This window comes from Calidris pugnax, unplaced genomic scaffold (assembly GCF_001431845.1).
Source record: "Calidris pugnax isolate Ruff unplaced genomic scaffold, ASM143184v1 scaffold61, whole genome shotgun sequence".
Lineage (NCBI taxonomy): Eukaryota > Metazoa > Chordata > Aves > Charadriiformes > Scolopacidae > Calidris > Calidris pugnax.
In genome coordinates, this window is record NW_015090945.1 from 3,113,074 (window position 1) to 3,176,072 (window position 62,999).

Here is a 62,999-nt window from a genome sequence, read left to right on the forward strand (position 1 = left end):
AGCAGTCCGTTTTTCAGTCCCCATTTCTATCAATTTTGTGAAGAGGGGTTTGTTCCGCAGCGCCTTGATGCTGCACTTTTTAAAGCCGCCATACTTTGTTATCTTTAAGTTCTTGCAGAATGAGAACCTGCTTGAAAATGTCTCTGCGTGGTTTGCTCTCCCTTTTGAATGACCACAGGTCCTTCATCTCAAGCACTGCCTTCTATTTCATTGCAGACCCACATGCTCTGGGCGTGGTGACCTCTTTAAATATCTCACCTATAAACCTTTCATTCCAGTGAATGCTGCATACTGTGGCAATTTGTCTGTTGGGATCATCAGTCTTGCTCTTGAGGTTCACATATGCTCCCTTCAGATGTCTTCATCCAGGAAACACCACATCTTATTCTGCTCACAGATCATAAGATTCCTCTTTGGTTTAGGTCCCTAATCCCTCAGACTCAGAGTCTCTTTTAACTTGTAAGAATAATACTGAAAGGGAGAAAAAAAAAAAAGACAATAAAACTGGATGTAAGGACAGCCAATCAGTCAGTAACCCCCCCACCCCCCCCACTCACAATCAGCGCCAGCTGTAGCGCAATTAAACTCAGCAGGTGTTCAGAGGAATTACATTTTATCACCACCATCCCCTCTCCTCCCCTGCTCCCCCTTCTCTGTCCCCACTCCCGCAAGACCCAACTGCCTTTCTTTATGGGTCTATAAAAAAATAGAGCAAGTCAGATATATAACAGCACTAAAGTAACCAAAGAATTAGTAAAAGAAGACCAAGATATATTGAAGAAAATGTGCTCACAGACATTCATGGGGAATTTTTAGAATAAAAACATTAATATTCCTTAAACTGATAGTTATAAACTCTTCAGGGTGTCTTCATTGTCCTCTCACTTCATGTAAAGCCCTTAACTTGATTGTGTAAGGTTCCGAACATCCTTGTCTGGATTCAGTAATGTGATTCATCGTATGATTATGAAAACCATGGTGATGGTTTCATGTGGGCTGCTCACACGCTTAAATTCCCTGTGCATGCAAGTGCTCTGATGATCACAGTGCTCAGCATCTCCCAGAATCAGATGTTAAGGAATATTATTATCAATTATGGAAATTCTAACTCTGAAAGGGTTAAATGGAAGACTTTCAATTTTCATGTTGCTAACTACTGCTAGTTGTCCCTGAAAAACTAATTCAGAACATATATTGTATACTGACCATTAAAAGGAAGAAAAATAAATCCTTCCTCTTCAGTATTTGTTTCATTGATGCTTGTGTAGTGTTTCCTCACTTGCTTAAGCTTATTTCAGTCTTTCTTTCTATGATCCGTCTTCATCCTGTTTTCTAGCAGATGTTTCTGTTTGTATTCACTCAGCTTTACCAGTATTCTGAGTGCCTGTCAGGACAGCAGCCAGGCAGATGACAGTGGAAGTGACGGAGTATTCTAATATTAAAATATCTAAAGGAAAATTACCACTTCAATATAAAAGCTCACTCCTTTTCTCAAAAATATGACTTTTCTCAGATTTTCCTGCCTGTAAATTGAATATCACAAATTTTGAAACATTCTAGTTGATGCTAATCCCATTATAGAAACAGTAATAGTTCCAGAATTCTAAATTTTATTTTACACTACTTACTTTTCCATATGCTATTGTTAATGCACTGTTTCTCTGTTACATTGGGATCACCTAAAAGCTTAGTCAAAACTGGATCTCATGCTCTTATAAGAATAAAATTTACTGGTGTGAAAAACAGAAGAGTTTTAATTAGTAGGACCACGTGTTGCAGCATCACAGGGTACAGTGCTTTCACTGGCTTTGTAGCCGTCTGTGTAGTCTGAAGCTGTATCTGCCTCTGAATTTGATATTTTAGTAATATTTAGTAAGAGTTTTAATATTTTCCCCCAAGAATATATGAAGACAATCTTCTAACAATTCGTAATTATTCTTTAAAATGTTAGAAACACCTAGAAACTTGAGAATTTTTCTCTCAAATGGGATTTAAAGACATGCAGATCAGAATTCTTTTCTAGTTTGCAATTTAATTTTGTGTGAGACACTAGAAGGAGGCAGGGACTGCGTCAGTACCACAGCCAGACCTCGCTGCTGCATTCCTCAGCCCCAGACTGTTGGACTTGATATTCTTTTATCATAACTTTTTTATGCAATTCCCCAAGTATTAAAGCAGCAAACACATGAACAAAGAAGCCTTACTGGCTCCTCTGAACAATGTTAGCAGGACTGGGATCTTTAGAGCTAATGAAGCTTTTCAGCAAGTGAAGCTTTAGGATAATATAAGTAGTGGATTTTGACACACTGTATGGATTGACCACTACAGGGGTACTTGGCCCCGTAAAATAGGGATATATGATCACTTAACCCCTCCTGTTCACAATTATTTCTTAAATCAGAATGGATGTGGAGCAGACTAGGGAATCCTGGGCTGTATTTCGGGTTTTATAAGGCAGTGTCCTAAAGATCTTTCTTCTCTCTCCATCCCAGCCTTCTGCATTTTCTTCCATTTCTTCTCCCTCAGCCTGTCTCTTTCTCCCTCTGGGCAGCCAAGAAATCCATTGGTCTGATATTCCTTTCCCTCTGCATATAGCTGGAACATTTCTAAAGCTCAATTCAGTGTAAAGATATTAGTTTGGCTTGGAAGATATCAAAAGATAGACATTTCACCACATTTCGCACAGCAGCTTAACATTCTAGAGGGGAATTGTCAAAGCTGCGTGATGTATTAAGAAATAACTGACTTGCCAAAAAATGTGACTCACAGCTATCAATGGAATTGGTTTGAATTCACCAAATACTTTCCATTCTTCAATATTTGATATATAAGTTTCTGGAGGTGTAGTTTCTTCTTTTACCCTGCAGCCCAGTGGCTGAGTTATAAAACCTGAGTCTGATTTAATGAATCTGAACTGCTGGCTCTTGTCTCTGTCTCCATGGTACATTATACAACCTGGAGCATGGAAATGACTCCAACAGGAGATTCATTTTTTTCTAAATTAACTGACAGCATTTTTACTGGGACACTTTAATGAAAGTTCATTAGCAAAGGAGAGTATTAAATCTCTACCTTCATATTTCAAGGGTGGTGTTTGAGGAAAGAAAAATTTACTTCTTCCAATTTTTTTTCTTTTTTTTTTTCCCTTATAAACATCCCATCAGGCATTCTGGAGTGGGATGTGTTAATTTCAGTATGGCAAATGGATGCTGCAAGTCAAAGATGTTAACATGATCCCATCTCTGTATAATAAGCAATTAAACAAGGTCTGGGATTTTGAGTACAAAGAGACTTTGGTCTGCCTCACAGACATCCTGTATAAGTGATCACCATTGAGTAAAGCCTTTTTGAATTATTTCTGAAGATGGAGAGAGAAATGACAGTAAAGCATTTTAAAAATGAAGTACTGAAAAATGCTTTTATGTAAAAAAAAAAAATTCCTGATTTTCTTTCCTTTGCTGGAAACAATCTTTATTAAAGAAAACCTTTTAGTGCTGTAGGTCAAACAGTATTATGTATAGTTCTGGTCTCAGCATTTCAAGAAATATGTTGTGGAATTTCAGAAAGTACATGGAAGGGCAGCCAAAATGATTAAGGGGATGGAGCATCTACCTTATGATAAAAGACTAAAAAGGCTTGGCTCTTCAGCTTGGAGAGAAGAAGACTTGGGGGTGACGGTTTATAACTGAGATTTACACAACTATAGACGCAAATAAAGTGAATGCAGAGCTGTTACTCATTTAATCCTGCAGAACAAGTAGCAACTGCTCGATGAAACAAGCTGGTGACCAGTTTAAAACAGTTAAAAGGAAGTAGACAGTGAATTTATGGGATTGTGTAGAGGCAGATAATATCAGTCAGTTCAAAAAGAGATTAAGACTAATACATTGGACAGCAGGTCCATAAATAGGTAGTAAAAGTGCTGAGCGGAGATGGCCCCTCTTACACCTCTAACGCAGTAATTGTGGGTGCTGGTGGAGGAGATAGCCCACAGAAAATGTGCAGTCTCATGCATTCTCGCTCTATGGCTTCTCCTATTATCACTGCTGGAGACTGAAAACTGGTCTCAATGGTCTGACCCTGGAGAGCATTTTTTTTTATGTTCCTGTCAGTGTCTTTTGTATGACTGGAAAAGCCAGAAGGGTTGGGAGTAATATATCGAGTGAGAGAGTGGTATCTATGAGAAGCAATGACTTCCATCTCCAGATGTTCTCTTAATTCAGAACTGGGTACCAAATGGAAGTGTCTGTTTCTCGTGCTGCAATACACCAGCGGAGCATCAGCATTTATGCCTTTCTGAAAGGCAGCTTTCTACTGCCTGCTAAATATTCATTATGAGACTAAGCTTCTTTTTATGAACAAAGAAGACAATATTCCATACCGTATTTGAACATTACCCTGATTCAAAGTCATTAATGATAGTAATAAAGACTTTTTTTTTTAACATAGTACAGGGTCAAAAACAGTTGGTTGATGTTAGCTCCTTAGCATTGCTTGTCATTTCACTTTGCTAATAGACCATTTGGGATGGATTTCATTGAACAAAAGGATAAGAAAGGTGTGGAATGTATTTTGGGTTTTTGAATACCTCCAGGGATGGTGCCTCAACCACTTCCCTGGGATAAGAAAGGTGTAGAATATATTTTGGGCTTTTGAAAACCTCCAGGGATGGTGCCTCAACCACTTCCCCGAGCAGCCCATTCCAATGTGCAATAACCCTTTACGTGTAAAAATTGTTCCTAATCTCCAATCTGAACCTCCCCTGGTGCAACTTGAGGCCATTTCCTCTTGTCCCATCACCTGTTCCTTGGGAGAAGAGACTGACCCCCCCCTGGCTACCCCCTCCTTTCAGGGAGTTGGAGAGAGTGAGAAGGTCTCCCCTCACCTTTTCTTTAGGCTGAACAACCCCTGCTCCCTCAGCTTACTTCTGTTTGGCTCCTAATTCTTTCACAGAAGCTTTGAAGACGTCAGAAAAAACTAAATGAAAATGAGGAAATAAAACCTTTTCCTCCCATCTTCCTTGGAGGTAATGCAATAGACTTACAGAAAAAACACAACAGTGCAAAAAGGCTGTCTTAGTCTGGTTTGTCCCTGAAAAAACTCCATCTTCCTTGGAGGTAATGCAATACACTTACAGAAAAAACACAATAGTGCAAAAAGGCTGTCTTAGTCTGGTTTGTTTAGTAAAAACACCTGATGTTTGAAGTATTATCATGTTAGTGATGGAGAGAATATAATTTTCTCATAATGTAATCAAACCTGTCATGTATGTCTTGATATTGGCTGTCTTGCAATGGTTGATCAAGCTGTGAATATATGGTGAAACAATAATCACATTGCAAAAAAAGGCAATAGTTGTATTCTACTAGTAGTAAATTCTGCAGAAGGTGGCTTTGCTTAATGTCAAGAATGATTTTCCAAGAAGTAAAAGGATGAACTTAAATATGTGCTATGAAATACAGGAATAGGAGATATATTGTCTAGGACTCTGTAACAATTGTCTTACTTTATTTTAATAATTTTTTAACTTTAGTCTAGACATCGCACTAAACTTTTTGTTTTTGTTTCTCTTCTTGAGGTGATATTTTTCCTAGGTTGCCCGTTGAACAATTCAGTGCTATTAGACTTGGAATTTCAATCTTTACGGTAAAATTAAAGAAAAAGGGCTTTGAGCTGTCTTATGTTTTAAGACAGCTGCTTTCCCTTTCCCTATTTACCCTTGCTGACCATGGCATATTTAATGCCTCATGTGAAATCCTGGCTTCAACTGATACCAGTTAGAATTTGGCCACTGACCTCAAGGTAAAGAAAATTCACAATCATATGGTCTGATGTTATAAGGGAAACAAGAGGAAAAAAAGGGATAACAATGCTATGGTGAATTTGGTGATTAATATACTCTATTGAGTATATTAATCCATTTGCTATTTAGAAGAAAATTGTTTAGTTTCTCATTTTTTTTTATAATATTTTCTCATTTCTTCTAATAAAAACACTTGCACAGCAGCAGGATATTTTTGAAAAATCTACCTGGACTCGTTTCTCACCAAAGGTAAATTTTATTTCTCTGTAGTTTCTAAAACAACTCAATCTTTTTGAGCAATAAGTTTTTGTATTTTAAGCAAATGGAATTCACAGAGAGATTCTTAATATCACTGTTTCTTTTTTTTTGGAAAGAAAATGTCCTGCATAATGAAATGTTTTTAAATAGAAACATTTTGCAGGTGCCAGATATTTATCTTACCTTAAAAAATAACTAAGAGTCATGGTGAAAAGCTATTTAAGAGTAAAGAAGCATTTCTAAAGTATGGACCCATTGCTCCTACGGACCTCAGTAATTAGACGTCTTCATTTTTAATAGCTGAATATTTTAAACGGTGCATAGCTATTTAAGAATAAAAAAGCATTTCTAAAGTATGGACCCATTGGTCCTACAGACCTCAGTAATTAGATGTCTTCATTTTTAATAGCTGAATATTTTAAAAGGCTGAGGTCAGTAAACTGAACCAGAAGGGTAAAAATCTGGTGTTAGATGCATGAGTGTTAGATATCTAGTGTTAGATACAGCATGATAAATGCAATGAACAGGAAGATCAACTAAATCAAGCTGAGAAAGTGAACGAGCAACTGGAGCATGAACAGGAGATTCATATAGAACCGGTATTATATACTTCATTGGGGCATTAAAAAGATTATTTTAATGCTTTTACTCTCTTTTTGTCATGGTAAGGCATAGTGATAGGCATACACACCCTTAAATCAGAAAGATTTGTTCTGAGATCAGAAACACACACAAATTTCAGTATTTGAACAGTATTTCCTAAATTTGACCAAAAAATGTCATTGGTTTCATTTATTTTGGTCTTTACGTATGACATTTTGTTCCTTACAAGGAGCTACATGTAAAAATTATATTTATCATAGCAAGAATTCCAAGATTCAAGGCAAAGAGGACTTTGTCCATTTTGGGTGTTCCCTCTGCTGCAAATTGACTCAGTTTTCTGAGCCAGGAACTTGCTTCCAAATTGTCACATATTTTCCATTCTAATTCGAAATTCCAGTGTACGTGCTTGCAGCATAATGATATTTGAAGGAAAAGATGATCTGAAAAATGATGCTGGTATGCACTGAAATGTAGGTAATAACAGTTGAATGGCTACAACGTCCTTACTTGGAAATGGCTGATGACATCCTTATTGGTCTTTTCACATTGTTTTGGCACCTTCTGTGATGTCTTCAAAAGTCAGGATGTGTCTCGGGGTGTGATAGGGTTTGCAAATTTTGCACACTATTGTTTACACAACTGTTCAAACTAGATGTGCTGCCAACAGAGTTGGAAAATATACCAAGGAGGCTGGCTTTGGCGTAGCCATTCGTGTGCATCTGCTGCACATTTTACCCATGAGACCACGTCCCAGACTAATCGCTGCCCCAACAGAGAGCACTGCAAAGCTGTGACAGGTTCAAACCTGCACAAGAGCTTTTAGACATGATATATTCTTTTGTTTTTCAAGAAGCCTTTATGTTTTCGTATCTTAAAAAAGTAAATAACCTTTAAGACAAGAAAAGGTGTGTGAGAAAGCTTGAAATAAACTCTATGTAACAAACTGTAAGTACACGGGAGATACAGGACATGATTTCACAGATACAAATAGCTTCAAATAAAGGAAAGGTGGTTGTTGATGAAGTCTGCTACAGCTCTATGCTTGGGAACAGCAGATGGCAAAGCATTAATTCTACAAAAATAAATACATGTTCTGAATAAAGAGGTCTAAAATCAATTTCTTAAGTTACAGGAAATTAATATTCAAAATACAAAATCAAAAGACCCCAAGCCCAAAAACAACTAAGAAAAGCTAATGAAGATCTGCCGTGACTCCTCCCCCCCCTGCCCCGCCCCTGCCCGAAGTATAAAGAATTTATAATGAGTTGGAAAACTGGAATTACTGAGTATGAATAAGCAGCAGAAGTATAGCGTTCACTTAAAAGTGCCGGTGTTATTTCATTATTTATGTTACAGAGGTGTAAAAGCAATAAAATATTTTTTAAAGTCCAAATACAATTAGTTCTTGTTGCAGGTAATAATTAGCACTTGTGAATTTTGTAGAGCAGTTTTATTTCATGCTGTAAATATTTTCAAAATATAAACTAAATTGTATATATTAAATATATATTAAGTATATCAAATATATTAAACACCCATATTAAATATACATATATAATATGAATATGTATTATTTAAATTTATACTCAAGATAGACCAATATAATAAATTCTGTAATTTGTGTGATTTTTCCATGGAGCTGCTTTTATTAGATCATAAAAATTATAAGCTTTCAACCTGTAGTTTGGAAAAATATCAGTATTATGAAAAGTTTAATGATTGATTAAATCTTTTATAAAATGTAATGTTTGCAAACACAAAGAGCTGAAAATATTGACTCAAGTGAGCCAGGTCTTCAAAGTTTCATAGCTCGGTAGGTGTAGTACAACCAACCAGCTGATGAGTTGCTCTAGGACACGGTACACCCTCTGCTCCTTTCCCCAAAATGCTGTGATATTGTTAAATGTTCTGCCAACCTAAATTATCTTCTATTAGAAAAATCCTATACTTTGATTACAAAATTGTCATTAATTAATTTGTCAGAGGGAAATCACCTGTTTCTTCATGAAACATGATACCAACCTAAAGTAAAAAGCTATGTCATTAACTGCAAGAAATATCCTTGTTCTAACAACTTGTTACTATCAGTTAAAAATCCTTTTCTTATCCTTCTTCTCAGGTTTTCATAAACATACTTCCATCCTGCTCATCTTGTTTTATATTGCCCTCTGTGCCCTGTAGAACAACACTCCAAGAGTCTACAGATATGGATTGTGACAATATTTTTCTCTTATGGTCTTGGTAGAGCTAGGTTTCTGGGTGATCCCAGAATGGATTGTACAAATTACTACAGAGTTGCCATCAGCAGTGCTAATTTTGTTCCTGTTCGGTGTAAACTCTGGAGCAACAATAACTGCTAGTTTAAAACTGTAGCAGCGCCATACTCAGGTTTTTTATGTTTTCCGCACATGCTCTGTTCAGAACCATTTTGAATAATTGGTTTTTGTACTGTGGCTTTTTGTTTGTTTGGTTTGGTTTTTACTGGTTATGGCCAGTAACTGACCTCATGAGTAACCGTCGTTCAAAGGATGGGCAGTCTTGAACTTATTGACCCTGTTCCAAGTCCTTCATCCTCTTTAGGTGGGATGTTTTTGTCAGCCTGTGCTCTTGAGAACTACTATGATTAGCCATGATGTTAATTGGTCTTTAAAAATATCCTCCCTTGTTACAGTCTTTCTGATTATAGGAAATTCTGCAGCTTCTTATGAAAACACCTGTTTCTTGAAGACATACCCAATATTTTTAAGGGTACCCACTGTACTGAGAGAAAATAGCCTTCAGAACGTGTGCACACAAATACTGACAAATCACCCAGCTCCTTTGTATTGCCCTTAGCAGAACAGACACTCTAAAACCAGTACTGACTTAACAATTCATTTACAAGCTTACTGTAATTAATAGTATACCTTAGTTCTAGAGCTCGCATACAATACTTCTGGACAATCACTTAGCATGGGTTGTGCACTGACACACCTGAAGAAGGATGAATGGCTTCTTATACCAAAGTCCTCCTGGACGCTGTCAACACAGCTCATGGTGCACCCTCATTTATCTTGCCTTCAAAGCTTTGCTTTGCGGGGGTACTGAGGCAAAAACATGTAGTGCTTTTATAATTAACTGAAACGGAAGTACACAATGGACATGAAACAACACAGTTCTAGTAGGGTAAGAACCAAATTTTGCTAAGAAATAGGTCCTAAATTAACTGTTTCTTCTAAGACAGCATCTACCTCCACATGGCAGTAAACTGTTTAATTGTCAATAAGATTCCCCCATCTGCCCCACCCCAGACAAGCTTGTTAACACCCATGGGTTGTTTATTGTTTTATGCATGCGCCCTTGCCTTTCCATTCTGCTAATTAAGTTCCTATCAATCTGGTATTTTCATGTATTTTGAGCAACATGAGGAAACTGTCAGAAGCTAAACTTGGATATTATACATTTACAAAAGCTCTTTCGGGTTCTTAAAGAAAAGCTTAAGGATGGATGATTATAGGATAAAAACTTTTCCCTGAAACACTGCTACCTTCTAAAAAAAAAATCATTATTAGAGGTGCAATTCTAGGACAAGACAAACAATTATAGAATCCCGAGGAGGAAGACAAGGAATCAAGAAATGGAGTGCTCTAGTGAAAAGTTTAATTAGCCATGAAACCATCTATGTTAAAATAAATGAATAAATGACTTTCAGAAAGAAAAAATGCTGGCTATAGGAAGAGTTTAGATTAAAGAATAGTTAATCTATTTTGGGGCTAGATGCATATATTTGGATTAAGATATTTTATATATTTTTTTTAATATTTAATTGGTAAAATTTGAAATGCATTTTATTCCTGAATAATATACACTGAAACATTCAGAAATCTTTTTTCCTGATTCTCTAAAAGGACACGCTGATTGGTCATCCCACAAATGCCTAGTTCTAGAAAAATATATTATTATTAAAATTTTTTGGTCATAAAGACACTGTGATGCTATTTGTAAGAGACCATATGTGTCTTTAGTTTAAGGTGATTTGCTTGGCATAGAGTCATGGGTCAGTTTTATGCACAGAGTGGACAGAAAGTCACAGTAAAAGATTAGAACCCCATTAGTAGGCTATGGGCATATAGAATGTGTTGGGTTGGAAGGGACCTTTAAAGGTCACCTAGTCCAACCCTCCTGCGGTTACCAGGGACATCTTCAACTCGATCAGATTGCTCAGAGCCTCATCAAGACTGACTTTGAATGCCTTCAGGGATGGGGCTTCCACCACCTCTCTGGGCGGTTACCAGGGACATCTTCAACTCGATCAGATTGCTCAGAGCCTCATCATGACTGACTTTGAATGCCTTCAGGGATGGGGCTTCCACCTCCTCTCTGGGCAACCTGAGCCAGTGGCCAGTGTCTCCCCACCCTCACTGTAACGAGCTTCTTCCTAATGTCTAATCTAAACCTACCCTGCTCTAGTTTAAAACCCTTCCCCCTCGTCCTATGGCTCCCCTCTCGGATCTAGAGTTCCGCCCCATCTCTCCCGGAGCCCCTTGAGGGACTGGAAGGGGCTCTAAGGTCTCCCTGGAGCCTTCTCTTCTCCAGGCTGAACCCCCTCAACTCTCTCAGCCTGTCCTCACAGCAGAGGGACTCCTCCTATGCCTCTTCATGAATACTCACTACATCAGCTGGACTCTCTTAATTTGATGTGATTAAATAATGAGATCTTCTAAATTGACTTCCAGCTGAGCCATGCTGTTGGATCCCTGTTTCCTGGTAAGTTAGATCAGGTTCTTTGTTTAAACATCACTGGTTTCCCTGTACTGTACTTGTTTTCCATGGAAAGTGAGGACACAGATCAAGGGACCCCGGTGCAGGCAGAGGTAACACCTGTCTTGTGCAGGTGTTGTGTTGGGGTATGGACAGGATTTGCAGCTGAACCAGTATCTCCAGAAAGTCTCTCAAATTTCCACTGTAGCGTTATAGCAAACTATTGCAAACTTTTCAAAATAAGGACTAGTTCCACAGAGACTTACCGTTACGATGCTGACTGTTGGTAGCAGCCAAAGTTCAGGTCAACGTGGAAGCTTTGACCCAGGTGTCCAACTTCCTTTCATCCACTATAGGAAGAATTAAGTGCCTCTGAACAGGGTGCACAACAAGTAGAAGGCTAAATGAAAGATACATTTGTCTAAGCTGGTAAATAGGGAATGTTTGGAAAAGTAACATACAGCCCATCCTCGGCGTTTCACCAGTTACACTTTCAAAGTAGGGTAGAAGGAACGAGAAAAGGGCCTTCCGTTCTGTTAAATATTAGTGATTAAACTTTTGCAAAAGTATGAGAGGTCTGGGTTCAGCGGCATCCTGAAGATAGTTTGAAGTTACATATTCTAGGACAATGTCCTAAATAGTTGGGGTTTTTTGCAGAGATGGTGGGGAAGACCGTCATTGGAGGTAAGCTGCATCACTGCAAAAATAAGTGTCCAGTAAAGGAACGTAACCATTTCCCAGAGATTAGTACCATATAGTCCTGAAGAAAGTAAATAAAAGTTCTTTCCAAAAGCCCACTGTTACTTCTTTCTATTTCATATTTAACTCAGTTCCAGTTTTTGGCAATTAGATGTTGAGGAAGGAGTTTGAAATAATCTCACTGCTGATGTTTCACATTATTTGTCAAAAAGAAACAAGTCTCCTAATTTTTGTGAACCTTACTTATGGGTATTCTGTGTTCTATATCTTTTCTTATATGAGATGCAAATGGTACCAGAAAATAGAAAATCCAGATGTAACAGATTTAGTTCCTGTTTTAAGCCTTCTAAGCTTTTTAGAACTGTTTTGTCGCACTTCTGGGTTCTTTGCATATTTTCTAGAGAGAGAATGAAGCACTTCACACCTTTGAAAGTAGAAATTTTTAATGCTATCGATCCTCCCTTTCTTTTCCATAACATTTTTGTGACTTTATTTCTGAAGAATCTGAAGCATCAAGAGTGTCTGAATCAGAAAGGAGTGGTTTTGTCTGGAATGACATAGAGAAATGGAGATATCTTCAGAGGACCTTGGAAACCCTTCAGGGGAAAGGGTTATTGTCAAATGTGTTCACCAGGTGACCCAGCTGAGAATTTTATTCTGTATCAGATTTTACTCACTCCAATTTAGCAACTCAGAAATGAAACATCAGCATAACCCTAACTATAACCCAAACTCAGTAGTCAATGAATAGGCAGGTACTTCCAGATCCAATGTCTGTACACTTGGATACATGTGCAGACAGCACTGTAACCGCGCTTCACTTGAATTTCTCACCCTGCTACCAGTCTTCACCATCTCAGAAGGTAGATTTCTATGAAGATTTTGCTGGTACCTGCTGCCACTTGGCAGGTAGTTACCAAATGGTCCTTGTTAGACCTATTCTCCTTCTAGACGGGTCTCCGATTCTTTTAAAGGGAGCTAGCCACTTTATGACAATAATTTTTAATTGAGTTTCTGCAAATCTCCCCCTCTGTGCACAGGTGGCAGTCATGGTGGTCAACCATGAATCAACCATAATGGTATTTAAAGGTAGGTTGATTGTTTTTTTTATCTCCTGAATCAACCATAATGGTTTAAAGGTAGGTTGATTGTTTTTTTTATCTCTGCATCCATATTTTTATTTATTTATTTGTATGTCAAAGACTAAAATGTGAGAATTTCGGAATGATTCAGAAATATTTGATTCTTCAGTATTACTCACAGACCTAATAATGCTAGTGTTTCTCACGGTTTGGTAAAATTAATACGTAAGAACTTATTTATTTAATTTTGATTGAATTTTTTAAAAACTTCTTTTCTATGTACAGTTATGTTTGTGTCAACATAGAAATATATTTATGCATTGTAACACTTAAGCAGTACCAGGAAAGTGCTACTTGAAATGTAGGTGCATCCCTTCATTCGGGTTATGGACACACCACAAAAAACATTACCGTGTTTCAGCTCAGCCATGGAAACTGTCAGCTGAAATGCTTAACTCCAATAAAGGCTGTTGATGGAAATGCAACTGCCAGGTGGAGCAAGCAGAGCGGTGCATCCCTTCATTCAGGTTACAGACACCTCACAAAAAATATTACCGTGTTTCAGCTCAGCCATGGAAACTGTCAGCTGAAATGCTTAACTCCAATAAGGGCTGTTGATGGAAATGCAACTGCCAGTTGGAGCAAGCAGAGATCACACCTGCAATCAGTTGTGGTGTATTAATTGATAGAGGTAACCTGTTGTGCCGTGGAAACTCAATTGTGTTTAAGCATAAGACCCTTCACACGTTATATGGTGTACACGTTTTCTCTGACGCTTTTACATTTGTCTATGCACCTACATCCCCCTTCTAGAGAGAGAACCTTAGATTAATGTTCTATGATGCTTTTACATTTGTCTATCTATGCACCTATATCCCCCTTCTAGAGAGAGAACCTTAGATTATTTTTACTACACATACTTTCGCATGGCTGATAAATAATTTTAAGAGTTGCAAAACTATGTTGTTTATCCTGCATACCAAATCACCTCCTCTGGGGCACAGTGTAATATTCCATTCTTTTCAGTGCTTTCTAATAATTTTTTAAAAATCAATATACTGTTTATAAACATAATTTTATGGCCTTGGTTTTCTTAGTATTTCATGTTTGGTATTCTGCGGTTTCATGCTTTGGAAAAAATTTTCTCTCTCCTGAGGCCTGGAATGGAAAAGGTTTAGCTCTGCGCTAACAAAAAAATTTCCTCTATCAAACATTGTTCATTACTTTCAAATCCAGTATTTTGTGGCTCTATAGGGTTAGAAACTGGAACTCGCTGCTCTCTGTAGGGCAATCCTCTGAGGACACTATCAATGAAGAATGGAAAACATTGCCTCAAACGTAAGAACACTATATAAAATTCAAATACAGGCAGGACAGGTACAGACACCATGGTTGAGGTTGGAAGGTTGGACTCCCTCCAGTATGTGCATGTCTCTCTTGTGCTGAGGAGCCCAGAACAGGACACAGGACTCCAGACTTGGCCTCAGCAGAGCTGAATAAAAGGGAAGGATCAACTCCCTTGACCTGCTGGCAATCCTTTGCCTAATGCAGCCCAGGGCACCATCTCCCTCTTTGCTGCTGGGGCACATCACTGGCTCATGTTCAACTTGGTGTCCACCAGGACCCCCAGCGTGTTTTTTGGCAAGATGCTTTCCAGATGGGTGGCCTCAGCATATAATGGTGCTGGGGGTTGTTCCTCCCCAGGTGCAGGACTTTGCACTCTCCCTTGTTGAACTTCATGAGGTTCCTGTCAGCCCGTTTCTCCAGCCTGTCGAGGTCCCTTTGGCTGGCAGCAGGACCTTCTGGGTTATCAGCCACTCTTTCTCACAGTTTTGTGTCATCAGCAATCTCTGTCCTATCATCCAGATCATTAGTGAAGATGTTTAACAAGATCTTAGCAACAGCTCTTCAAAACATATGCGTAACAGAAGCCCCTATGACAAATTTGTGATTAATCCAGTTTGACAGCAACTTCTCATTAAATACTCTGCAAATAAAAAAAACTTTTAAAAGGGAAGGTATTTTCCAGAGTTTGATAGAAATCTTGCACAACAGAGTCAATACTCCTGCCTGGAGCATAATTTGCCAATGGTACCATTATTTTGATGCAATAATTCAAAAGCATTAGGCTCCTACAAATACAAAGTTATTCCTCCTCACAGATAAACCCTTCACAGGGTTCAGCCTTGAATTAACCACTGGAAGGTGGAAGCCCTTCCAAAAAAACCCAGCTAATTAAAATTTGACATATACAGACTCCATACTTGGAGTTCAGCCTGATTCATCATCATATAATACAGGGTGAGAATTTAAATAAATAGTATAATATTCAGTAGACAGTATAACTCAGTACACATCAGATGGGAAAGCATCTGAGTATTCTATTTTGATGTTTTCTTCATTTTTCCTGGTTTTTTTTCCTTTGTATTTAGCAGGTTGCATGGAAAACTAAAGCTTTACCAGATTTACATTTTGCATAGTAAGCATAGATGCTCCCATACAATAGACAATAACAAGAAAGTTAATAATTGTCTTGACTTTGCTTGCAGAAGATATCTAACAGGATTTAACTTTTTCTTTTCCTCTTCTTTTCTTTTACATTTTTGTTTCCTTCCTTTTTTCTATGGCACCGCAAACTGCACTATTACAAAACATTTTTACCTGTAATTTTGTTTGTGTTTACAGCATAATTATTTTGTTAAATGTGCTTTATTTATTAGGTATCTGTTATATTCATCACAATGACTTTCCCTCGCCCTTTTATTTCTATCTAGTCACTGGATTCTCCAGGGATAAGCACATTTAACAGAATAATTATTTATTAGGTATCTGTTATATTCATCACAATGACTTTCCCTCACCCTTTTATTTCTATCTAGTCACTGGATTCTCCAGGGATATGGGCTGACATACTGTAAACAGTAAGTGGGAATTGTTTAAGGAAACTTTACTATGTGCCCCAAATTAATGTCCCTACATGTGTGAAAGACAAATTTATTCATTTAGAAGGCACCTTAGAGATAAAAAGCATGGAAAATAATGACAGGAGACTGCAAACAGCCCATGAATGATTTAGTTTTAGCTAAATATACAGAAGAAAAAGCTCAGGATTCTGAAAATATGCTCTGTTTAGGGGGAAAAAAACAAGTTCTGATATTCTTTTAATTTAACTGTGAAGGAAGACCGGATCTATCATGATGCAGGTGGCTGCAAATGTAAAAACATTTTTGGTTTGTGTGAAGAAACGCTGAAGAGCGCTGTGGTTCTCTGAGAGCCCAGGTGGCAGTTGTTTATGAGGTGAACCTGCCTTCATCTCTCTTGCATAATTTTTTTCCATGGGCTGTTCAGTCACTGCTGTTTCTGCAGCCACGGGATGAACCAGATCAAGGAGTTTCCTTGGAGCTATCAGAGGGGAAAAAAAATGCAGAGGGATTTTTTTGAGCTGGATCCTCTTCCATATACAATCCAACCTTTATTTTGTGATTTGTGTCAAAATCAAGTTTACTGAAATACCCTCCAGGTAAGAGCTTTTGGTCAGGAAAGGTGCTTGACACCTCATCAGATCATCAGTGAAAAGCTATTGGAAATACATTCAGGGATCATCAGCCCTAATTGTTTTCCAACTAGTTGACCATCTACATGGGACAACGTTTTTCCTACCTCAGGTAAGCAGGGAGGAAGCATCAGTGGGAGGAAAGTAGCAAGGAGACAAGAAGATCTGTTTCAGAAAAATCTCCCTGCAGTCTTGTGGGGAGGTGGGGAATCATCACCGCACATGAAAGGGACTGTCAGTGAGGGAGAGCAAGGAAAAGTCAGTTCAGCCCACCAAGATATTGTTATTCGGTTATTGCCTGATATGTTGAAAAGCAGTAGAGCAAGTGTTGATGGTCTCAGAAGAGTTACTGGAAAGATCTGAGCCCAGACAGCTAACTCACAGCAAGACACAAGGAAAACTGAACGCATTTTTCTCAGTAAAAATATAAGAAGAGTTTATTTATACACAATCCCTAGCAACTACAGAAGTAGAAAATTAATGATGCTAGAGGTCCTCTTCATCTAACAGAAGACAATGACTTTTAATGATGAGATCAAGAGAGAAAAATACAAAAATTTGTATCAGATACAAGGCATTTTCTTTTAGCAGTGCACGTTACTGAATATTTGACCAACCTATCAGGGGACACAGCAGATTCTTTATGTGCCTGAAGTGTTTAGTTCAAAATTAAATACATTTATAAATAGAAAACATCACCTAGATGAGAAAGACAGAAAAATACTTGATTAAATTCTTTGTTCTGTACAGAACAGGTAGAATTGCCATTCTCAACTTAAAAATATTAGTTTGTGATTTTGAGTATAAAGAATCCTAATTTACACTTATTAGACATAAATGAACATCTTTTAAATACTAAGAAGCAATTTATAATTTTTTTTTTAAGGCTATGAAAAGCAAGTGCAAACCACCTTCAGGGATAAATGAATATCCCATGCTGTCTTAGATTCTAACAAGTTTTCACTTCTGAAGAATAAACAATAAATGGGCATTAGTCTTAAAACCTATTTTTTTAAACTCTCTGACACATATCTCTCTGTGTTCTTTGAACAAAGGGAATTCAGTGAGTTAAACTTCAAAAAGAATGCAAAGAAATGACTTCGCAAAGAAATGACTTCTCAAAGAAATGACTAAATAACTTGGAACTTCTCTCTCTCTCCAAAAAAAAAGGAAAAGTGTTTGTTGCGGGACATTTGCCACAAAGTTTGATGGAAAGTAGCCAGCCTTCTACCTAGAAAGCAGCGGAGCCCATAAGAGACTTTAGGAGAAATCTTGATATTTGTCTTAGGAAGTGATCATAAAAACCAGAGGTAATTCTGAATTCCTAGAAACTCTGCGATGTTGAGGTGCCAGGTTTGAAGGGAAAATCTGAAGAGGTCTCCCACAGGAAAGGTGTCCATCCCTTCTTCAAATAATCAATTCCTGAATTTAGGGAAACAATCCGAGAGTAATTTCTGGTTGTCTTTATACTTGTTTTTTTTTCTCTGAATTGTGTCCAAATTAGTCATCTGGGATAGCCAATTTGATGGCTGGTTGAGTTTCCTTTAATATCATCCTTTTGAGCAGGAACTCAGTTTTAATTATGAAGTTATGAAATGGCAAATCTTTTAGCAGAGGTATAACATTTATATATTCGGTTAATATTTTCACTTTTATGTTTAGTAAATAGTGAAACAAGACACACTTATTTTAAAGAAAAGTAATTTCAGTATTAAAAAAAAAGCAAGAGTAAATAAAACCAGTGCTACTAAATATTTAACCACTGAACATTTAGAGAAAATAATATTATCTCTTATCTAAGGATCCCTGCAGCTGGGACGTTCAAAGTCTTATTTATATGCAGAGTAACTGAGAAGTTTGATTAGGAGCAAGGTTAAACATGACAGTGAAATACCTGCAACTGTGCTCATAGATGTGCCTGTGTAGAGGCTCCATTCTCTCTGACAGATGTAGCTTTTATATATTGTGCTGTTACATGATGTTGGCTGGGCATGTTGTTGACTACCAAACCACTACAAGTGCTCACCATCAACGTCCTTATAACTGAACTCACAAATATCTAGATTAAAATAAACATAAGTGGAACCAGACATTTGAAAATGTTTGACCAGCTGACAGACGAGCTGCCTTCAGAAAGAGGGATCATAAAAAAACCTAAGAAACAGGAATTCCCAGAGACTACTACAAATATTATGTCTAAAAATTCAAAAGCTCAAGGAAAAAATGTTTGTCTTTAAAAGGGGGGCTTTTTTCTTAAACCAGAAACCTGAAATTTAATTTTTAACTGTATTTTATTAATGGTTTATCTTATGTATTGCACATATCAGAATTATGTTCTGTACTTTTTAAAGATTTCTGAAAAAGAGATTGTCATAATTCAAATTCAGTCTTATTTGGCAGATACCAGTCCAATCATAGACATCTCATGTAAAGTTTTGTGGACTTGAATCATTAGAAAAGATAAGTAAATATATTGCAGACTCACAGAAATTAACTAGCTGAGGCAGAATTAAATGAAATTAATCAAGTAGTTATAGAATGTTTTGAGTTAGAATACCTACTATCTAATTGTGTCTTTACAGATAATGAAGATATAACCCTGCTTTTTAGGATCACAAATGAGAAATTTCTTTTACATATAAATTTAATAAATCTTTTCGAATATTTCTGTGCACTGAAAATAAAATACAAATCACAAGTAGCAACATGTTCAGCATTTAAAATCTGGAAATGGAGCTATAATTTATGTTTCTTAAATGATAGATAACTGAATCAGGACATCTGGTATAATGTACAATAATTTCTAATTTAAAACATGAGCTTGTGATGTTGAAAAATCAATACAATGAAAAATCCTCCAGAGTTGAAGAATGTGAGCAGATCATAGAGGAACAAAAAGCTGAAGCTGCTAATATACTTGACCAACAGGAAAAAAAAAAAAAAAAAAAAGAAAAGAAAAAAGTCTGTTCTCGAAATTGAAAAACTAGACAAGGCCTTACAGTGACTGCATCTGGATGTAATAGCTTCCCAGCAGAAACACGGCGTGGAGCTTGCTCAGCTAGAACAGCAGATAACGCGCCTTGAAAGAGACCTTCCCCATGCCAGGAAACTTTATAGTCCAAAAGATCAGGTATGCTTTTTGCTACGAGAACGAGCAAAACAGCTATCTCTTCAGAAATCACATTGCAGAATAGGATGTGAAGGAGCTGGGCATGCACTGCTTCGTACAGATTTGTTATGAATTCCAGAGAAAAAAAAAAATACTTTATCACAAATTTTGTAAGTACATATTTCTCTGGTGTTTGTCTCTAAATTCAAGATATGTTAGAGTTTGTGATAGCAACGCTGTCAAAACGCATACTGATAAAAATAAAAAGAATACAGTAATATGACTTCTTCTGTTATGTTTGTAGATATTTTTATAAATGTATTTGCCAGTTTTAACCGCAAATCCCATTCATACTCATTTTCAGTGTCAAATATCTACCTTGTCATACTTCTTCTTGGGATAAAAGGTACATAGGCCTAGGAATTTTATTTACTCTCTTTACCTTGCCCTGTGAATGTTTCCAGCACACAAAAAAAAATTGTTCACAAGGTGAAAAGGTTTGGGTTTTATTAATAGCATAATATCTGTATCACTATACTACATAAGAGCAGAAATAATTTGTACTTATTTGGGAACTTTGCCAAATACATAATTTCAATTAGCAATGACAGCATTTAGGATATTTTTTTTTTCTTTTTTTTTCACTAGTATACTGAAAATAATAAAAACCAACATCCCCATAATTTTCTGAGTGGGCTTCACAAAGAGATGTGCAGGGTACAGGCTGTCTGCAGACAGCTTAGAAATCAACCAGTGAGGAAGAAGTATTGATTGTTTAATTTCTAACTTTTTTTTTTTGTTAAACAAAAAAGAACAACAGAAGGGAATTAGCCCTCCAACAACCTCTTCCTCATAATTAGAACCTTTTTTTTATTTACTGAACAAACAGAAAGAAATGGAAACATATTACTGTGGCAGGATATTATATTCTGTCTATTAAGTTTTACACACCTGAAAAAATATGTTAATACAAATAATTGTTGTCATGTTAACATCGTTGGTTTCAAGCTGTCTGAAACAATTTTACATTCTCAATAAAGAATGTTTAACATTTGAACCAAAAACAGTACAGCACGAATAATTAAAGGCTTAAGTTAAATACATAGACAGTCATTTAAATTTAGATCTGCAATAACATTTACTATTATTCTCCAAGGCTTTGACTGTGCTTGACAGAAACAAAGTACTCTGGGATTAATTTCAAGAAATGGTGCCAACTGTGCGCAATTTGCTGTAATTAAGACATGAAAGAGTACTAAATATTCAGATTAAAAGAAGCATGATGGAGCATGATAGAGAATCAAGGTGTGGCATCAAGCCAATAGAGCAGAGTCACTCATGAGTGCTCAATAGTGATTGATATGAAACTGATACCCATAAACTTGCAGCGGGTGCTTAAGAACTGCGGAGATAAAAATTAAAACCTTGTCTTAAGGGAATGGGCTCTTCTAAATACAGAGTCCGAGTTGTATCTGGCATCTTCAAACAATAACAAAACAGAGTCTAAATACCATAGTTTTGTATAGATAAGTAGTTTAAACAATGAGGGGATAAAAAAAAGTAGCATAGTAGACTTTTTTCCTATGTCTTTGGGATATTTCTGTGGCCACCTTAACCTACAGCATTTGCCTGAGTGCCAAATGAGAGAGCTCTGCACCCGATCAGCAGAGAGGTTAAATATCCCCCCTCCTTTTTTTTTTTTTATTCATCAAACCTTTTCCCTCTTTTTTTTTTTTTTTTTTTTAAGGGAAAAGCATTCATTTAGATCAAACTGCATTTCCCTCTTTTCTCTCAGAATTACATGGAATATTTCTTCTTGCCTTTGAACTTACAAGTATTGATTAATGATGTATTTATTGTAATACTGAATCTTTTCTTCAGCAGACTTTTTTTTAAAATTAAAGTCCCTGTAACTTTTTGATCCCGGAGGAGATGTGGGCACTTGACCCAGTTGCTAATGAGGTGCTGTATAATCTCGCGTAACCCCATAGCTCAAAATAGCAGGATGCAGCGTAAAAAGTACATCATAAAAGGCACTATTGGAATGCTTTTTTGTCTTCACAGGCGATAGGCAAAAGAGGTGACCTTCTGAGGAAGTGGGGCTCTGATTTCCTGCGGGCAAGGGAAGGTATCAAAGGCGGAGGGGCTGAGGTGGAGCACCTCCACAGCGCGGTCAAGGCACGGAGAGCCGGCTTCCAGGACGCGCGGAAAGAAAGGAATCAGAGGAGGCAGGAACCACCACACTGAGAACTGAGGGTCCGCAGCCACATCGGGACCTGCGGGGTGTGCATAGGCAGTGCAGGGAGACAGGTAATAACGCACAAAAATAGTGATATTACGGAAAGGTGAGTTGGGCGCAGTCTAACGGAATAGAATTTTCAATCATACAGGTGTATGATTGTTGTAATCAAATGAATATGAAAGGTTCCCTGTTCTGCTTTAGGGTAAATTTACAGCTGTAGACCGAGACTCCATCAAAACTAAACACAACCGATTTTTTTATTATTATTTTTATTTCTATTTCTGTTCTATCATCTTCATATTAATTTGGTGAAACATCTATTTCTGTCCCAGAACACCTGCCCATTCGCTGGCAATGCCAAGTGTAATTGGAACGTAACAAGTTTGATATCATTGTTAATATTTTAGGTGACTTTTTAACCAGTATGATTAATCCCCAGTATAGATATCTTAACAGCTTTAGAAGTAGCACACTAATGAATATAGATTTTTTTTTTCAGGAGAATGGTGTCCACAAAAGCAAAATAAGATACAAAACCCAAACAATCATTTGATTACAGGGAATAAACTGCTTTAAATAATTTTTGGTTCGTCCTTTTGGCTTTTACACTGAACATCTGTGCTAGAACTAGTTTTCAAAATAAGCAAATGCAACAAGGAAATTGCATTATTAATATTTTGAAGTCACAGTATAGTAGAGCTTGAAATATACTACTTTTACCAAATAAAATATTAATGAAGTCATTTGGAACATAATAGACAGCCTGTGTCAACCCCTTAATTTTCTCTTCCACTATTCACAACATTGCCAGATACGTGTTTCTGGATAAAACCCCCTAGAGGTCTGCTGCAAATTCTTTTTCAATACAACCAGATCATTGCAGATAATTGTATTACACAGGGTATTGATCCAAAATCGTTGTGCACCGGAAACATCTGAAAAAACATGATTATAGCTTTCTGTTTATTGTTCGTACATCATATAAGCAGGCTTTTGTGTGAATCACCTGTAAGAAAGGCAAGGTGGAAACATCAGAGAAATTACCTCTTTACAAGAATCTATTGATCACTTTAAATCAAAGAAGTATGTTTGACATAAGATTACCTGCCAGTTTGAACATTAGGTACACTATGTTATAGCCCGGGGCAGTTGTAAGTCTGACAAAGGGATTGTAAATAAAGCATGCAGCTGCGAGCGCCTCTGGCTTGGGATCAGCCAAGGCTCAAGTCCAAGGCATAGGTAAACTTAAAATAATTTAACCCTTTTCTACCAGGACATTGCGAGTCAAAACACACCAGGAAAAATAGCGACTGAATGGCCTTATGTACGTTTAAATAGGTACCCCGGTTACAAAATACACAGGGTTGGGTCTGTTTAGAAATCAAAACTGATAGAAAAAAATAGATCTGGGGAGATAATTCCAGCAGCAGATCACACCTCTGAACTACTTCTAAGAACTCTCCAGGCAACAGATCACACCTCTGAACTACTTCTAAGAACTTTTAGAGCATTGTTCAAGATCCTTTTCTGGGTAATACAGACTATGCTATTTCAAATATAAATTGACAGTGACTTAATAAGTCCTGGAATTTGAATAAACTTCATTTGAAATACAAAAGATTGTCTTCTACATAAAAAGAATCAACAGCTGAAAAACTTTAAATGGAAGACGTAAGTATTACATGTAAAATATTCACCCTTCTTCTGATTTCAAACTGAAATCCAGTACTAGGAATGCAGAGATAATTAACATTATTCAAGTAAATATCATATTGATTTCAATGAGACCTAGCATCTACCACAAGAAAGTTATGCACAAACGTGCAGAAATGGGTCCAAAACGCACTCACAAATAGAATTTTGTAATATATTGTATTGCTTACTGGATGATGGCAGCTTAGGCTTGTCAATAGCAAAGTTGCTCATTTTTTTAAATGTGAAAGCAAATCTGTTATAAGTTGTTTATTATACTGTACTTTTTTTTTAACATGTGTTGACATTAATAACCATTTAACTCATTAGTTCACAGAGGTACTCGGTACAGACGAGCTGTGGGTGATAAACATTTAGCTGTTAATGTCAGCTCTGTACCTTCCTGGGGCACAAATTGAAACGGTACATATACAAGACTTTTTACTCACAGAAATGGTGACTGCTGTCATTTTTTTTTGTGAGAAGTGGGTTCTGTTACTGTCAATGAGAAAAGAACAAAGCAATTTTTTATATAAAGAGATTGATCTTCTGGATCTTCTGAATTCGTAAAGGTAGATGTGATAGTTGAATTCAGATCCTGTGCATATGGTGAACGTTGTCAGACATTAAAGACAATAAATGCAGAATCATGTTAACAGAGCACAAATGTTTTTCTTTAAAGGATTCTATCCGTCTAAGCCTGGAAAATACTGTTTTCCGACTTTGTTGAAGCCTGGTGTGCTTATCACTCTTTAATATTATACTACGGCACGTTAAAAAAAAGGGGGGTTCATTTATGGTCATGCAAACCCCTCTGTTATGATACTTACTGAACTGCTATCACTAAAAGCTTCTTCATTTCTTAAATTTTCTGGTGTTAAATTTCAAAATAATCTGAATACTACATCATGGAGGGAATGTGTGCTATAAAATGCTTGTTGGGAAGCACTTGTTTTAATGATTAGTTTTATTCCATGATATCTTAAACCCGGTAACTAGATGTGCCTATGTGCCTGAAGCCATATATTTATGAAAGAGCATAAAAACAAATACATGTATGTGGATTCGTATCTGCTTGGGCACATGGACATCTGCACACCCGCACAAACTCGTGCGTGCACATACGAGGGGTCAAATATTTAAATTAAAACCTATGTACATATATCTTTTAGGAAAATGGTCAACAAAGAACAAAGGAAAAATGTCTTTGTCTTAAATCAGTTATTTTTGTGAGCGAGGCGGCAGCGCACAGCCGTGGTTTCCCTTGGTCTAAGGAAAGATTGCCATCTATTGGATGACCTTGGGAAAGAACGGGGCTTTACTATGTATGGGCTCTGTAATTCATGGAAAATCTGACCGAAGTTGAAGACTTTGAGCTTAAATTGTATACATTATGATTGTGAAATGGTAGAAAAGCTGCTGTCTTTTCCAAACTGTTGTTTTGAATTCTGGATTGACTGACATGGCAAAATATGAAGGCAATTGGTGTTTGCTTTCTAATGAACTAAATGCTGAATGTGCGTATATACAGTGAGATTTGGTAGCAGTTTAAATGTTTGCAAAATATTGAATCCCAGATTCTTTATTTCAGTTTACTGGAATAAAATGAGATCGACTTAAGCCAGCTATTAATACGTTTATGGTGTATTTTCCTCTCAAGGTTTGGGAACTGAACGATGCTCTTCTCCTGAAAACAGTATTTGCTCAGCCCTTAAAGAGGGTTGCACTGTATTACATTTTAAACAAAAATATTACTCAGCTTGGGTTTAAAATGTAATGCTTGCTTTTTTTTTTCTTCTTTTTTTTTTTTCAGCCCAAGAACTTGCCAGTCAAGATGAAAAACTTCTTCTAATGGAATCCAGCTTGAAAGCAACTCAAGAGCAGCAAAGTGAGCAAATAGCAGAAACAGTTCGCCAAGAACAGAACAGTAGAAAATCACAGACAGAGCTGAAGACCCTGCAAGAACATATTGTAGCTTCTGAAGAAGAAATTAGTGATTGCAAGTGAGTTACTGCTTTTTCGGAATTCAAGAAATAGAAGACAGTAAATCCTTTAAATATGTACTGTATTAACCATTTCTCTCAGGTAAGCTGTAGTGTAAATGTGTTCCCTAACTCTATTGAATAAACTATTAAATCTAAATGATCGATTAATGTACACTTTAAAATATATTTTAGACTTAAGAAATTGAATGTTGAGAAAATACTAGTATCAGTGGTCTGGTTTACTGTTGAAATCAAAAAAAATGCTGTAGTGTTGAAGTAGAATAGTATGTGCAATTATTTATTGCCTATCTATTAATGGTATTCTCATCTTCCTCTTTTTAGAGACCAAAGGTTACATATGGGTCTTATTGTCTTTCTTTTTCTGTTAAAGAAGCTGTCTTTAAGCAAGACACTACCAAATTAAAGGAAATTTGGTGTTTGAACTTTTAGTCACAACAGCAAGGCACAGAAATGGAAAAAAAAATGCATTCTGTACACTTTAGAAAAGTTTACACTGAAAAAAGTACTCTGCTCTTATCAGCCAAATTTAGTATCTATTACATTGAATGCTAACTCCTGGGATTTAATTAAAAAGTACCAGTGTTCAACAATTAGCTTTTATAAATTAGCTCAATGTTAACTAATAGTTTTTTTATATTGTGCCACAAACTGATTCATTGTTCAGATTTTTCAGGATTTAGAGTATGGTAAAAATCACTCACTTCAGCTGATTCTTTTTGCGTGCAAACAGTTACTCTCTTCTTACTAAAGTTCTGCTCTATTCAGCAATGTCTAATCCCAGGCAGAATATCAAGCTGTTTGGTAATATTGCAGAGCCCAGATGAGCACTTTATACAGGAACTTGGCTGCAAACAGAAGCCTGTTCGTTTGGTGGTGGACTGAACGTTTAAAGCTAAATGTTTTATCTCAGATTTGTGGCAAGCATCAAAGACTCTCAGCAAATCTCCTCTGACAGTAAGTTTGGTAAGTTCAGATGCAATAAACATCATGCGTCTAAAATCAAAATATGATAATGCATGCTCTGTGTAAATGACTTTTAGACTGGAACTTCATACTTTTTGTAGTTCAAATGTTTTAAGTTAATTTTTCTGCTGAGGACTGGGAAAAGCTTCGTGGAAAAAAACATTGTCTTCAGTAATGTGTCTTCATTTCTTTAAATAAAAGAGCTTGGTGGTTTTCAGCCTGTAGTTCTACCTCTAAAGACATTACTAGTACTTCTCTAGGGAGAGCAGTGTCACTGATTTACTTTCCTCACCTGTCTTGAATCTTTTGCCACGGTGGGTTTTCTTAACCATTTCAAGTGATTCCTCAGTTGCCAAAATGCCATGTTATGCCAATTTTTGTAGCTACTTCTTTGAAAATATAAAGGTTACAAACTTCTAGGACTGCTGCTTGTGGTAACTCAGGGTGAGATAGTGGCAGAGGTGGGGGGGACTGAAACCCCCAGCTGTAGCTGGTCGATTGGGTGATGAAATCCAACTTTTGAGAGAGCAGGAATTGTGCAAAAGTTCAGTGAAAGGAGTTTCACTAATGTTGAAATCAAAGGACAAATTATAACCGTCAGAAGACTTTCAAAGGGACTTTTTATAGTTTTATATTGTACTTTCTGTGAACAAATAAAACTTGAAGGAATCTCTTAATGTGCAAAAATTATTAACTAACCTGACTTTTCTGTTCTGTTTTCTACTTTTGTTCAGAGACTTAGGAGGTTAGTTACTGTTGTACATAAGCATAACAAACATTGAGCTAGGGGGATCTTTTTGTAGCTCTGTTGATTAACAAAAATATTTTTTATTGACCCTTAGGTTAAGTTTTAACCTTAAATTTGTGACACCAGTGCTTTCAAAAAGTATTCTGACTCCCTACTGCGGGATCACAGCATTGCTTGAATCTGGTAAATTAAAACCGCAGATTTAAAATGATACTTTTAATAAAGTTGAAATAATAATAAAGCTAAAAACTGAAAAATGAAGTTGGAGGAGATTTTAAATATTGAAATTCCCCGGTGTACCTGCAAGCAGACCTTCTGTGGCAGTCGGTGTCTGCTCTGCCCTGTTCCTCGGGAGACAGAAGGAGGGATGGAGGTCTGTCCCCTGGGTCCCCGGGACAGGGGATGTCACCAGGGTTATGTTCAGTAACCAGGAAGGGTTCTGGGAGGGCTGTAAAGCACCGTCCCTTTGGTGATGACTTATTCAAAGTCACACAGTCCTGGACTTTACCTGCCTTCCCCCTCAGTGCATCGGGGGAATGCAGCTGGAGTCAGGGCGAGGGAAGCACAGGACCATACAAAGGACGATGCAGCGCAGCATAAACTACCCCGAGAGCTGATATTCTGACACAGCCATCATGGGGCCTTTGAGGGGAAAAGCCCATTTCTGTGTGCTTTTATTTCCTTGTTATGAAATCTCACACTAAAAGTTATTTCTCCTGGAAGTGGTGAAAAAAGGAAATGGTTGACTAGGGTTTAAAAACAATCAAAGGTCGATTATATTCATTAGTTTTCCTATATATAAATATAGGAATATATAAATAAATATATATAAATATATATATATATAAATATAAATATAAAAATATTACCTTTTAAAAGAAAAAAATAATATTTTGTGCTAGTTTCGCTGCGTGCCCCAAATACATGTATTTCAGAGGGAAAGAATTGAAAGTTTTTAGAAGTCACAAGCTTTATTTGTTGTATACTTATCCTGGATGAAATAAACTTAAGGTAGCCCCCCTCTCCCCCCCGATATAAGCCTGTTACACTTGAAAGATTTGTTCGGAATGTCCAGTGGGAACCTGGAAATCGTAATAATTTGTAGTATCGATTGTGTGAAGCTATGCAGCTGGGGCCTCTGGTGAATAGACAGGAATAGACATTTTATTGATTAACTTTTACAGTCATATTTTCAGGACTCTGCTGCAACATAATTTTCACTTCCCAGCTTTGTGCTGCTGCATCATGAAACTTGGATTCTTCTCTCTTAACATTTACCCACCTGAGGGAAACAGTATGGACTTGTCTTTTTTAAGCTGTGCTCTACAGAATTGAATAATATTTGGCGCAGTGAATTCTTCTAAATTTCCCCTCTGCTGTCACAATAAAATGAAAAATCTTCACAAGTGATATTATAAGTATTGCGTAAGTCGAACCCTTTCCCCTCCGACAAGATGCTTTTGTGTAATTCCTTCTAGTGATTCTTACCCTCCGTTGCAGTTTCATTTCTATTTTCTAAGTGGCTGAGATTGTGGCAAAAGCAACTCTCCTCCTTACAACCAGAGATTCCAGAAGTACTTAAAGGTATTTACCCCATAATGAAATATTGGGGCAAATTTTTCTTTATTAGTTTGTGGAATTTCAAAAGAACAAGGCAGTATGCTCTCGTGAAAACCTGAAATGACTTATCAGTAAAAACTGCTTCGTTTTCAGTAGCGACATCCTGCATTAACTAATATTCTTTATAAAAATACCGAGAGGGCAGGATTTCAGTACAACTACTAATCAATCATTTAAAAAATATACTGAATTTAAAAAATGTACTGAAGTCTTAAGTAGGCAAATCTTAGAAACCATTATTTTGCATTTCTGAAATTATTCATTTCCGGAAAAGAACAAAAGCAGCATTGTGCCATTGTGCATAACTGTTGCATATTTGTTGTTTTTTCAGTATGGGTTACTTTCTACATTGATGCCTGAGCCATTTCTCTTTCATGCTCATAGACAGTTACCAGTGAAAATCCTGATCCATTTTTCTTAATTCAGGGACTGTTTCTGATTAGATACTTTATGTGCTTACTTTCACTTGGACTATATTTTTAACACAAGTTTAATAGTGACTTTCATAAAGTAGGCCAAATATTCACCACCATCATCACTGATGCTAATATGATTTAAAGCTCTGTCATCTCATTATTTTTTTTTCCTAAGTTATGTTAATATTAACATTAACATCTTCTAATTATATAAATGTTTAAAATGTTTGTGGTCACGTCCCCTTTTGTCCTTCCCTTCTTGTCAGAGGCATCATGGTGTGCACCATATGGACCTACAACTGAACAGAAATGCTCCCAGCTATTGCAATATGTTCACTTCGTTTACCATTGTCAAACTTATGATTGAATAATTCCAATTTTCTCTGAAAAATCCGGGAAAAGTGTGGAGAACTTTAAGGTAAGAATAACAGCATCAAAAATAGAGGAAGAATAGAAGCTTCTCAGGGCCTCAGTGTCCACTGGACCTGGAATAACCTGGAATTAGCAGAAATAGTCTCAGTCAGGTGAAGAACTAGAATATTCGAAGAAAGGGGTAAGTTTCCTTTTGTGCATGGAAAAATAATGTATTATGTAGCGAGCTGAATAAAGTAGTATCAGATCATAATGGCATTCTAGGCCTCAGTCTTTCTAGCATATATGAATGTCAGCTGTTTCACGGAACCAATTACCCCATAAACATGTGAAAAGCTGTTCACAAGTTTGCAAGATTGAAGATGAAAACTATTTTAATATTGTGTTGCTCATGATTTTATTGTGTAGTTGTGATGCTTTATTATGGAAGTTAAGGAGTGAATTATGATGTCAGCTTTACAGGAAATCAGTGAAGTGACTGGCTTCATATTTTAATTCAGATTAATTTAATGGAAATCTAAATTCATGTTTTTGTGTGTGTGTGTGATTTAGTTAAAGAAAGGGGAAATGGTATTTCCTTTTCTGAACATTTGTGGAGATGTTTAAATGAGATCGAAGTAGTAATTTGGTAAGTTTTATATGTTGTAGGTAGATAATTCCCTACGTGCTCAGCATGTTAACTGCATTGTTAGATTTTATATACAGTTTCTTCTTCCTTTTCTATATTGACATATCCATGCTAAGGCTTCTTACAGATGTGATAACTTTTTCATTATGAATTAAGAAAGGTAAACTTTAAAATCTGTAAGAAGTTAAAAAACTTGAAATATCTTAAATGTTTAGCTATATTAAAGAAATTTGATACAATATATAACAAAATGTTTTTAGAGAGTGAAACTTTTTACACTGCACAAATTCAGGACTTATTAAAGTTCTTTAATTTGATTGGAGGGTTCTAAGGTTTACCAGGACATAGCTGAAGGCTGGTTCGCTCCATTGTTTTGTCCGTTTCTCTCAGAGAAATTGTAAATCTGAAAAATTGTAATAAGTTTGTACAGTTTAGTTTGATGTTAATGCAGAGGACATAAAATTATAAACATAAAACTGTAGTTAAGACATCCACAAACCCTTTGTTTTCTAAGTATTATTGGAAAAATGGAGACCTAAAGTAAGTGAAAATTGTGTTTATTGACTTTCACAGTACCTATGACAGAAATACTTAAATAAATAAATTAAACAATAACAATAATATAGGAGATGACTGTCCAGGTATAGGATATGATCCTATACAATTGTGTCTTCCCAGACACTACAGTTACTACTGGGAAAAGTTGAATTGATTGCAACGGAAATCTACCTGACAGTAAGCATTTGCAGTGGCAGGCAAAATTATTTAAGAAAAGAGAATATAAAATTAAGAAAGACAGATGGACTCATAAGAGTGAAATACAAATAGTCTGAATCAGGATTGATTTAAACATAATGTGGTGGAGGAATCCCCATTTATTGATCAACTTTAAAGCCCATGCACAGCACTTAAAAAGATAAAGTAAGCAAGGTCAGATAATCAAAGCATTTAAATAGTAAAAACAGCAACTGCCACTGTAGACTGCTAAAATAAATCCATAATACAAATTGCTTTAGCAAAAAGTGGATGAGCAGCTGATCTTCCTATTGAACTTTTATACTGTTCAGTGACCACACTGGGAAAAGGATTGGGAGAAATGCCTTGAAGATCAATATTGAGTGAGATGTAGCAGGGATTCATTCTGAACATGAAAGAATTACAAGTATGAGAGCAGAGATCTAGAGGAAATGTCATCAAGAAAGGACTGTTCTTTTAAAATACCACACATATTATACGAACATGACATTAGTTGATATTCTATTCTAATCTCAGAACATTGGAAGCTTATTAAATCAGAAATTTAGTTATTGCAAAACATGAAAATAGGACAAAGAGAACTAATAATTTTAGTGAAATTACTTCGAAGAATTTAATAACTTATATCTTCAAAACAAGGAGACTTAAACATATTAATTAATATAGCATTCAGTTGAGGCTGGTACTTTCCAGCCATATATTTTCCAGTCATTTTTTCTGAATAGAAATGATAAACCAAAACATTTTATTACTTCTTTTTTTTTTTTTTATTCTGTTGCTTTTTCTGACTTCAGTGTGCATCTGTAATTAACATTTAATGTAAGTACTATTTCTTCAGATCTGCTCTAAATAGAATTTTAATAGACATTTTTAATGTTTTGTAGAAACTAGAATGATCTATTGCAAGTGCTCCAAATCTCAATTCCTCCTAAACTTTTATAGGCCTTTCATTTTAAAATAGATGTTAAAAATGTGCTATTGCTTTTATTTAGACTTTAATTTTTCCAGGACTCTTTGGAAGTATTTGTGACGGATAAATACTAGATGCAGTGGTACTACAGCAGCTCATTGTTTCATATCTGTTCTAATCACTCACAGTTTTATTATACCATCGCATGAGAAATATTGAATTTTCATAGACATATAGACACTTTTAAATGCAGAATTCGCTTGGCTGTGTTTTGGTTTTGTATTTTTTTTACTGTAATCTTCCTTTCATTTCAGGTTCACTGCTGTACTTATAAAAAAGGTGTTATTCAAAAGTAATAATCATAGCTTGAAGGCATTTGTCTTTTCAATAATAAAAAAAAAAAGGAGAATTAATACCGGAGTATTTAAAAAAGATACAAAGTACTTTTTTATATATAAGTAAAGAGAGCATTCATATTTTTTTTTAAGACCTTATTTGACAAAATATGTTAGAGAAACTGATTCCTAAAATGGTAAACTTTGTTTACTGTGGTAACTATACAATACACCTTCTTGTAATGAATAGTTATTTACAACTAATATTGGCTCCATATTTGCTGTATAAATTGCTGATTACAGCAATTTCAATGGCAAAATTGTGGAACAATATTCAGAGTTGTCAGAGAAAGGTCAGCTTATTTGCATTCATTAGGAACTTGGAGGGCCATACAGAATGCTTTTCCTTTGGGATGCTTACAGTTATTGATTTGTATACAGCTGTAGGAAAAATTAATTAGAATTATATTTCAGCCACCACTGGAGGCTGTATAATAATAATTATAATAATAACAACAAAGTTCTACATCAAAAAAATTATAGCCAGCAAATTAAATAATTGTCATTTTTAAAAATTAAAATTGTTAGATTTAACTTATTTAAAATAACCTCTTTTGAATAGCCTGAGGAAATCTCTTTGAGAACTTTTGTTAATACTCATAGTACTTTGTACACTTTGCACAGAAATGCACAGACACTTGCATTAATGTGACATAAAGTATTCAAAACTTTTCTATTGAGAAGTGATCTTTAAGGTGTTTAGAAACCCGGAAAACATTTAATCATCTGCTTAACTTTCCTTATATATTGAACTTTTTTCACATAACTGTATAATTACTAACTTCAAAATTTAGATTAACCATATGAATAATCCTGTCCTAGTCAACGAACTTGTATTTGTACTGTAGTTATTAAAGACCTTGCCAGACCAAGAGCTATATAGAATAGTATGGAAATGTTATATCCATTGTTGACTGCTCTTTGGGTCTGAAAAATGTGAGTAGTGTCTTCAAAACAGTCTTCATAGGAATCGGGCCAACAATGTGGGACCAGGAAAAGCAAATTGTCAGACTGCAACAAAACTTTGTGGAAGTGGGGAGAGAGGTGGAGAACTTCAGATTTACACATAGCAGTGATGCTCAGATGGTATGCATTCATGGCGTTAAAATCCTGTTTGTATTATATTGAGAAACACTGTACATGATTAGTGCATATTTCTGTGAACTTTTAACACTTCAAATGGATTAGAATGTCTTATTTTGATCATATCCATATTGTTCATTGTGATAAGATTAGGTCCTGAGTCAAAAAAAAATAAATGTTTGGCTTATTTCCATTACATTCAAACATGTTTTAAGTAGAAAAATATAAAATACAATTTTCCATATTGTGCATATATAACACATGTTTGAGATTAATCAAATCATAGTCACCTCTAATTAACAGCAGGGAGCAATTCCAACATGGGACAGAGCCAGATGACAAAGAAATGAAGCGTGTATTTAAAAGATGCAGCATACTAAGAAAAGAAAAATAGGTTATGACTGCCTTAAGAAGACTGAAAAGTTTTTAAACCTGTGGTTCTGTGTGTGTGATTAATACAATCTGACAAGTAGCCTGAGTTTTGTTTTGCTTTGTTTTTTTAACTTGGACAAAATTGTTCAGAGCCAAACAGATGTGTAGATAAATATAAAGTATTATTTAAAAGTTATTCTTTTTCTCTTCACCCTCCATGATTAATAAAAAAAAAAAAAAAAAGGGAAGACCTTTGCAACCTCAGATCAGCAGCTTTTGTTACAACTTATGAAAATGTCTTATTTCTACACCAAAATTCTATCATTTACCTTTGTCCTGGCTTAGCACCAGCAAAGGCAAGGATCAAGGCATTAATAGGCGACGTCCATTGGAGTAAGTTGATTGCAGGACTCTTTCTCTGAGTTGTTGGAGTAGGAAGTTGCATAGTTGATGAAAAAGAAATCTCTAGGAAAAAAAAATAAAGTAACCATGTGGTGAAGACTGTTGAATACTGAGCTGGAGAACTAAATATTTTCCTGGCCTCTCCCACAGAAATCTAGCACGATACTTCATCTAAACTCTTCTGAGTATCCCCTCAGAGACACTGCCAGCTGATCAGCAGTGGACTGAGCTTTCCCAAGTACAACTGTAGCCAATGGTGATTTCCTTTGAGCAGTGAAAGATCTCTACAAAGAAACATTAACAAAAGATGTGAGAAAAGAAGGTTCAGTTGTGTCCTTTGTCTGACTGGGAATTTGAGCCAAGGTCATCCACGTTACGGGAGGAGGACAGTAATGCCCGAGCACATACAGGTTTTTCTGTCTCTCTTGGAGTCAATAACTGCTAAAATTGTCTATGGAAAAGGGAAGACTGCAAGAAAGACTGAGTGCACAGTCCCTCTTAGAATAACATGGAATTGTGTTGGTTTAAACTGCTTCAAACTAAAAGAGAAATTAATCTATGTTCTCACGTATCCCAAATGAGCATTCTGGTAGAAAGCGATGCCACATTTTATTTTTGCTCTACCTGAGCCTCCTTGTCTTCCTTTACCCCATGTCCCCAAAACTGTTTTCTTCAGCTGCTGATCTGTAAAATAACAGAACTATATTCTCACATCACAGGATATATTTATGTGCTGAAAATCAGTGGCTATATTTACACTTTATTTCAGTTGTGTCAGCATGTGAGCACCATTTCTCAGTTCCAATTGTGCGTGCTGGTGCATGTGGACATTGTCTGTCGGGTGCAGGTTCAGAATTTGTCACTGAATGGACTAGAAGTTTGTTCCAGGACCTTGTTTTGGATCTAACTAGTTTGTGCAGTATGTATGACCAGGGAATTTAAAAATAAAAATTTGTGTGTGAATTAATTTGAAGGTTTCAGAAACTCTTGTAGAGAAGCTTATGAGCCAAGGACATTTTTTTAAATTCAGATCAGCACTTGAATATTGCACTTTGAACAAAGATAAATGATAAGAAATCAAAATGCTGAACTATTTGCTCCCTAAGCAATAAAACTCATCATATAAGCTGGATGTCTAAAAGAAGTGACAATACCAAGTGATAAAGCTACAAACATGCATACAGACGTTGGGCAGAAATTAAGATGCCTGGCATCCTTAGTTCTGGTTTACTGCGAATGCTGAATATTTGATTTTGCCCCAGTGATATTTTGTAAAAAGTAAAATCAGCATCAGAGCCTTCTCCCAAGTCCAACAGAGTTCAGGAGGTACCCAGCCTAAAAAGTAAAACTGGATTCACCTTATTCATATGGATCCTTTTCCAGAGAAATAGCTGTCAAGGGATTCCTTGCTTGGTGTGGGGTATTGTCTGGCTCGACGAGGTCAGGCAGAGATTTGGCAAGCAGAGGTTCTCTAGCAGGTAATTTTGGGCCACCTTGTGCCATCCAGGCCAATGTGTCTGAAAAATTCTCTTAATTTTCTATTTCCAAGGCAGCAAAAAGACAGGGTAATGAAGAGCCACAGCAAGGCACTGCCCTTTTGCAAGACATCAGAACTTTTCAACAAAATGGGTACAAAACTTTTCAGATAAATGATGTCTCTCTCTCTGCATACACACACTCACTTATATTTGTTAATATCATTCTTAGAAATAACCACATTGTTTTTGTTTACACTTTCCAAGATAATTTGGCCTTGAGCAAAAATCAGCAAGATAGATTTCAATCCAAACAGATGAAGGTGGGCAACGCTCTAGACAACAGAAACCATGTCTAATAATTGAAAACGTAGGGGTAGCAGCAGAATGATATACTGCTATAATGCCATCCTGACAATAGGTGAAGATAGAACTGAATTTCTTGATGACATCATCTTGCTGAAACTAGTGAGAGTAGAGAAAAGCTTTTTGGTTCATAGACATCAAATGAAACTTTGAAAGTAACAAACTCTAGTAAAAGAAGCTTAACCTTGACATAAACTGTAAATTTTTGCCTGTAATTTTCAAAGCTGTATTATTTGCTAGTCCTTTAAGGATAAGCATCAGCAATATCATGCAAAAAGTCAAAAGAATTTTTTAAAGCAAGGAAAAGATCTTGTTCTTTTTCTTGAATTCTTTCAAAATTGTACTCAGATTCATAAGGAATCTATTGTTGTCATGAACAGAAGCTATAACAGACAGCACTTTCTTCTACAAAGAACAGGAGGCTTAAGAGGAGGCCATTCTTATGTTTGATTTTAATATTAAGGTAATTGACTTATGTTCATCTGAAGTTCCCTTTAAGATGGATTTCAGTTGTCAGAGCTCAGAGTGGCAATACGTATATATTTTTAAGTCCAGTAACCCCTAGGTTTACATCAGGGCTCCTCTTAAGGCCTCTAAAAGACCTTTGGGACTCCGTAAACTACTACAGTCTTTTGAAGTAGAATTTTTTATTGAATGTTCTGTGGTAGACAGTGTTGTCAACTACTATTAATAGTAGTCCCATCAGTTCCAACCAAATATGAATGGAATGTGTCTGAGGAGCTTAGGCTTTTTTGTATGCAGCTATGAAGTAAAATTTGATCAGTAGATCTTATGGTCAAAGAATTTCATATGCAAGTTTGTAAGATTTCCCATTTTAAATCTAACCAAAGGTCTATTTAGCCAAATAATCTGTCAGATAAATCTCTAAAAGGAAAAATATGGTGGTTTTTTAGAGTTTCCGTAGGGTTTTTCCTTTCCTTCTGACTATGGTTGACCATTATTACCACAGCGTTCAATAGGGTTTTTTTCTTTCCTTCTGTCTATGGTTGACCATTATTACCACAGCGTTCATCCATCACTTACCATTTTTGCATGAGAACCCCTTTAATCTGTAACTGTCTCCCTGATTGACTATTAACAATTGGATTCCAGGAATGTCAGCTCCCCACGGATAAATAAATCCACATAACAGTAAATTTTCAGGGTTTTTTTTTTTATTTATTCTTAGAGAAAGACAGTAGTTTATAGTCCTTTCACTTTGCCTGTTGCTAAATTTAAGTATAAGTTTGTTGACTCATTGAGAAATAAGAAAGAATTTACATTTACTTCCCAAGGACTGGTAGGACACAATGATTGCAGCCCACACTCACTTCCTCATGTATTCTCCTGCTTCCCTGGAAGCATTTTTCCTATGGGTTGCTGACCCTTCCCATCTCTCTGATACCTTTTGCTGAAAGCTGTCAAGTGTGACTATTATTTTAATTGGAGGTATCTCGTTGATGTGCCAGACATCAGCTGTTTTTTCCTCATCCTCTTGTTTCAATGCTTCTAAAAGTTGGTCTGTGCCCATCCATGGTGCTATTCAAAGAAGAGCAGACACAGTGCTTAGAGACATATTTAGTGATGGTTTTTGTCAGCGTTGGGTTGATGGTTGGACTTGATGGTCTGAAAGGTCCCTTCCAACCCAGGCAATTCTATGATTATGACCATTTCATAGCTGTTTCTTTGCTGAGATTTACATCTAGTATTTCTTGGCATTGGTAGACCACAAGTTTGATTAACTTTTTGCTACTGAACCTATACATTTCTGACAACCTTTCCTGTTTGTGTGACACTTGCATCACTGCACAGTGTAAGCAATATTTGTCATAGTAGCTGAATCCACTTTCACCTTGTTTCATAAAGAGAAATATGTACAGGCAAACACATCCGATGTTTAGCAGAACTGGCTCAGCATTTTCATATGCTCAGTGATACTGCAGTTGCTCAGGTTCTACAAGATAGAATCATAGAATGGTCTGGGTTGGAAGGGACCTTAAAGCTCATCCAGTTACAAGCCCCCTGCCCTGGGCAGGGACACCTCCCACCAGACCAGGTTGCTCCAAGCCCCATCCAGCCTGGCACATAAGGTGCTAGTTAAATGATCCTGAGTTTGCTATATGAGATGTACACTCCAACACCAATACTTATGAGATCAGAAGCACGTCAGGGAACTAACCTTGGTTATATAATAGGCAACCATTTCTGCTGGTATATTTGCTTAAGAGCTATTAAGTATTTCCGGAGAAATTCCTTTCTGTAGCTTTCTTTTCCAAATGCATTTTCAAATACTGGGCTAGAACAATATGTAGGAAGGCAAATAACTATTCTGTAAGTTTATCAGAATATATATGAATCAATTTTTACAGGGCAGTTAAAAATATTCACTCACACACCTAATATTTGTTTCTCTTTTACCACCAGTTTATTTTGCCCCTGTAAGAAGAGGAACAAAATGACTGCCTGGTCTCCAAGTAAGATGACTTTGTTATTAAAATAGTCCAAGAAGTGGGAAGGACAGAAGAAGTATTGAGACACTTTATCTCCTGTCACTTTTTGCTTGTGCACAATAATAAATTGATGCTGACCTCTACTTTAAGGAGTTGGTAAGCATTCACACTTGTGGGAAAAGCATTTTTGGAGTTCATTTTGAAGTACTCTTTGCCAGAAAAGAAGCTAATCAGAAATCTGAGATGAGCAGACAGTTTGTCAGGAAAAATACAGAAGTTCATCTCTGTTAAGTTACAACCAAAGCTTGAAAAATTATGCTATTTTGTCATAGATTTAACTGACATAACACTATTTTGTTACTTAAGTGAACTGGTGTCATTGAGATGAGTTGGGACCTGGGAACTTACTAAGTTGGGACTTATTTCTAAAGATACTCCCTAGGAACTGTAAGTTTGATCTGAATTACTTGTCGTTGAGTTTATTCTTCTTCATATCCTTAATGCCCTCTGTACTGGGCAAAAAAGGACATGGTTTTCTGCAACAGGTCATCCATGCCGAATTTTGTGTTCTTCTGGACCTAGTTATCTTGCTTACATGGGCTGCATGGGGTGGAGAAGTAGAAGTAGCTTTTGTCAATGCTGAAGTAGATGACCTCATGTCTTGTCTTGTCCTATGCAAAGTCAACACAATTTGGGGATAAAGAAAAAAATAATTTTCTAAATCTATGAACTCAAGGTACTACGAAAGTAGCACCTTTCCATGGAAATCTTAAAAAAAAAAAAAATTGTTTGATTTAGCCATGTATTTTTTATGGGGAAAAAAATAGTTATTTATAATCCAGATCAATTGATGGTGCACATCAACACTCCTAATTGTTAAATACACTTTCCAGATTATATAGCACATAAACATAGAGTATACAAAAAGCTAGAAAAATCTTTTTGTTACTGCTGCTGGAAAAGGGATTGGCATCATCCCATTTTGAATTAGATACTCTGTTGAAATCTCTAAAAATGCAAATTTTTAAAAGTTGATAGTTGTTATTCTACTCAGGCCTACTTCCAGAAACTCTTCAAGAAAGTGACAAATTAATCTTTAAAGCCCTCACTCCTATAAATGTCTCTGTCTGCCCAATATGTAGTGTTAAAAATTTATAAGCTTTAGTAATGTGTAATGACATACAACATTAGTACAAAACCTTAAAAGGAAAAATACTTACATGAAGTATTATTTTTATTTAGCAAACATTAAACTGTGAGATATTTGCAGTAGTATTCTTAAAAATACTATTTATACTTATCTTTTGATGGTGAAAAGAAAGTTCTAATGGTTCATGACATTGTGCGATACTTCTATAGAACTTCAAAATTATTTTCAGATTGGATTGAGGCAAGTAGTTGTGTTATTTAATACCTAATGGATGAAAAAAATACCAACAAATTTTAAAGAATGCACAAATAACAGTTGTGGTGATAACAACAACTAACTCTTAACTAATACTTCGCATTCACATTTCGCTAATCATGGGGAATTTAATTTAAATTTTTAAACATTCTAGGATTTAATACGTATGTGTGTCTACTTATCTAAGTATTTTTGGAGTATAACATGGATTTATATAGAGATGGATTTTGAAGCACAGAATAGTGAAGTGTCTTGCCTTAGGTATCAGCAAGGATGAAAAAATGGATACTGTTCGAATAAAACAATGTGAAGACCAAGTTATAACAGAAAGCAAATGAGCCTGTGGAGTCAGAAACAAGCTACTCTACAACGTCTGTCTCTGTGCATGGACTGAGAGTCTATGGAAAAAATTGCAATGACTTTTTTGTTTGGTTGGTTTTTTTCAGTGAAAAAGGCATTAGGCTTCCTCGTATTTTCTGAAGGGAAAAAAATACACACAATCTGGCAATATTTGCATTCTGTCTTGCTCCATGGTAATTTTCTTGCCTGCTCTGGAGATTTGGGTTAAATTCATTTTCTATTGATAAAGCAAAGTAAACTGCAAGAAAACCAGTTTGTCTCTGCCTCCCCTTCTCTTGCATGTGTATCTACAGAGAGGAGTGCCTGTTTGTTTGTTTTTACTTTTAACTTGACACAGCTGAGAAAAAAATAATGTAGTTTGCTTGCTTATAATTTTCATCCCTGTAATTAATAAACAGGGATGAAAGGGATTGAGATCCGTGGAAGAATATAATAAAATGTTTGTTTAAATTGGATACTTACAGAAATAGAAATAAAGATTTGGCAGAAAAGCTTTTCTATGTAAATTATACCATATAATCTAAACTGTTTTAAAGCTTAAAAACCATTAAAATCGAATAGAAAAAATAGAAGAAACACCCAGGAAAAACTGCTATGTACAGGATGAGCTTTTAGACGAGCAGTCTCAGCTTGAAATTCTCCAGCTGGACAGTGATGCAGTGGAAAAACGGATAAAATGCCACAGTACTCAGGTAATGGCCTTGGTACAACGTTTGTTTTGTCTAACTGTAGGTGTCCACAGCCTCGATGGGAAAATAGGAGGTGAGTTTCTCAGTTCTCGTTGTGGTCATTGGAGACATAATCACCTCAGTGAGTGAAATCAAGGCTTGAATAAATACCGAGCAGCTCAAATATTAATGTCTGTTCTCAGCTGAGCTGAGAGTCTCTCCAGGTGACCGTACAGCCAGGTCCCCACTCAGCCTCGTGGGAGTGTAGGTATGTGGTCACTCTTAATCACCTACATGCAGATGTCTAAACTGAGGTGATGGTGATCTGATCTGGTAAGTTACCTTTCCCCAGCAATTCACTAAATGATACACAATTATTTTATTTATCTATTACTGTTACTGATAAGTGTCCTAAATATTTCACAGGCATAAATACTGGTCATTACTCTGAACAATATCCAATCCAGAAAGACAATGATTTAAGAGGGAATGATTTAAGGCAGAGAGAAAAAAATTATAAAATAATATGTGATTTTTCCCAGTGTCTGAGTCTTATTTTTTATATGTAGATGATTTGTTCTTTTGGAGTTTGGGTTTGTTTATTGGTTGAGATTTTTTTAATAGAAAAAGAGGGATGATAGAATGTGTTTAGATTAGAAAGTGGGGGAAAAAAAGAGAATTAGTAGAATGACTGAGACCCTTTTTCCACCCTACTGATACCACAAGGGACTAATGGAGATGGATTATTTACTGTATTATTTCACTACAGTGGTGTATGAATTCTGGAGCATGACTGAGCCTTGAACAGAAATAATATAATAAAGTTTATTCAACTGAATTTTGTTGCCACCTGTGGGCTGTATGGTAGCAAAGTGTTTCCATTCAAAACATTTAAATGTTTGGGAGTGGGGTGAGGAAGATACTGGGTGAAGAAAACAAACAAGTTTTGATTTGTCAAGGTTCTATTGCATACAAGTTCTCTGGAAATATTAGTTGAAGAAATTCTACACAAAACTTGGATTAATTTTTTCACTTAGTTTTATGATAAGTGTTTTGCTTTTCCAGTATTTTTAGTATATGTCATTAGGGTATAAAAAAATATTTGAAATACAGTAAATTGCTAGTCATTTGCTTGAATAAGTATTTTTTAATAAGGTGATTTGAGAGTATAGAAAGATTTAATGTAAAGATAAATATGCAGTGAAAAACTAATCAAGCAATTGAAATAGTTACTCATGATAAAGCCAGGGTTATCAATGTATCATAACACAAATTGCTTTATGAATATTGATTCTCCCCCGATAGAGGCAAATTGCTACTGGGAAAAACTGGTTCCATTAATCTTCTGAATGAGTCAGTTCCCAAGCTCAGTAACTTGGGAAGGTGCACTGAAGGTTTCATCTTTCTGAAGACTCTATTTATTATCTTTACTTATGTAAAGAGTTCATTAGGAAGATTTTTACATTGAAATATGGTAACTTTTTAGCCTCCTTTAATGCAGTCATGCAAGTCTTTAACTACCAGACATAAAACTGCTTAATTCTGCAGATATTAATGGATTCATATGTCATAAAGTCAGAAGAAACACTGCAATCGAGTCTCGTGTGTGGCACAACGCGGGCCATAGGACTCCAGTGTATTAAGTACTACCTTGTGTCTAAGTAAATGTGATTGAGAAGGAGTGTATTAAAATAGAGGATACATTTTTTTAAATACATTATTGACCTTAAATAGTCAGTTAAGAATTCATGACAATCCCTCGTAGGTTGCCTCGGTAAATCTAGCTTTTGAAAACATGCAGCATGTTGATCCTCTATCATTTTAACATCTTACTCAGAGAGTCACATGAAGCCTAACATAGAAAAAAAGTATTTTATTTTATTGCCTTTATCAATAATTTTTGAAATCTCAGAAAACCAATCCAGCAGATTGTAGGACAAGATGTGTTTACAGTACATCCATAATAACTGTAAGAATTCTTTTAATGTATATTTGTTCTTTGTAACTAGAGTTAATGCAAGTTAATATGGATTTATGATATCAGCTTTTCTGATAGTTTGACTGGAATAGATGAGGAACTGCCAGGGCGGAATTGTTTAAATGACACTGTTAAACCCTGAAAAGTATTAGTTGAGAATCAGTAGAGCATTAGTTTCTCCTTTTTTTAAGAATCTTTCAAGGTTTCCAAGACCACACAACCTAAAAATGGTCTAGAATTTTCATAATGGTGCATCAAAAACTCTTGGGTATGCTCTACCTTGGCAAATTAAAATTAATCTGTACCTCTCTGGTTGCAGTCGCTTTTATCCTAAGCCAAGATACTGCGTATTCCATTGTTATTTTTGATTTCTTTAATTTCTTTCTCTCTCTTTTTTTTTTTTTTTTAATGGGAGGGGGTGTGTCTATGTAACATTTGAACAAACTACAGAAAACATTGTGTTTTTATATTCAGATACTTTGAATTAATTGCATCCCAATCTTTCATTTTTATGAGATTTCTTTTCTTAGGACACTGTTTGTGTAGCTGTGCAGAACTGCAAGTGAGTGTGTGCATGCAAATCAGTGTCCATGAGTATGTCAGTATGTCTATGTGCAAGTTGTCATGTAACATTTAAAAAAAACCGAGGACATGTTTGCACCTCAAAAGTATGACTTTTTCAAGATTCCTTTTGCAAGAGAACTCATTAATTTTTAGTTCTATAATTAGCCCCTACTCATGTGCCTGAAACTGATATCCAAAATAGAATTCATCAGCATTTTTTAAATTAATTTTTTAATTAGTATTATGCATCTATGGGGAGTGTTGTTTATAATGTGTCAAGGTAAGGAATACTGTGGCAAGCACAGTTTAACAGCTCCAATACAACCACTTTCTCTGAACTTTCTGAGGAAAACTCAGATTTTCTCCTCCAAGTCTAGTTTTCAAAACCATGTTTTGAAAGTCTCCACAAAGTTAATTATAGATGTTTAGCAGTCTGGCAACCTAAAATGGCTTAATTGACCTTGGTTAGAATGCTGTTTATCATGCCTTTGAGAACACTGTTCCATTAATGATTTGGAAGTCAGCAGCATTATGATATCAAATGTTTCTAATTAGATCAAATTACTCAAAGGGCTAGTTTGTTTGTGTGTTTGTTTCTGACAACAGTGATTAAGTGGTATAGTGACTGCTAGGGCAGAATTTCAGAGTGTTACTATTCTATCTTAACTTCTTAGTAATTTTCTGTCAATAGCGTTATCAGGAAACCTCTGTGTATATGTTACTCTAGATCTGTCTAAAATAAGCAATACCTACCAGGTGATCCTTTTGATTTTGTTTCCCTTGAACAAATAACTACTGTCGAAGGTGAAAAAAAAAAAAAAAAAAAGGTTGCTTTTCAAATGGAATTTCTTTTCAGTTCTCCCATTGTCATAGTTTCACAAGTGAGCAATTTCACATTTTATTCTGAAATAGCTTGAGGCAGGTGCCTAGAGGATGGGGAGAATGGCAGACTCCATTTCCTTGTGGCATATATTAAATTTTAAAGAGTATATTTACTTGGGCTTCTGCTGGATTTAGTCAAACTTTAGCTGACAAATAAGTAATTCTATTCTAAATATTTTTTTTTCCTGTACTGAAGTTTCACCTCTCCTCATTGAGCCTTCAGGATTTCTGCATTTTTGCATATAGTACAGTGTTTTTGTTAACAACCAATACAGTAAAGACCATGCTGTAAATGAGAAAATTCAAATAAAGAGATAAATTTTCAGGGGGGGGAACCAGGACATTGATTTACATATTGTTTTAATACAGAAAAGGACAATACCTCATAAAAAAGTTTCATTTGTACCCTCATTGCTATTTACTGTTACTGTTGCTGTATCAATAGCTATTATATTGCGCTGCAGGACCTTATGTTTAAATCTCTTCTAACTACACCGGCTTTTTCAAGCATATCTTTTAAAAGGCTAGTTTGCACCAGAAAACTTCTGGTGTTGGTGCAAATGCATTCGGATGAGGTGATGTTAATACCTGCACAAAGTGGAATTAAGGGTACATTATCCACATTTGCCTCACTGGATCCCTTAGATTGTTGGAAAATAAGGATTAATAAAGAAACTTCTGAGTGACTGCCAAAAAAAGGAAAATATAAGAGTTTCAAAAATTTAGTCCAGAGTCTGACTCATGTCTATGAAGACTCTTTCTTTCATTTCTTTTTATTATTCTTTAATCAGTCCTGTTGCTTGTCAATCATATGAGACCGTTCTCCAAAATGCATGGCAGTGAAAAATTTATCCTAATTCAGTATAACCTCAGGAAATTTTCAAGGCACCCTTATGATATACTATTTAGTAGTGACCTGAACGAGGGGGTGAGTATCTGTGTGTGTGCTGCTGTTCTGCTATTTCTGCTTATGTGACATTTTAGTTTCTGCATGTAAAATGCTTTAGAAATTACTGGTTTAATTTACTTTATTTTTCTCTTTGCTCCTCAATAATCCTTTCCTTTTCCAGGTTAATTTACGGAAATCTGTAAAGAGCTACATGCAAATTCCTTGCTTCAAAACGGATATTTCTAGAATTATAGCTATTATGTCCTTACACAGCCACCTCACGTGCTGTGTACCGCATCCACTCTATAACAAGTTATGCTTATGGAAATTGGGGTGTAGAAGAGTCGATGTCTTTTATGAGACATCACTTCATGACTTTTATCTTCTAAGTCAAATATAACTGAAGAAATATCTCAGGCTTGCTAAATTGACTTTGAACCACACAAGGTAACTACACAATGACGTAATGTTAATTTAGAGAAATATTATGATATGAGAGGAATTCTAGTCTGTTCATGTGTGAGAAGTCATATTGGGGATAGAAAAACTACTTTAAAATAAGTAATACCCTACATCTTACAAAACTTGGGAGGGAAACCGTGCAGGGTAGTGACTTCTTCCCTCTTCTTATGTTGTCAGTGTGTGGCCATGACTTCTGTTATGCTTTACTTATATATTTCGTAAAGATCATGCTCTGGTAAGCTCACAGCTCCTGGAGCACTTCCACAGCCACTATGAAAGTCAAAGAATTGAAATATACAGTTTCTGTTTTACTTTTTGTCATCTGTATTAGATATACGTATAGATGGCGGGCAGTTAATATTTGATAAAAGGGAAAAAAAGCCCTAAATGTTCAAATATATTATCTGTATACCTGATTTTTAATTTCCTTTCTTTGAAGATACTTCCCAATAAAATATACGGTGAGTTTGACTAAGTCTTCCCCGTTTTGTGCCTTTATTGCTTGGGGGGAATATTAGGTCATGCAGATTGGGAAGAACAGAGGATGAGAAAATATTCTACACTGAGAAAACATTGTAATTTCTTGTAATGTTTAGTGATGCAGAGAGAAACTGAAGCTTGTCCAGCTCAGTGCATTCAGGTTAGATTTAGGAAAAGATCTTTAGAAAGAGAAATCAAAATAATTGTGTGTGTATACATATAATGTTAATGTACCTGTGCTTCAGAAGAAAAAAATAATTAGTTTATTAGTATTCTCATTTGATGTCCAAGATATGTTGAAATTATTCAAATACTATTTAATTAGCAGGAGGGAAGGAAATGTCACATAGTGATATTCAAGCACCTTTAGATATCTATAAGAAACTCGAAATTTAAGATCCAAGGTCAGAATTTAAAGACTTCGACCTCATGTGTATTTCAGTGTGGAGAATCTGTTTACTCACCAAGTGATGAGTACATGAACCTCCTACAGGAAGATGAGATAATAGCCATTAAGATTTGCTGGACGAAATCATTCCATTTTTTCTTCGAAGGTTTTTGGTCAAAGGTTGAGTTGTATGAAAAAATATTAGCAAGGCAGCAAGGGGCCATTATTATATATATATATATATATATATATATATATATATCACTAAGGACTTTGAATTCCTTTGGAAAGGAATATTCAGGATTTAAAAGGGTATAAGTTTATGAGAACATAACTACAAGTATATATTGACAAGGGAATACTTTGCTTCATCATACAGCACTGTGGAATCTTTTCCATTGAAAGTGTTGCACATGATTCCAAATAAAAATATTTTAAAAAGCTTAAATACCACTACTGACTGTGTATTGTAAGATAGATAATAATTAGGAAAAAGCAGGAAAACATATAAGGTGTTATATTACTTTTGACACTCTATAAATATTTAGGGATGGGGCAGTAAAAAATTATTAGTTTTTTGGTAAAATAAAAAGTTCTGCTTTCTTTGGTTGAAAATCCATATTCCTTGACTGCCCAGAAATTCTAGTGTCTTTTTTTCTCAATAATTTCTATGCTTTCTTTTCTCCTTATTCAGGTTCCTTTTTCATTTTTCTCTTTTGAAACAACTTGTGAGATTTTGATTATTTAGTTTTAGTTTTTCTGTGGTTCCAGCTTTCCCAGTTTCTGTTCCCTCCCATTATTCTGCTCAGAGCATTAGGCTGAAATTGCTCTGGGGGGTGAGGACACACGTGCCACCAGGACAGAGTAGGTGTTTGTTAGGAAGTGTGGACTGTTGTTCCCGTTCTGACTATGGTATTTATGTCTTGGTTGTCCTTGTAGTAATCTGTGTTAAATGGCAGCATGAAAGCAGGGATGGAAACAGACCTTGCTTTTTACTGAACCGGTCACAATTTTGCCTACCAGGTTTAGCAGGCAAAAGTCATACTTCAAAATAAATTCAAAATTTTATGGTTGATAGTTCTGAAGGCCATAAGATTTCTTCATTTACACAAATTCTTGATTTCTAGAAAAATTGGTCAAGGACAAGGGCTTCTTACTGCTTCTGAATGAGTAGGAACAAGAGCTATTTCGTGTTTCTCAAGAGGTCTGTAAAGCCCATGTTCCACACTGTACCTACAGTTTAGTTACAGATTTGCAGCGAACATTTGTCCTTTCTTCAACACCTTTAATCAGTTTAATTTCTCAGTTCTGTTTTCTGTGCTGCACTTCCCTCCATATGGTCGTTTCTCTCCAAACCTTTCTTTCATTAAATTTTTCCCAGTCTTCCTCACTTTAGCAGTTCTGCTCTGGATGTGTATTGCTTTGTGTATTTGACAACTTACCTGAAGATGTGGCAGTGTTAAAGTGTGGTATAGAGAGACCCGAGTTAAATTTTAAACAGATTATTCCATTTGTAACTGCAGCCTCTACAGAGCATTTTCAGTTCAGTAGCAGCTGTAAATCATAACCCTCACCCCCTCAAAAAAAAAGGGGGGAGGGAGGGGGAAGAGGAGAGGAAAAATCTCTTGCATTGTACTTTGTATTTCAACAGCTATCCTGTGATGGGAACCCAAACAATTTGATTTAAAACTTAACAAAGAAGTATCCCCCACTGTTACACTGGAGACATTATTTTATCTGCAATGTTGATGAACCTAAAAATTAATGTTATGAATGCTCTGGTTCTGCTTCAAGAGTTTGGTTGTTGGGCTGATGTCTCACATCTGTGCAAAGAAAATACTGTTTCACCACCTGCAACATCTCTGTGCGTAAGGGGAGGGACGTCTGGGTAAGCAAAGATGCTGGAATTCCTGCACATTAACGTAGCCTTTGTTCTTTTCTTCTCAAGCTCAACTTCTCACTGTGCACATATAAATTTTATCTCCTCTTCTTTACTCAGCACTAGAATGCTCAGCCCTAGGCTTCTCCGTGACAATGAATCAACTGACTGAACGCTCCATTCCCAGCACAGAAATACAGGCACTGGGGACCATATGACACACAAAAATTTCCAGAGGCTTCCAAGTGTCACTCAAGCTGAGTTTCTGCAGAGCTCTTGGAGTCTACATCTAAAGTGAGTGGAAAAAGTTTGCTACTGATGTTGACTCTTCAGCATTAGAGGAAAGTGCTATGTATGTATGACGCACTTCTAATCGTAGAAAAGCTTATTTCTTCTTTCTGTTATTGGAAATCTGGTTTCCACTTTTTCATTTGTGTGACAGTTATGGAGCATATTTTATGTTTATCTTTAATTACTTTCAGAGGAAAGAGGTAAGCTATTTGCTCAGTTTCAGGTTTTGATATTTGAGTGTTCAAGAAAACAAGGAATCGTGAGCAGAATAGTTTACTTTATTCTTATTTACAAAATCCCAGCTTCTTTTTTTCAAAATTTGTTTTATTACTTTTTCCTGTGATTAAGTGTTCATTATTAAAGATGTTTAAAATTGCTAAATGTAATAAACATAACTGTTCTGCAAATGTGCTTTAAGCATCAAATTACTTTCCTATGACATTCTGATATACCGGGTATTCTTTTGTTTCTAAATAGCTTGTATTCAATCTGTATTTTTTATGTCTTTTATTATCTTCCAACATATTTGCTGTTACAAAGAGTCTAAACTGATAAAATCAACTTGATTTGACTGATATCTGGACTGTTCAAAAATGCCTTGATGAGTGGCTTGACTCATTTATTATTCTTTCCCTCAAAACCATTCATAAAAACTCCAAAAGACATCTCAGCTGCACTGTAGATCCCTAGCTGGGATTTGAGAGAGATTCTTTTATGCCGAAGAGGAAAGTATAAGCCCCCATTGTAATGTCATCTCAATGACCACTCTTTTAATCGTTTCCCTGTGCTGCTCAAACCGTCGCTGTGGCTACTGTTTATTCTGAGGTACCAGCTCTTCACCAAGCTGTGGGGTGATAAGGGACAGGGTCACCAAGGTTTTGCAAAACAGTAGACAGACACACTTGGTGGAAGATAATGAATCCCTGATTTGTTTGGAACTATCAGTTCTTGTCTTGTCCTACCTGCTTTGGCATCAAAGTATGCAAGAGTACCTGTTCTGTCAGCACAAGGAGGAGGTTTTACAGGTGTTTATCAAAGACAGTTTTTGGAAGAGATTGCCATAGAGTGAAGCAAATCATATCACAAATTAAAATGCATAGAAATGAGAACATATTTTTTCCTTCTGGAAAAACAAAACAAACCAAACCAACATTAAAATATTTACAGACCTTGCTTCTCTGCATGAAAAATCCATGACCTGGAAGGGGCACTTGTTCACACTGTGGTTATGAGGCTTAGATCAACATCATTTAAGTAGCTAGAGAATATCCACATATTTTGGAAACAGAAATCCAATGGAAGCTTCCGAGGAGGGCTACCTTAAAACCAGAGGTTGGAGATTAACAAATTCAACAAATCAGAAAAGACTCAAAAGTCCAGACCACATACTTTGTAGCCATCAGTAAAACGCTGAAAGCACATGTATATCTTAAAATATTTATGCACATGTGCGTGCATTTACTGTACTACCAAAAATGTTTGGATTGTACTTGATCCTTTGGGTTAATAAAATGGAAATTTAGAGGAGAGGTGAAGCCCGTATGACATATCTATCAAAATATTCATTACAAACAAAACTCTTCATGCTTTTTAACAGTAGATGTTATTTTATGCACATGTTTTGATGTCAGCATGATTATCTCTTTGTCATTCCTAGCTTGCAAGTACTCTTCTTGCTTAATTTGACAGCATTAATTCTCCTTCTCAAACTTTTAAATGCGTATTTCTTCAGGAAAGCTAGCATTCTGTTGTCAAGTATATTTTTACCCTACTAAGTAAATCATCACTGACCTTTTCTAGATTGTCTGCAATGTCCCTTATTTGACATGATTAACACTATGCAATTTATAGATCATCTTTTATTTCATTGTAGCATAAGTACTCTATGAGAAGTGCAGTTTATGCTGAAAAATGTAATTTTTCTCCCACGTTTATTCCTGATGTATACCTTTTTTTCCAGTTTTTGGTTATTTTTTTACCACTCTAATATCTTCATTTTTTTTTAATTAAGAAGTCATTAAAGAAGGAGGTGAGAGAAATAAAGAAGTAAACATGAACTTTATTAAGTTTGAGCTGAATGAGATCCATAAGATGTCCCCTGTGTATGAATTGCTTAACTGAAAAGTTAGCACAGAAAATAGCTCCAATATTTTCCCAGTGTTTTAGTTTGGGACATTGTACCTTCAAGGCGTACCTTGATGAAAAGATCAAAGTTGAACTGAATAGATATTTTCCAAAGGAAAATGTCTACACAGCTAGATGTGTGGTAGATCATGATTAGAACTTTGAATTTAATTGAGTCAGGGTAAAAACCAGTAATTAATGAATGGAATGCCATGTATTAAAAAGAAAATGCAGGGAAATTTTTTTTGAGCTCAGGCAAACACACTTATGGGCTTTATTTGACAAAATGGCTCAGCAGAACTCAAAGCTGTAGGAGAGGAGTTCTGAAATGGCACCTGCCTACTTCTCCATTTGTAATATTGACAGAACATGGATTTGTAGTATGCAGAGTTGACAATTTCCAACCGGATGTTGAAGCACTGATCTACATGACAGGAATTGTGATCATTAGTTGCCATGCTTGAAAAGGATGTGGACAGATTCAATGTGGTTAGGTGCAATCAGTCCTGAAATTAATGCATAAATGGAAGAGACACTTTTTCATTATTGCCTACTTTGGGGGAAACAGTGGGTGCAGTCCTGTCAGAGTTCAGACTGATAGATATTGATACAAATCATTTTTATATGATCTGCCTATTTATTAGAATTGCTTTTCTGCTCTCTATATGGAAGTCCATGATGCATTACATTCTGAACTTCCCAATGTTCAGATTGCTGTTCTTATTGCAAGAAATAATGAAATGGATTCATTACTTTATTCTTAAAATATTCTGATTTATTTTAGGATATAATCTCTTCAATTATTTCATATACCCTTTTGTTGTCTAGTTCATTTATTTTACTGTAGAAGGGAACACATTATACATATTTTTGAAGACAAAAAATTTCAATAAATATTTTAAGAGTATGCAAGTACACAAACAGAAACAGGGAAAAGGACCTGAGAAGGTACAAAGTCCAACAGTGTTTTCAGCATTAGTGAAACTCAAGATTGTTAATGTCATGACAAACACAGAGGAATTACGAATACAAGCAACTGTTTCTTGGATAAACATCTAAAAAACAGAAGAAATTTTTTGTTGTGCTTTTAGATTTTCTTTCAGAATTATGTTTTGCAAAACAAGATTCTTTCACTTTGAACCCAGAATTACAAAGTTGAATCAAATAATCATTGGAACCTCAAATTTTGCATATAGGGGGGTTCTCCTTAAAGTATTTATCTTTTGAATTCAGTATATGAAACTGGGAAAACCTGAGTGCTGAAAGAAACTGCTGTGAGTTCTCTGGACACAAAGTTATTAAAAGGAAATTAACACTACTACAGTGATACAAACAATCTGATTAATAATCATTTATTAGTCTAGGGCTGTAGCATTACTCTGGGCTTCATGCCAGTATCTCTCTGAAGAGAGTTGTGCTTGTGGAGAAAAAGAAGAAAATATATCCTTCAATGGTAGTTTAAAAAACAAATCAAACTATTTTGAAGGTGAATATAGATCACTCAAAGTAGCAGCAGGAGGGCAAAACACTGGTCAGACATACAAACAGAAATGTATCATTAATGCAAACTGACAACGTGTAACTCATTGGTATTTTCAGCTGGGTTTGGGTGCTTATGTTCATAAGAAGTCTTCCTTCACCTCTACAACATACTTTATTATTTCTGCTATTTCTTGGGCAGTTAATGTTGAGCTGTGTAGCACCAGCTAGCCTCTGAGCTGTGTGGGTAACAGCCATGGGGCAAGTGACTTTTCATGATCCACTTTATCTCCATTCACCTTTGATGGGAATAATACATTACAGTGATGAGGACAATTTAAGAATATTTTCTTTCTCTAGAATATTTCTTTATTTTATGATTTATGTTAGGAAAACTGATATTTGCTTGATACAGTGTTATTGTATAAATAAAAACTGAACAGCCATATTCTAGGCTGAGAACGAGTTAAAACAGCATCAGTAAAGTCAAAAAGAAAGACATGAATGACACTGGTTGAGAGAACATAAGCTTTCTGGTACTCTATGTGAAAGACACCTTGGTTCTGCTTTTGAACGTTTTCCAAAGCTGCAATAGCAAGTGGTCATATTTCTCCAGCGCCCCATTTCATAGAGAACAAGGCTAATGTTCCTTGCTAGAGTCACAATGAGATCTACTCCACAAAACAGTCCTTTTGTCATCAAGATCAGCACTGAGCAGCTTCCTGAGCTGAAAATGATTTTGGCATGATTTAAAACAAACTGCTCATTAACAGCTTTCTTCAGAGGGAGAACATGGATGACAACATTGAACTTGTTCAGCTTTTCCAGTAAGGCAGCCTTCCAGGTTTCAGGAGCTTGCAGAGCTGTTTAGATGAATACTATTTCTCTCAACCAAGGTCTTCCTCTCTGTGTAAGATGGGTAAGATCCATCCAGGCCTGAAGGAGGAAGCATTCATTGGAACTTGAGACACGTAGAATTAAATAAGGAATGATGAATATGTCTAGGAGGCTCCAAAAATCATGGAGATGCCTGGGGTAATTGTATCTACCATCCATATCGTATGTGCAGAAGCTGTTTGTTAAAATAACATTAGAAAAAATATTTGAAGACATGGAAGTGAAAACAGGATTATTGAAGCTAGTAACTTACTGTCTTTTTTTCTGCTTCTACACCTCTCACAGCTTTATTGGGTTGACTACTCTACTTCCTTTGCAAACTCTTCTTCTCTCCCTGCTTGTCCCTGAATTTTTTTAGTTGTTGGTGTGGAACAAGAAAGTAGGCAAGCTAAAACTATGTAAGACAAAAAAGGGAAAAAAAAAGTCGATACTGTAATTGTTGAGAGAACAGTCATTAACAGCTCAAGGACTCAAGAAGAGAAATGCTTACTTAAGAGAGTATAAAAAATTAAAAGCCCCTCAGTGAACAGGATGATGCTGATTAATATATTCCTAGCAGCAATGGAGGTTGACCTTTCCCCACCTGGCAGATGACTGCCTGGTCACAGAGATTTGTTGGTTGTCTCTTGGGTTTTGTGAGCAAATTAATGCTTGCTCTAGAACATATTAGTTCCAGACACTTGATCTTTGAGCATTAGCCAATAAACAATTACACTGTGTTTTAAGTTGTGTTTATCTTGTTTGCAGAGTCACCATCTGGCAAAGAATATCCAAGGAAATCCAGAGAGGTATGATTACAGAACCAGCATTGCAAGAAGGTTGTTGCAGACCATGTGAATGTTCAGTGTGAAGATCCTGATGCGCTTTACAGAAATAGCAAAGCTGAGAATGGGTGCTACATGATTGCTTTTTCCTACACCAAAGAGTTTGCCTAAGCAAGTAGTTTCCATCTCCTGCTCAGCTTGGCTTCTTTTTGTCTAGCGAGAGCGTGAGCAACAGCCGTGAGCAGCAGCTTTCTTACTGCCCGTCAAGGACAGAACGAAGCACTCGCCTTCCTGGCCACTGAGAAACCAGATAAAAGGTACAAATCCACCTCCCTCAACACTAAATGTTTCTTTTCTTGACTGGATGAAAAAAATCCAAACAAACAATGGAAAAGGCTGCCGTTTGCTGTCTGTGATTTTCAGCAAACCATTCTTCGTCATCCTCGGTTTTTTGTTGCAAATAAGAGTGATTTTGTGATGTCCCTTATTCCTCTTCTCTGGGGCCACAAGAGTAAGGAGGGAGTACTCTTCTCATCTGACAGTTCCCTCTACAAGCCAAAAGATTTCCTTAACTGTTCTCCTTCTTGTCCACTTCCTTTTGCACTTAGTACTTGGAAGAGCATAGAACTGATTTTAAGCACTGTAAAGAAATATTTGAGCCACATTATTCATATAAATTATTTTATCTCTTGATTTATGTAATTTGTGTGCCTGAAGTGGATGATTTGTTTCATTGAGATCACTATAGGAAAAAAACCCAAACAACGTTAAAATTAAGCATTAATAATTCATACATTTTTTAGACATTTGTTTCAGTTAAATAAAATAGAAATGTAGCCACATAAAAATCCATACAGTTTTAAGCTGATTAGATCAATAAAGTATGATCTCATGAAGGATTTTATTATTATTCTTCCCTTCTGTGCTAACTGCCTTTAGAAAAGGAGTTTCTGTACCTATTTTGTTTTGGAATACTGCAAAACTGTTAAGTGGATTTATTGTAATATCATTCAAAACATTCAATTAGTTCAAATGAACTTTGTTAAGATTTAGTATTACAGATAATTATAAAAATGATAACAAATAAAAATAAGCCTAAACATTCTTTCCAGATGGTTTAACTTAGATGAAATATCAGCATCAGTCTTCATAATGGAATGAAATGTTTGAACTTCTTTTTCAAAATCTGCTGATTTCATTGAAAAGGGTTTCTTGAACTGAGATGAATCTGGAGAAACTCATGCCACAATATCAATCTGAGTCTATGAAGACCTTGAAATAGTAGTTATGAGGAAACCTGTACTTAAAGTGTTTTATACATGCTAACTTTTTCAGTGATGATGAAACGTGGCAAGTGGGGGTTAATGGGGTTGGCAGAAAAGCAAGACAAAGGCAACAAGTCAGTCTGAAAGCATAAAAAGAAAAGGGAACTTAAAAAACCCCACATGCACTTACAATCTGAACATCAGCATCTATTGTCAGCAGCATCTTATTTTTCCATCCCACTAGGAAGAATTTCATCTTCAGGCTCAACTTGGGAGAACTTCAATATAAAGCTAACAAGACACACCCATCTATGTCATCTTAATAAAACTCTCATACCAGTGCCTCTAAATAATCCATATACAACCAGAATGAAAGATTAAAGTATACGTTCATTAAACTTAATTTCATTATGAAGCTTGCAAAATCTGGAGTAAGGCTAGTAACTAGTATATAGTTAAATCCAACATACGTTCTCTTCCGATTAAAGCAAAATATAATCAGACAATTTGAATATGTAGTACCATATCCACACAATGATGTAGATTTTTACAACTGAAAAATAGAAACTTATTGAAATTTATCTTGCAATGGTATTACATACATTCCTGTTCTGATACTAAAAAACCCTAAAAATTTAATATGCCTAAGTCCCATATTCTTCCAACTGTATCAATAGTGAGGAAGGTGAATGAACTGGGAAAGCTACATCCTGGTTTTAAAGAAAATGCCATCTGACTTTGAATTAAAACTGTCCTAGAATTGTAACCACTGCAGAATTGAAGTCACAACCAATTTTCACATAGTTAATAATAGCTGCTCACAAATTGAAGTTGGGGATAAAAAAAAAAAGAAAAAAAAAAAAAAGAAATTTTTTGATGGAGCTTTAGTTGGAAGGCAGATTTATTTATTAACAGTATCTCTTGTAGCTTCCTTTCCCTCTCATGAGGTGTGGAGGGTGAAATTTCAGTGGTTCTGCAGTAATTCTTTGATAACTCTTCCCCAGATGTTCTAGTGTCAATCAACCCCACCTCTCTGTCTCTCCACCTGCCCCCTAGCACCACAGCTCTAGTGTTTCCATCCCTGTGGGGTTGTATTGCTGTATTACCAGGAGAGTTGGCTGGCACGGGGAGGACGGGGCTGATTGCCCGGGCTTCTGTGCAAGAATTGCAGCAGAATTACAACCCAGATACTGAAATTGTAGCCATGGAGGAGTTTGAACGGAAAAGGTGATGGGAGAGAGGAATTGCACCTACCAGAGACATCACTAATAGTGGGAAAGTCTCCCTTAAATTAATCCTTATTAAAAACAATTTGGGAAAAGAAATTACGAAACCTAAACCTCATTTTGAAGTACGACAGTTTTGAAAAAGAACAGAAAACCATTAAAAGATACGGTCCTTTTTCAACTACTGTTTGAAAAACTGTTTTTCTAAGTATTGTAGAAATGTTATACTGTTCTGACAGCAGTACTACTCTAAAGCTTTGATCACCTAAATATCAGGGATATATTAAAAGCTAAATAGCAGGTTTTGTGAGAAAAAACAGTTAAAGTGTATTCATTAGAACATAATTTGGCATTCCCATCCTGATTCTTCATTCCAACGACAATTTAAAAAACACACATACATAATTTCCTTAAAGTGGCATTGCGGCATTTAAGTACAGAATAAGTAGATATTTTAGGGGAATTTCAGATATGTTATTAACATCCACAGACCAAAATCACTTTAAAACCAGACAAATTTTGATTTTTTTTTTTTCCAAATGTCTTTTGGAAGTGATTTAACAGAATTTTAATGCCTCTGAGTTAATAAATTTGTGTTATCATAGTTATATTTTAAGATAGTAGGATCATTACGGCATATGGGGGCATTGCATAATAATTCAAAACCCTCACTGACTCTCATCTCGCTTTAATTTGCTGTGTTATGAAATTCACAAAGCTATTGCCTATGCTATGAGAGATACATTTAGTAAAAGATTTATATTATCCATCTATATCAGTATCTTCAAAGTATCTTTGCAGTATGTCATAGCTTTCAGCTGCTTCCATTTCATTTTGTGATACAGCAGAGATCATATATGATATTATATAAAACATATATTAACTCAGTTGATTCTTCCATCCAGAGCTTCCAATGTAGAATACTTGTTTCTGGGACTTGCAGCTTATTACTGTTGTTACTGGTTTTACCTCTTTGGTCTTAATTCTGTTATTGTTGTAACTATTTAATTTTTTTCCCTCTTTGTCAATGTCAGACAGTTTTGCTCCCTGGAATAAATAAGGTGTACTATACATTCAGATCAATAGGTAATAAAATTTAGCAGGATTTATTTTTGTTACAAAGTACCTGCCCCAGAACAGGCTATCTATACAGTTTTTACAGAAAGAGTAGTACCAGCTTTGATGAAGTGTTCCCCAAACTAATAATACCATTAGCAGTTCTCTAGTATCTTGGCTTACACTTTTTGGTGTGGATACGGATAACGTTACTCAATTTGGAATACCTAAAAACCTTTGATCTCCCTGAGCACAGTGACTGTTTGCACAGCTCTGTGACCACCACACAGCTGTGACTGGGTAGATAATATCCTGCTTCTGACAAGGAATGAATTCTTAAGGTCCTGAAATGTATATGTTTCTGACACGAAGACAGAGAGGATCCGCTTTGTTCTAGTGAATGTTTTCCCTTACTGCTAAATCATGAACCCCTCCACTCTGGACAGTCCCTTGGCATTACTCCACCCTACACACATCCCTCGTGTGGTGGTGTTTGAAGAAGGTGGTTCACCAGGTGACACTGCACCACACGTTATTTCCTATTCTGCACTTAGCATTGTACTTCTTCACCCTGCAGAGTGACTTGGAACAGAGCCAGTCAAATGGGGAGCTAAATAATCTCCCTGATGGAATTTCAGCACATGAGGCGGCTCAAGTCAGCTCTTTTGGTGAGGTAGGTCTGCAGCACGTGACTCCAGACTGGGAGAATCACAGATGTTGTGGCTTTCCAAAGGACGGGAGCTCTGTTTGTATTTACTCCTCTTTGCTTCTCCACCTGCCTTATCCCATCAGATCCTGGTTTCGTGCCACTTCACTGCTACTTCTGTTGGCCTGGTGTAGCTGTGGACTGGAGATGGGACACTATGACACCTGCTGAGGAGGACCCGGATACAGAGAGGTGGTTATATTTTTAACCCAATGAGTTTTCCCATCCAGTTCATCATGTTTCAACAGAGGAACCTGGACTGACAGAATGCAGAGAGTGTAGGAAAGCAACTTAAACTAACATTTTTAATACTGCTTTTGCTTTCTAGCAACCCCTTGACTGCATGTTGGGCTAAGAGAGAAAGAAGGTGTCATGGTCTTCTTGGGAAACACAAGGTCCCAGAACCACAGCAGGGAATGAGGAAGTTGACATTTTACCATGACTGGCTTCTACCTTGTCTGATAATTCTCTTAGAATCATCAACACATCACAGATAATATGATACTATATTTGCTTTCTCGATGAAAGTCTAAGGGTCTAATGTGTCTCGGGTGAAATGCTGGTAGAAACATATCCGCTGTTCCTTGTTTATTAAGTTTCTTACTTGTTCAGTTCTAGCTGTTAGTATGTGGTTTCCTCAAACTGTTTAGTGTCTTATAAAGTATCTGGAAGCTTCTTACATAAATATGAAATAACGGGGACATCAGTGTAGCACCAAGAATTACTCTCTGCACAAAAATTTCATGGAAGGGGAACAATTACTATCAATCCGCTTAAGATTTCTCTAGAAGAGAACAAAGCCAGAGAAAAGCACTTATCTTTATCAAATCTTATAACAAAACACAGGATCTACTTTGACAATGAAATTAAGTTTGTTCTATAAATATTGACTGGTATTACTAATAGTTTATTATTTGCTTCTTTATTGACTGAGTCCTGGATTGGGGTTTGCTTGTTTTGGTTATTGTTTTTTTTTTTTGTCCAAGACTGTTGTCAGGCTACATTTACAGTTTCGTGAAAGAGTGGAGGACTCAGGCTGCTAAAGTTTTTTTCCTTGGCCTGATTTTCCATAAGGCTTAATACAAATTATATGTAGTTTTGGATTTAAAAAAAAAGAAAAAAAAAAAAGAAAGAAGAAAGATAAAAATGAAAAGAAATAAAAGCGTTACCTAGGTAAGCAAAGTCATTTAGTATTATTCAACAATTAAATTGTTTTTATGGTATAAAGACTGCACCTGTTTCTTTTCAGAATTTCAAACTGAAATACTTGTTAAAGAGATTTCGTCATCTCTGTCTACTAATAGACCTATACCAGTAGGAAGATTTTGTTCTTTGCTATGTTTTTGGGTTGTTTCCTGCCTTCCTGCCATCCTCCAGTAGCTAGACCTTATTTTTCGTAATACTGGGACCCAAGATTTTAGTGTACTGTCTTCAGTTTCTTGTATCAGTTCCGTGCTTTTAATAATGTCCTAGTTTTACTGCTTGCTTAATATTTTTCCATTTTATTTCTAATTTATACCTTCACATTGATACAAGTGAACTTTCATCAAATCTTCCCTGTTTCTTGAGAGAGGATGTTTTCTTGTCTGTGAGCCTTGAACCCGACGGCGGTTCTTGTCTCTCAAAGGTATCCCAAAGCACCAGTGTCAGAAATCCTTGCTTTCTCTCGTGGCTTCTCAGGGGAAGTTATGTTAGTTATTATTCTGTTCCTTGAACTCTTAAACATATAAAGAAGGTCATTCAGAAGCCTAATGAGAGAGCGTATGACATTATGCTTGCAGTATGCATTCACCCCTTTATTGGAAGGATTTCTTTGTATGCAAGTTACTCTGCCTTCCCCAGTTCAGCAAAGTTAAAGCTGTGTGAGCTCTCTAAAGTGGATGCCATGATGCCATGTGGGAATAACATATATTTGTACAGATTAGGCTTTATCTGTTCAGAAAAGGTATCACAGTGTAGCTTTCTTCCATTTTGACTATACAGGTACAGCTGAAAAAAAAATAAAATTTGTTGGTTTGCTTTGCTTTAAGCTGAGTCATATCTGAGCTGTACAATGCCCTTTATCAGAATTAGGGGGGAAGGTGGTTTGTGTTGTCATGTTCATGCACTGAACTGAATTTTTTCAATGCTTACAGCTGGATCTGCATCAGGTTTTAGGATGTATAGTCCTGGCTTTAACAAGATTCTGGAACAGTCTATTAAAGCAAATAATTTTCATGTATTCTGGCATTTGATTGTTTCTTTACTATCTGAAAATAAAAACAATTAGGGAGATATTACAAAAAAAAAAAAAAAGACATAAGGGAGTGAGCATATTAATAGTGCAATGTTGCAGTAATTTCTGCAAAAAAGTGTGGATATATATACAGGCATAGGGCAGAATTTGTATGAGTTTTAACAAGTAATGCCCTTTAACCTGCCTCACTGACACCTGCACAAAACCTGCGTGTGTATGAGACCAGCCTGGACAGTGTCAGTAGCGGTTTCAGCTCACGTGGGATGCAGACAGGAATATGGAAAGGAGCTGTCTGGTTTATGCTTCTTCTAAAGAAAAATAAAGAAAGAGTAGCAGTTTGGAGGAAGTAATTGAGGCTGAAAATAAAACTAACTCCTCTGAGATTGATGTTCCTTACTTAGAACTCTGAGTTAGTGTAGTTTTGGAAATTTAGCTATTACTGGTTGATCGTTTCACTGGATGATCAGGGTGTTTTGATTTCTCCTGTGGACTTAGAAAGTTGCAGCCTTTTCTGCCAGATATGGATGTCCGTACCATACTTTTATCATCTCACCACTGGACTACTGAGAGGACTCATTCTTATTTTCCTTTGTAATTGCTGTTGAGTCTATTCAGGGGCTGAAGCTGGGGGTGGATGTGCTACTCTTGTGACATCTGTAAGAGGTTAAGAAGTTGTGTGCCTGCCCCACTCATCTCTCATTTGTTGGTTTTCTTTCCCTTCCTTCAGAAGTCAACACTTTGACAGCCCTTCTTTAAATGACATGCTAATCTAGCTCTACCAAAATGAAGAAAAACTTTTTAAAAACATGTAAGACTATTTTTATCGTGTCGACAGCCTCTCTTTAGAGAGCCATGATATGTACAAAAGAGGAGGTCATGTTGGGAAGCAGTGAGCCTTGGTGGGTGACCTGGGAAGGAGAACCTCCCTGCAGAGCTCTGCTGAGGCCATAGGGGTTTCGCTGACCAGGCTGAGGTGGTCCAGAGCAACCTCCAGTACTTCTTTCCCACAGACTGCTTAATATGTGTGCTTTGACTGTAAAATATTTATTAATCTACGGCTTCCGGTACCTGAAAGTTTTCCTTCTTTTTTCACAAATTACATGGGAATAAGTTTATCTACCCTTTTTTGTACTTTAAGTATCTAAAAGTAAAAGTACTCTACAGCATTTTATGATGATTTATTTGTTAATACACCACCAGAAAGCATTCTCTGATATGCAGTTTGAACTTCTCCATTCTTAGTTTAATCCTATTACTGCTGTTTAAATCCCTGTTTATCACCCAGAGTGATTCTTCTCCTGCCTTGGATTTACACTCCCAAGATATTCAGAGCCTGTTATCAAGTCACGCCATTTCAGCACAGAGTAAGCTATGATATATTATACATATTTCATAATTCTAATTCTGTATTCCTCCACCTGCCCTGCAGTTTTGTGACAGTTTGTGTTGTCAAAAACATCTTTAGTTTCTGGGTGGAGTTTTGGTAATAAGGAACCTGCAAAACAGCAAGGATTTCAACTCTGCTGCTTCTTGAGTAACACAAAACCCAATGGAAGTTAAATACCTGATTTTATACTAGGTCTAAAGTGAATGACTATAAGACTATAAGGCTATCCTATAATGTGTCTCTTTTCTTTAATAACGACCAAAACCAATGGTGCCTTTATCATTTGTGTCTGTAATGTTAATTAGGTTCTATTAGAAATACTCATCCAATTCACTGCTGTGATCAGTCCAATAACTGTTATCATTTAATGGCTGTATTATCATAGTATGTAGAAACCCAACTCAGCAGCTGATATCCACCCATGCCAGGCACTAGATGGACACAACAAGAAGAAAGTCTTTTCAGCAAGGAGCCCACGGTCTAAATAGGCCCAAGCACCTAAGACAAGATGGCAGACAAGAAATGAATGAAGAACATGACAGGAACTGGAGGGACACAAGGTGACAGGGTGGTCACCATGGTGGGTGATGGTTTCAGATATGGGGATTCCTGGGGCTCTCTTAAGACAGTGGCTTTCATTCTCTCATTAAGCATGTTTCAAGTAATTTCCTTTCAAATTCTTGCCTTAAAAAAAACTTTCATGTTTCATTTTCTACATTTCTGATCTCTCCAGATGGCATTGTATTACCTCTTTGTGCTGATTGATCTCTGCTTTGTTACTCTTCTCTACCTATTTCTTTGATTTGTGTTTGGTTGACTGTCTGCAGTATTCTCTAGTCTTTGCAGATAACAGGATAACATATCAATAAT

The 62,999-nt window shown here is 36.1% G+C and overlaps 1 long non-coding RNA gene across 2 annotated transcripts; it reads left to right on the plus strand.

The window, feature by feature from the left end:
* Positions 1 to 25,723: 25,723 nt before the first annotated feature.
* Positions 25,724 to 60,727, plus strand: LOC106893712. Of its 2 annotated transcripts, XR_001413154.1 has the most exons (6): positions 25,724 to 25,866; positions 26,601 to 26,750; positions 29,801 to 29,952; positions 38,718 to 38,899; positions 48,819 to 48,992; positions 54,237 to 55,491. It is a non-coding gene; the product is annotated as an uncharacterized LOC106893712 (long non-coding RNA). The 2 variants fall into 2 exon arrangements; XR_001413153.1 differs by lacking the exons at positions 25,724 to 25,866; positions 26,601 to 26,750; positions 29,801 to 29,952; positions 38,718 to 38,899 and adding exons at positions 58,378 to 58,473; positions 58,593 to 60,727 and having other exon boundaries at positions 44,012 to 48,992; positions 54,237 to 54,570.
* The last annotated feature ends 2,272 nt before the right edge of the window (positions 60,728 to 62,999 follow it).